Raw genomic sequence first — 72,089 nt, 5'->3', positions numbered from 1 at the left:
CATTAGTTTTATTCATTATATGTAACCTTAAAATATTTACAATTATAATACACTAAAAGTTTTATTTAGTGCCTCTCTGTGACGCTCCTCACTCGTCTATAGTATAGCCGAGCGAGGAGTGCCACATTTGGTGCCGGAGCACCCAATCTTGTTTTATCATATTTATTGTAAACTTTTGATGTCATTTAAAATATATATTCTATGTGTAATTTTTTTTCTTTATATCTTATTTCTGTGGAGACCCGGACATAGCCTTCCCTGTTTTATTAGCATCTGGCTGGTTCCTCTAATCACCTGTTAACATATCGATATTCATTTCACATATTTTCATATCATATTCTCTTGTATCATATCATTTACAATTATTTATGAGATCTCAAAATGAAGTATCATCTATTGCATTCATATAGAAATTCATAGATAATAAATTACAAGTTTTCATTTCAATCTCAAGTTTAATTACAAGTCCAAAATGAAATACATTATAACTAGTAATTACATTATGATTAAACATAATGAACCAAAATACTAGTCTATACATGGGCCCTACCAAGATACAAAAGACTGGTGAGGTGACTCTGGTCGATGGCAGATCTGGTCGAAACTCTGTCCGAATACTATTGTGGCGGTTGCTGCTGATCTCCAGTACCTACGCGATGAAAAACCAACGCGCTAAGCATAACGCTTAGTGGTGCATAATTTATAATAATAACAATTAAACAATTAAATTAATATCTGTAAATCATAATTTCTGGGTCTTTTACATTTTTATTGCTCTTTGGAAGAATTAGCATTATCGGAATCTTTTATGATTACTTATTGTATTTTAAGTCTTAATTAATTTTTATCAATACCCAAGAAACCTATAACAAATTATAAAAGTTGGATGTACTGGTGTATACTAGTTAGACAGCCATATGTCTGTTCAGTATACATCTGTCAGGCACGAGCCCAGCTGTCGGGCACGAGACCCGCTGTCAGGCTTGTAAAGCCAGAAATAAAGTAGACACAATGGCCTGTAAGTAGGCATATAGCCTGTAGAACAATCATACCAGACATATATTGTCAGTTCATGATTTTCTCGGTAGGTAGTACTGCTATCTGTAGTCCCTAATTGGTATACCAATTTATCCAAACTAAATAAATAAGTCTAGGTATACTATAAGCAATTAAACATTTTTAATTATGTTAATACTATTCACTGTTACTATTTTCTGGTACTGTTCAGTGGTACCATTAATTTCATGTTAATAGGACATTAGTCCAAATTTACATATTCATATCATTTTTAATATTTAATTAGCCTTATGAGTATTTTAATCACCATGTTATAGCATTCTTCCCATGAACCTTTCTTTAGGTTCATTTTGATGTGTTATATTTATCTAGGAATTTGACTAGGTTAGAATGTCTATTTGATCACACTTCCTTCATAATAATTGCTCCTCTATGTTTAAACTTGAATTTCAGTTTTTGAATCACTGAATTTGGGGTTATAAAACTCAAGTTATGGTCAAAATACCATAACTGGTCCCTTTGCCTCTAAGCTGTCCAGAATTTACAATTCCTGGTCAATAAACTTTGACCAGTCATTTGATCATTTTATGGTTTTTTTAGACTTAGGTTCCTTCACAAGACATGTTCCTCTATGTCTTAGGGACTCTCAAGTACAATTTCATAATTTTTCAAGTTTGGTATAGTGAGTTATAGTCAATGTATTAATTTGGACTCTTAATCCTATAAAGGCAATAGTCAATCTTCAGGGCAGTATATTTGTCCCTTTTTTTTAGGGTCATTACACTTAGAATTTGGTAAAGGTGTCTAAATCAATGTTGTAGCCCTAAGTATCATGTTTCCAGATCATATTAGCACATCTCAAATGGAATTTCCTAGTGGGAGTTATGGCCAAATGAACACACGGGTATCAAATGGCATTATGGGTTCAACTTAACATTTTTCAGATTTCAATTCCTAAATTTGGCTAATATTTTCCCTAGAATGAAATGGTTTCTAGAGCTTGGTCAAAACATAAAAATTGTTGTGATATGTCTTATAAAACTTTTAGCACTAGTTTCACTCAATTTGCAGCTTTGGAGACCAAGTTATGATATTTTTGCCAAAACTGGTCAAGCATACCAAAGAACAGTATTTTGAACAATTTTTGGATTGGCAGTTTTAGTGACCTAACTTGTGCTAACAATTTGACTTGGTTAAAGGAAAAACTGGGTTAAGTGGTCTTCATTAAAAGTGTAGCCCTATATCTAAGCTTTCTATTGATGTAAATTTTAGGTCATTTGGACCAGTATAGAGAGAGTTATAATCAAATGAACACGTACTTTTCATTTGGTCATTTTCTGAGTTTCAGTGTTTGGTCATTCGGGTTTGGGCAAAGAATTGGTCATGATTTTGGCAAATTTTTGGCATGGTGTCTACATGAAAAATGGGCTATTGAGTCTATTTTCACCTCCAATTAGCCTCATACCAATTGGAGTCACACATTTTCAGTTATGGTTCAAAAAGTGGACTGGACTCATTGAGTCCCAACCTACAGAAAATTAAACACTCCCAATCTCAATTTCCCCCAACTCTCTTACTTCACTTTGACATTCATAGCACTTCTATATATCATCAACACATCTCAATAATCCCAATTGTAAGATATAATACAAAAGTGCCAAAGTTAGGTCAAACTCTAACTCACAAATTTCAATCTCATGAAATTTAAATGCAAATCAATTCCAACATATCATACCTTGTTAGTTCACTTCTCTAACCTAATTTAAACCAACAAAAACCATCAATTTCATGTCTCCTCTAGGGCTATCGAAAAATCAAAGATTCTTCCCTCAAGGTTTACTTTTTAATTTCATGAAATTTATCCTTAGTTAAACATGCCTTTCGTGTTTAATGAAGAAAGAAAGATGGATTAGAGCACTAACCTTACTTGAACTTCCCAAACCTCAACTTTCTTGCTTCTTATGGGTATCTATGGCTTTCTTATGGAGTGGGGAGTATTTTGTGAAGGGTGCTAAAGGTTTTGATGGATAAATGGAGGAAGATTCAAGCTTGAAGCTTGGAAAAAAAAAATGGAGGAAGAGGGAACAATGGTGGGCGGCACACAAGGGAGAGAGAAGAAGAAGAAGAAGTGAGTTGGTGGCTTTTGTCATCTTATGAGTATTTATATATTTTCTATAATTATTGTACTTTATTATTTTTAAATTTCATAAGTCTATTTCCTTTCTTTTCTTTTCTTCTTCTTTCTCTTCTCATTTTTCAAATTCAAATTCATAATTTAATTTATGTTAATTATTTTGTTTCCTAATTTTAATTTGACATTGAGGTCAAAATTTACCTCTAGGGGTGAAATGACCACAATGCCCTTCATGGTGCTCATCGAGTTGTTTTTATTATTTTATACCAATTAATAAATTCTCTAAATTTTATTTTATTTCTCAAAATTTTTCTTATATTTTTTTAATACTTATTTTATTAATTTATGCCTCCTCACTATAGTTTAAGTGTAGTTCCAGACATCCTAATTGTTCGAACAGACATTAGTCGTCGGAACAGTAAAATGTACGGACTACCTACGGTGAGGGCGCTACAATTCTTCTCCTCTAAATAAAATTTCGTCTTCGAAATTTATACAGTGTAAATAATCGAGGGACTGCTATCTCCTTGTCTTTTCGCCTTTTTGTGTTATAATACTTTACTTTTTCTTTAGTCTGTCTTATTAATCCAGTTCTACAATTTTATCCTTATCTCGATTTACTATTGGAAATACGTAGCTTTACACAATAGTCCCAAGTCAATACTGTAATCTGCAACTTACAACTCAAACATCAAGAGCATTGCATAGTTACCACAGTATAATCCCAATAGTTTTTTTTTTCCTCAACCAGTTCTGTACTCATCTTCTTTCATCTCATATACAGTCTCCTTCTCATTTTCATTTATTATCTTTGATACGATCCTTTTCGGTTGATAATCTACCATAACCTTATAGTTCAAAGGGTTGGTGACAAGCATGTCATCTTCTAACCCATCTCGGTATCCTCTTTTAACAGGAGGTATAATGTAACACCCCTCACCCGACTACAGTGTAGCCAAGCAAGGTGTACTACATTCGGTGTCGGAGCACCCTAACTTACCTTACTTTATTTCTTTAAAAATTTTGTTCTCGTTATATTTAATATCGATTATTTTTCGACGGAGAAACTAACGGAGTTTTTCCTATTTTATTATCGTTTAACATGTTTTACTATTCACCTGTTTGAAAATTTTAATAATATTTTAGAATAAAAATCTCATCAGTTATTCTCATAACCATCTCATAATTTTAATCTCATTAATATATCTCAATTTCATATTCATTCCCATGCATTTTCATTCACGCACAATTTATATATATAAGTTCTCAAGTTTCATTAATTTATATGATTTACAGACTGATTACATAAATTCATAATTTATATGATCTACAAATTAATTACAGTTCTATGATTTATATTTCAACATACAATTTATAGTTTATATTACAAATAATAACTAATTATAATGTACAAAATACATAATATAATCTATATGGGCCCTATCTATATGCATTGCTGAGGAGGTGACAACCTTGAACACTCTGCAGATCAGAACTCCAAAATCTCTGTTTGGTATTCGCGGGGCTTTAACTTCAATACCTGCGTGAGGAAACAAATCCATCGCACTAAGCATTGCTGCTTAGTGGTGCAATAACATAATAAAAAAATAATAAAACAAATAAAAATAATTGGAGTATATTTTCTATACTCAAGAATTTTACTGGGTTCATATAAAATTTTCCATACAATATATCTTTTGTCATTTATATTGCTCTCTAGAATCACTTCTTTCATAAGTTTATAATAATCCTTTATATAATGTACAAATAAATTTAAAATTTATACTTATACTTATATTCTTATGAAAGTCACATTTGTAATGTTATTTAAGTTATAATTTTTCTACTAGTCTTTTTATCACTTCCTTGATACTTTCTAAGTTGTTTACAATCATTTCGTAATATTTAAAATTTTTAGAACTAGTTTAATTTACTTTAGATCATTCTAAGGAATAAATTTTTGGAGCTAATCTAATTTATTTCAGAACTTCTTCTCATTTATTTACTTTCTAACATTTTTAATTGCTAATATACATAACTTATTTTAATAAATTAGACTGCCCAAGTAACCTACGACAGGCTGACTAAACTGGATAACGGGTCGTTGGCACTGGACACCGTGGTGCCTCTGGCCGTCATACCATGAGAAGCAAAACGTCAACCACGTATGCAGTCAGTATGGCTAAAAAGCCATGATAAAATATAATCGGGCATAAAAGCCATGAGTGCGGCATAAAGCCATAAATGTGGGCATAAAGCCATGAATACAGGCATAAAGCCTTTCGTAGTACTGCTAAAACAATACCCTATTGGCATGCCAAACTATTCAATCTGACATACATGTCTAGGCAATACAAGGGCACATAATATCATTAAATATTAATATATTGTGTTTTATGACTTCATTATTTCATAATAATTTTCAATTATAATGTATACATTCATTTGATCATATATATTATCACAATTCACATCAATTATCTGTTTATATCATTGTATTCAAAGTATTTTTTCTTTTTACAATAATGAGAACTAATGTCTCATTCATACAGTAATATGGTTCATTTATTCATTCATTATGTTATTCATATTGATCACAATTCAAAACAATGGTTCACATATACCATTGTATTCAAATCATTTATCCTTTCTCATTTATACATTCAAAAATCTATTTATGTAATTACAAATTTTATATTTCAAGTTGAATTATTAATATTTTATGAATTCTATTTGTGATGGGCATATAAGCTCTAACTATCTATTCACATCAAGTAGGTGACTTACTTTTCATGTTTCAAGCAATCCATGAACATTTCATGGATTTCAAATTTAGGGCCTTAATTTTCGTTTAACAATTTTGACTAGGATGCATAGTCCATATTTGTCATACAATTCTAAGCATTTAAGGTTAGGATTGGTTCTAGGTCTTCATCTTAATTTGCTAATCATTTTGATTACTATTCACCTTACTAGTCAATCAAAATGTTGACTTTTTCATATTTAATGGATATGTTAATTCTAATTACACCAAGATCCCACATTTTGAGTTTTATATTTGCTAGTATTAATTGCCAATTGCAATTTAAAGTTCCCTAGATGCATTTCTAAATTTTCAGTTTTGATTACCTAAGTTTACTGTTCTATTGGACAATTTTACAGTAGAAACTGGGCTAACTTTTCTTCATCAAAGTTGTTCCTTATTGTGTCTTCTTTAATTTCATTTTTGAATCACTCCATTTGGAGTTTTTTAGCTCAAGTTATGATCATTTTACCATAACTGGCCGGATTGACCTGTACCCAGAATTTCTGGGCAATTTGGTTCTACTAGATTTGGTGTCCTAACTTGGACTAGTAATTTGAATTGGTTAGATTCAGAATTTGAATTTTTGTTCTTTATGAAAGTTATAGGCCTATGTCTCAGCTTTCTACTGGTAAAATTTTAGATTAATTAAACTTTTCTACACTGAGTTATGACCATTTGAATAAACACTATTCATTTGGTCATTTTCCAAGGACAGCATGTTGGTTACCCAAATTAGGGTAATTTTTAGGTCAACTTAGTTTAGTTTTCTAGGTAGGGTTTCTGCACCAAAGTTGTTCCATTATGTGTCTAGTTTCATATCCAATTGGCCTTGCACGAATGGAACCTACACAACTCAAGTTATAACTGCCCAAACATGCTGGACTCATATCTAGACCTGCAGGGCCACTCAAGGCAGCACACCATTTCAATTCCAATACCACAATGGTCTCCAATTTAAGGTCAAAATTCATCAAATGGTCACTAATTGACCATTAGAATTTAATTTAAACATCTAAGCATTAAACCCTCAATTAAATCTCAAAACCCTAACCCTAACAATCCATCACTTTATCTAACATACACAAATCAACATCTAACTCTAATATAATTATCAAACATCATCCCCAAGCAATTTAATTCAATCAAATCAACAATTCTCAACCTTCCCCCATGGCTGCCAAAAATTAAAATGTTCCTAACATGCATATTTTCTTGAAATTTTCTTCATTTTCTAACTTAACTCAAAGTTCAAATGAAAAATATAAGGAGAGAAGTAAGAGATTTAGCACTAACCTTGAATGGAGTCATTTCTAAGCTTGGTAAACCTCACTTTTTCTTCTTCTAGTTGCTGCCTCAAGACTATTCTAGTTTCAAGGATCAAGTTTAGTGAAGGTGGGATGAGATTTTATGGTATGAAATAAGGGTTATGAAGAGAGAGGAAGTAGGCACAATGGCCAGTAAGTAGGCATATAGCCTATAGAACAATCATACCAGACATGTATTGTCAGTTCATGATTTTCTCGGTAGGCAGTATTGCTATCTGTAGTCCCTAATTGGTATACCAATTTATCCAAACTAAATAAATAAGTCTAGGTATACTATGGGCAATTAAATATTTTTAATTATTTTAGCACTATTCACTGTTACTATTTTCTGGTACTGTTCAGTGGTACCATTAATTTAATATTTATAGGACATTAGTCCCAATTTACATATTCATATCATTTTCAATATTTAATTAGCCTTATGAGTATTTTAATCACCATGTTTAGCATTCTTCCCATGAACCTTTTTTTAGGTTCATTTTGATTTATTATTTTTATCTAGGAATTTGACTAGGTTAGAATGTCTATTTAGTCACACTTCCTTCATAACAATTGCTCATCTATATTTAAACTTAAATTTTAGTTTTTGAATCACTGAATTTGGGGTTATAGAGCTCAAGTTATGGTCAAAATACCATAACTGGTCCCTTTGCCTCTAAGCTGTCTAGAATTTACAATTCCTGATCAATAAATTTTGACTAGTTATTTGATCATTTTATGGTCATTTTTAGACTTAGGTTCCTTCAAAAGATATGTTCCTCTATGTCTTAGGGACTCCCAGGTACAATTTTTAATTTTTCAAGCTTGGTATAGTGAGTTATAATCAATGTATTAACTTGGACTCTTAATCCTATAAAGGCAATAGTCATTCTTCAGAGCAGTATGTTTGTCCCTCTTTTTAGGGTCTTTACACTTAGAATTTGGCAAAGGTGTCTGAATCAACATTGTAGCCCTAAGTATCATGTTTCCAGATCATATTGGCACATCTCAAATAGAAATTCCTAGTGGGAGTTATGGCCAAATGTACACACGGGTATCAAATGGTATTCTGGGTTCAATTTAACATTTTCCAGATTTCAATTCCTAACTTTGGCTAATATTTTCCCTAGGATGCAATGGTTTCTAGAGCTTGGTCAAAACATAAAAATTATTTTGCTATTTCTTATAAAACTTTTGGCATTAGTTTCACTCAATTTTCAGCTTTGGAGACTAAGTTATGGCATTTTTGCCAAAACTGGTCAAGCATACCAAAGAACAGTATTTTGACAATTTCTTTATGCTAATAATTTGACTTGGTTGAAGGTAAAACTGGGTCAAGTGATCTTCATTAAAAGTGTAGCACTATGTGTAAGCTTTCCATTGATGTAAATTTTAGGTCATTTGGACCAGTATAGAGAGTTTTATGACCAAATGATTCATTTGGTCATTTTCTGGGTTTCAGTGTTTGGTCATTCGGGTTTGGGCAAAGAATTGGTCATAATTTTGGCAAAATTTGAGCATAGTGTCCGCAATGAAAAATGGGCTATTTTGAGTCTATTTTCACCTTCAATTGGCCTCATAATAATTGGATTCACACATTTTCAGTTATGATTTAAAAAGTGGACTGGACTCATTGAGTCCCAACCTGCAGAAAATTAAATACTCCCCATCTCAATTTCCTCCAACTCCCTTACTTCACTGTGACATTCATAGCACTTCTATATATCATCAACACATCTCAACAATCCCAATTGTAAGGTATAATACAAAAGTGCCAAAGTTAGGTCAAACCGTAACTCACAAATTTAAATGCAAATCACAATCTCATGAAATTTAAATGCAAATCAATTCCAACATATAATATCTTGTTAGTTCACTTCCCTAACCTAATTTAAACCAACAAAAACCATCAATTTCATGTCTCCCCTAGGGCTACCGAAAAATCAAAGATTCTTCCCTCAAGGTTTATGTGACACCCCTTACCCGTCTACAGTATAGCCGAACAAGATATGCCACACAGTGTACCGGAACACTCTATTTTAATTCAATCATTTTTTTATTCTTCCTAATTTAATTTTTTTTCATAGTTATGAAATACAATTTTTGAAATATAATTCATTTAAGTCATTTATTGAATTTATAATTTATTTGAGGTTCCGCAAATTTTATAGAAAATCCAGTAGAGTACCGGCTAAAAATGGAAAAAATAGTTTTTCGGAACCTGAGAAAAATACTTCCAAAATTCTCAATCAATCCCAAACTCCATTTCATCAAAAAAATCTCAATATTTCTCAAATATACTCCCAATTCTCATTCATTCATTTCATAGGATATTCATGTACAAATCATAAATAAATATTCACTTTTTCATTCATAAACATAATTTTCACTATTTTCATTGATAACAAAATACATTACATGAGTCTCGATTTCATATGAGAAAATAAAAGTTAATTACAAAATACCCAAAATGAAACCTAATGTCCTACCAATGCACTGATGTCGGTGAGGTGACACGGACACTATACAGAGCTGCAGAAGGTCTCACTCAGTCTGTGGTCTACTGAGCTCTCGGTCGGTCTCTCTAGAACCTATGGGTGGCAAAAGCAATGCGCTAAGCAATAATGCTTAGTGGTGCCAATAATAAAATAAAAAGAAATAACGGAAAATAAATATGCAGTGCATGTTCTGATGTCTTATGCAGACAATTTTTCAATCATTATTTGTAATCTTATTTATTTGTAATTGTTATATTCATAATTTCATTAAATTTATCTACTTCCATTTTTAGTTGCCCAACTAATTTATACTGGATGACTGGACTGGATAAACCGGTAAACTGGCACTGGGTATCAAGTACCTTGGGCTGTCACACCATCGGTCACATATGTATCTCCCGGTGTGCAACAGAACAGCTAATGAGCTGTAATAATTATTAGGCACAAGGCCAAGTATCATCACAATGTCAGAATGGCTAAAAGCCATAAAATCACAGAATGGCATAATGCCATGTGCAGTACTGAGCATGCCAACTTATCCAAACCAATCTTGCTAGGTGTACTAGGGCATGTTACACTTTTAAATTGTACAATTCTTAAAATTTAAGTTTAGGTGTTACTATTCATTTCATTAGTCAACTAAAATATTGACTTTTGCATAGACAATAGGTACATTGGTTCTAATACTCCCAACATACCATATTTTGTATTCTAAAATTGTTGGTATTGGTTGCTAATACTATTTCAAAGCTTAGTGTTAGTTATTCAAAATTTTCAGATTTCAAACCTCATATTTACTGTTCCATTGGTCATTTGTACAGTAGGAATTTGGCAAAATTGTCTTCATGAAAGTTGTTTCTTATTTTGTCTAGTTACATTTTCTTTTTTGAATCACTCCATTTGGAGTTTTGTAACTCAAGCTATGGCCTAAACACCATAACTGGCCGGATTAGACTGAATCCAAAATTCTGGGCAAAACTGGTTCTGCTAGATTTGGTAACCTAAGTTTAGTTGGCAATTTGACTAGGTTATGATCAGAATTTGGATTTGTGTTCTCTATGAAAGTTGTAGGTCTACGTCTCAACTTTCTGCTGGTAAAATTTTAGGTCACTTGGACCTTTCTACACTGAGTTATGACCAAATAAATAAACATTATTCATTCGGTCATTTTGCCCAAGCAGAATGCAGGTCACCCGAATTAGGGTAATTTTTAGGCCAACTTAGTTTGATTTTCTGGGCAGGTTTTCTTCACCAAAGTGATGCCATTATGTATCTAGTTTCATGTCCAATTGGCCTTGCACCAATTGAACCTCTACAACTCCATTTATAACTGCCTAAACCTGCTAGACTCATGCTCAGTCCTGCAGGTTAGCCAAGGCAGCTCACCCATACACAAATGCCAAGCCTCAACTCACTTTAATTCCTCATCATACACAGTCAAATGGTCACTAATTGACCATTTAAACTTTCATTCACCAACACATGAACAAAATCCAAGTTTTGTGCCTCAAACCCTAACTCCAACAACTAAAATTTTTATACACATACAATCCATGAATTTCAACACCAAAATCATGTTCAATGGTAGCCATACACAAAATTTTTTGAAGAAATTGGCACTAACCTTGACTTAGGCACTTTCCAAGGCTTTAAAACTTCAATTTCCTCCCTTCTTTTTGCTATCCAAAGCTTGCTCTTAGTGTGAGAATGAGTTTTTGTGAAGGGAGGCTAGGGTTTTGAGGTAGTTTGATGGGTGAACCAAAGCTTGGAAAAGCTTTAATGGAGGAAGAGGATGGAGGTGCTGGTTCAGCCAAAGGAAGAAGATAAGAAAATTCTGATTTTTTTTCTTTCATTTGTTGCCCATTTATTTATTTTAAGTGAGTGCTAGCCATGTGTCATCATGTGATTGGTTAAAATTATTTTAATGACATCATAATGATGTCAAAATTCCCATTTTCTTTCATTTTCTTTCCTTTTATTTTCTACTCATTTTCAATTTAATTTTTAGCAATATTTATTCACATTTTATATCATAATAATTATTTACTTAACTGGACAAGTCGGCCAAAAATCATCTCTGAAGACGAAATGACCAAAATGCCCTCCATTTGGCTTATTGAGCCAAAATCGTCTATACCAATTGAAAAATTTTTCTAAGCATTTTCTTGGCATTCTAATGTCATAAAAACCTCAATTACCCTTCTCTGGAGTCCCAAAAATTATTTTATGAATTTTTCCTTGGGTTTAGGGCTCCTAGTTACGAGAACCACAACTTCCCACTGGGTTACCCATCGCTAGGGCACCGACTCATTTAACTTGATTGTATTTTATTTCTAAAATTTTTTCTAAATTTTTCTTATTAATATTTGAGTTAATTATGATTCCTTACTTTAGTTTAAATATTTTTCCGGACGTTCTAACTGTTCGGACCGACATTGGTCACCAGAACAGTAGAATGTATAAAGTTACTACAGGGAGGGTGTTACAGTTTACTTTTTAATTTCATGAAATTTATCCTTAGCTAAACATGCCTTTCATGTTTAATGAAGAAGGAAAGATGGATTAGAGCACAAACCTTACTTGAGTTTCCCAAACCTTAACTTTCTTACTTCTTATGGGTATCTATGGCTTTCTTATGGAGTGGAGAGTATTTTTTTGTAAAGGGTGCTAAAGGTTTTGATGGGTAAATGGAGGAAGATTCAAGCTTGAAGCTTGGAAAAAAAAAATGGAGGAAGAGGGAACAATAGTGGGCGGCACACAAGGGAGAGAGAATAAGAAGAAGAAGTGAGTTGGTGGCTTTTGTCATCTTATGAGTATTTTTATATTTTCTATAATTATTGTACTTTATTATTTTTAAATTTCATAAGTCTATTTCCTTTCATTTCTTTTCTTCTTTTTTCTCTTTTCATTTTCCAAATTCAAATTCATTTAATTTATGTTAATTATTTTGTTTCCTAATTTTAATTTGACATTTAGGTCAAAATTTACCTCTAGGGGTGAAATGACTAAAATGCCATTCATGATGCTCATCGGGTTGTTTTTATTATTTTATACCAATTAATAAATTCTCTAAATTTCATTTTATTTCTCAAAATTTTTTCTATATTTTTTAATATTTATTTCATTAATTTATGCCTCCTCACTATAGTTTAAGTGTAGTTCCAGACATTCTAACTATTCGAACAGATATTAGTCATCGGAACAGTAAAATGTATGGACTACCTACGGTGAGGGCGTTACACTCTCCACTTGGAATACCCCTTAACCATAGCATTCACTTTTTTCTTCAATACTTGTTCTCCAGTAAAGGCGCCATTAACCAACAACTATATTTCATTTATTTTTCAAAATTTCAAGAAAAAAAATTGATGGATGGTGTATTGGAATTATTTTGCATTTTCTTAATGACATATTTTTATTGACAATATAAAATTTTCACAGGATGCAAAATCAAATTTCTTGAAAGTAATAAAGTGCTTCTATCAAAATGATTTTTATGAAAATTTATTTTATAGAGATCATTACTTCATTACCATTCATATATATGATTATTATGACATTTATGTGTCATAACATATTTTGCTGTGAATAATTTTTAATTCAAATGATAAAATATTAAAATAATTGCTTAATGTACTATCATATTGAAAAGAACAACGCAATGATAGGAAATTGCATAAAAATGTTTTGATGTATTATTCATGAAGATAGTAAACTTTATAAACAATTGACAACTCCTATAATTAAGTATACAAATTCCTATAATCAAGCATTGACTACAACAAGAAAGGCAATAAACTTAAAATATAAATTAAAATAAAATATACACCCAAATCTGAGGAGGAAACATAGCATATTAAAATCAAATATACACCCAAATCTCAAGAGGAAACATAGCAAAAATTATAATCTCCAATACTCCCCCTCAAGTTGATGTAACACCCCCAATTTTTAAATTTATTATTTTGTGAGAAATATTAATATTTTATTTTATTTGAATTTTAGGAAATTATTTGAAATTTTTCAGATTTTAGAAATCGGGTTCGATTTTTCGAAAATATAAAACTTTGATGATTTTTAAAAATTAATTTAAAGACCACGTGGCAAAACTAAAATTATTTTTGGACTCTACAAATTTTTCTGAGTTTTCTAAAATTTTTTTCAGAATTTTTGGGCCTCGTTTTCGGTCCCAAGGCAGAGTAAAAATTCAAAATTTTGTATCTTGAATTGGACCGGCTGAATCTAACCGAACCGGATTGGATCGGTCGAATCGAACCGGCCTTTTCTTTTCTTCTTCTTCTTCCTCCGCGCACATTCTAGACCCCTTTTCCTCTCTCTCCTGTTTTCTCTCTCCTCCCTCCTCCCCATCTCGCCGGCGCGCTGCCCTAGCCTTCCCCCACCGCCGGCCGACCTCCCAAGCGGCTGAAAATGACGCGCGAAGAGACGCGACACGCAGCGCGCCGTTTCAGCTTCCCAGCCAAAATCCGGCCACCGATTGGGACGAGTCTTGTGTCAAACACCATCTACACCTCGAGAGCTTTCCATAGACACTAAGAACACTAAAATCCATAGAGCGGTTTGCTCAATTTTTGTCCGAAAAATTTTAGCCCATTTCGATTTTTGGGCTAGATTTCTCATAAACCGTGAACCCCACGAGAAAATCGAGAGTATCAGAGCACTCCACTCGTCGAGAGCTTCGCGGCAATATAAATTTCAAAATTTTTCGACACTGTCTCACGAAACTTCAGTGTTTTTCTGAGCATTAAATGAGCTTAGAAAAATTCGTAAAAATTATAGACTAACCCTCGTGTTGTGGGCTTTGTGTATGTACCTTCAATTCACTGAAATTTGACAGTTACCCGGGTCTGTAAATTTCTGGCCAGACAGACAGGCTACCGAAAAAGTTTTGGAATTGGATCGAGATTTTAGCTACCCCACTATTGTCAAACGTCCCGAGCGCATACCCGGAGTCAGAATCAGCATAGGTAAACCCGAACCTTACTTTTTCGTAATTTTCTAGTGTTTAAATGAGATTAAAAATTCATAAAATATTCATGGTAGTTTGGAAAATTATGATTCCTTTTGCATTAGCTTAGTAATGTTGCTAAGGACCACGGGGCAAAGTTTTAGAATTTTTAGAGCTCATTTGAATAGTTTTTGCAAAAGGGTTAATTATAAGGACTAAACTGTAATTTTATATATTATGATTGATGACTGTTTGGATGGGCCCAGGAGGGGCTGTGTGATGTGATTGAGTTGTGGATGTATGGTTTGTGGATATAGAAGTGCGTTTTAAACTCATTTACAGGTTGGGTAGGTCCTAGGTATAGGGGAGACTCTGTCAGATTTTCGGCACGACTTAGGACATCTTTGATCTTTTTCTTAGTTTGTATTGAGTCAAATTTATTAAATGATTGTAATAAAAATGTCATGTGAGCCGGGACAGCCTTCCTCCTCCGCCCAGCCGCCACAGTGACTTCGATTGAGTCTGTGAGTAAAATATTAATTTTAATTGTAATTTCGATATTATTATATGTTCAAGCATGTCCATGCATCACTTATATGTATGTATCCATGTAGTTAAGCAATAGGCACGTTTTACATTGCATTCATAAATGTTGAAGTGCCATGGATGTGTTGTGGTAATTTGGAGCAGTGTGCGTGCGTTGGCGTGCGTGCGGTATAGTATTGGATATGGACAAGACGGGTAGACACGGCTTGAGATCTTCACTGGGACCTGGTCCTTCGGGGTAGACATGGCTTGAGTTCTTCGCTGGGACCCCGTATTGGTTTATTAAGCGAAAGTCCGGCTTGAGTTCTTCGCTGGCAGAGGTTGGATTAAGAGAGCTGTATAGGGGATCAGCTCCCATATATTTATAGTTTGACATTACCGGGTGTGTGAGTGCTCCAAATTACATTTTTTCTATTATGATGTGAAAATATTGATGATGTTGTATTTCACTCTACAGGGTGCATTAGCTTTAGATGACTATAGAGATTATGGTTAAAATTGATATTTTACTCTCTGAGTCGAACGCTCACTCCTATTCATTATTTTTCCAGGCTACAGGAGGATTATTGTTGTGGTTAACCTACTTTTCTTCTTCGTAGGTCATTTATTAATGTTTGTATAATTATTTTAACTCCTAGAATTTTCGCATGTATTAGAAATATTTATTTGATTTGGGTCTGTTATATAATTTACCATGTTAGACTTATAAACTTATTATATGCATGTATGTTGGACTGGATGAGGGAACTGAGCTCCCATTTGACTTTATGTTATTATGAATATGTGGAGGGTGAGCTGAGCTCCCCAATTAATTATATATTGTGTTTACAGCTCGGGCGAGTCAAAAACTCCCCGTTAAAAGGTCCATTTTATGGCCAGACTTTGTCCGGTTGAATTCTTAAAATTGGGCCCAAATGGGCTTTAGAGTTGGGTTGAGGAATAGTTAGGCTTACTACGGGTCTTAGGGGCTTTAGGCTGGCCTAGGTCCTAGTATCGGTCCGGCCCATAGGTTGGGTCGTGACAAATGTGGTATCAGAGCTTAGGCTCCAGATTCATAGGGAAAAAAATTCATCTAAAGTGTTGGGAAGAGTCTAATAGGAGTCACATGCGGAATATAGGGTCCACATTCGTCTTGTATTGTCATCTTTGCTTCTAGTTTCTGCTTCATATATTATGTGTAACTATGAGTCTATAAAGCTGTGTAATATGCAGTTTTGAAATTTTATGGGCTAATGCTGCTGAATTTCAGGAAAATACGTAAGCGGAGAGGCTGCCATCGCACTGTAACCAGGATGTGCCTGACGAGGTGTCGGCACAGGATGAGGCACCTGCCCCGAAGAGGCGGGGTAGGAGGCCTAGAGCTACTCAAGTAGAAGAGCAGCTGCCACCAGTTCAGGATCAATCTTTTATGGCACAGGGTCCCATGGACCCAATGGCAGCTACTCTAGCTAGTTTGCAGAGAACCATCGATATGATGGCACAGTATATGGTCCACCCTCCCCAACAGCAGCAGTCCACCGCATCAAGAGGAGAACCTTACAAACAGATAATTAATTTCAAGAAGTTGGTGCCTGGTACTTATGATGTGTCAAATGATGCCTATCAGTTTTTGGATTCCTATAAATAGACAGGGATGGAGTTGTAGTTGACTGATAGGAGGCTCATAGAGTGTGTGCAGCATGTCATGGGGCCTATGCCTAGACAATGGATGAATGATTACATATTACCTCAGATGGAAGGTTTGTCATGGACCCAGTTTATGGAGTTGTTTATCAACCGGTTTGTACCAGAAAGTTTCAGAGATCAAAAGCAGTGGGCCTTTGAGGCCTTAAGGCAGAATGACAGGTCTGTAGATGAATATGCTACAGAATTTCTGGAACTGAGCAGATATGCCCCTACAGCAGTGGCTACAAAAAGTATAAAGGTGAAAAGGTTCCTAAAAGGGCTGGACAAGAGATATGCAAACCTGGCCATGATGTCTAATCAGTCTTTTGATGTGGTAGTTGATCGAGTCTGACAGATTGAGATTAGCTACACAGGAGATGATAGTGGAAGAGCAAAAAATAAATAGAGCAAAGGGTTCTTCAGGTGTTCTCCATATGGGTACTACGGATAGCGGAGGCCAAGGTTATTACAAAGGAAGAAGTAGGAATAAGAGGAGTGGTTTTAGACACAAATCTTGAGGATTCAGACCAGGGTACGGATCCATCCGTGGTTACAATTCGGGGTACAGCAGTTCTGAGTCTAGTTCAGGATCCTCCCTTACACCTTGTGCACAGTGTGGAAGAGGACATTAAGGACCTTGTATGATGGGTTCAAGAGTATGCTTCAGGTGTGGCCAACTAGGTCACTTTGCTAGGGAATGCCCCGTGTTCAGTGAGCCACAGAAGGGGTCACAGGGTTCTGTTGCTAATGTTCCTCGTCAGTTGTATCCTGGTGCTTCCAGCATGGCAAGCAGTCAGTTCAGTGGTCAATAGGGCCGAGGACAAGGAGGACGTGGATTTGGAGGCAGATCAGGAGGTAGAAGTCAGTATTAGGGTTCTGCAATGCAGGGTAGGGGTCAAGCTCGGGCTTTCACCCTGACCCACTAGGATGCTCAGGTTCCAATGCAGTTGTGGCAGGTATTCTTCTAGTCTGTTCCTATGAGGCTCGTATTTTGATAGATCCGGGTGCTACTCCCTCATTTGTCTCCCCAGTGTTTGTTATGAGATTGGGTAGGAACCCTACAACTTTAGAATGCCCTTTGTCTGTAGTTACCCCGCTTAGTGACAACATAGATGTAGATATGGTTTTTCCGAGTAGCCTAGTAGTAGTGGATGGAAAGATCCTCCCAGCAGACTTGGTTCCTCTACTAGTAATGGATTTCGATGTAATTTTGGGAATGGATTGGTTGGCAACTCATTATGCCACTTTAGACTGTAGAAACAAAAAGGTGTATTTCCACATACCTGGTATGGAAGAGTTTAGCTTTGATGGTGACCGGAGCATGACTCCATATAATTTGGTGTCAGTAATTAGTGCTAGAAAAATGTTGAGGCATGGATGTCAAGGGTATTTGGCATTGGTGAGAGATACATCTGTAGAAGGTGTCAACATGGAAAATGTTCCTATTGTCAGAGAATTCATGGATGTCTTCCCTGAGGAGCTTCCAGGGTTTCCACCAGGAAGGGAAATAGAGTTCTGCATTGATGTTGTTCCGGGTACAAACCCCATATCAATGCCGCCTTATAGGATGGCACCAGCAGAATTGAAAGAGTTAAAGGAACAACTACAGGAGCTTTTGGACAAGAGTTTCATACGTCCGAGCACTTCATCCTAGGCCTCTCCTGTTCTATTCGTGAGAAAAAAAGATGGGTCCTTGAGGTTGTGTATTGATTATAGACAGCTGAATAAGGTGACTGTGAAGAACAAGTATCCACTTTCTCGGATCGATGATCTGTTTGATCAGCTCCAAGGAGCTAGATTCTTTTCCAAGATAGACCTGTGATCAGGCTACCATCAATTGAGAATCAGGAATGAGGATGTGTCCAAAACAGCATTCAGGACAAGATATGGTCATTATGAGTTCTTGGTGATGTCTTTTGGACTCACTAATGCACCAGCAGCCTTCATGGACTTGATGAACAGGGTGTTCAAGCCATTCTTAGACCGTTTTGTCATCGTATTCATAGATGACATTTTGGTATACTCTTGGACCGAGGAAGAACACGTGTGGTATTTGAGGATGGTGTTGCAGATTTTGAGGGAGCACCAGCTATATGTCAAATTTTCGAAATGCGAATTTTGACTAGAAAGCATCTCATTCTTGGGACATGTGGTTTCTAGTGAAGGCATTCAAGTGGATCCTAAGAAAATTGAGGCTGTAACTGATTGGCTTAGGCCTACAACAGTCACTGAGGTGCGAAGTTTTCTGGGCTTAGCTGGCTACTATAGGCATTTTGTGCAGGATTTTTTCAGGATAGCAGCTCCCCTGACTAAGTTAACTCGAAAGAATGTTCCATTCATTTGGACAGATGATTGTGAGAAAAGTTTCCAGAAGCTTAAGGAGTGTCTAACCACCGCTCATGTGTTGACATTACCGATGAGTGGTGAAGGATATACCGTGTACTGTGACGCCTCCAGAGTTGGCTTAGGGTGTGTTTTGATGTAGAATGAAAAAGTAGTGGCTTATGCTTCAAGGCAGCTGAAGAGGCATGAGCAGAACTATCCCACCTATGATTTGGAAATGGAGGCTATAGTCTTTACACTAAAGATTTGGAGACATTACCTGTATGGTGAAGTGTACGAGATATACACTGACCACAAGAGTTTGCAGTATATCTTCCAACAGAGGGATTTAAATTTGAGATAGAGGAGATGGATGGAGCTTCTAAAGGACTATGACTGTACCATCCAGTACCACTCTGGAAAGGCCAATGTAGTAGCAGACACTTTGAGCAAAAAATCTTTTGGCAGCTTGGTGCACTTATCAGCTGAGAAGAGACCGTTCATTCAAGAAGTATATGAGTTGATGGATCAAGGTCTAATCTTAGATCTTTCAGATAAGGGGGTATTATTGGCTCATTTTTCAGTGAGACTAGACCTGCGAGACAAAGTTAGAGTTTCCCAGCATAGAGACCAGCAATTGATGAAGATCATAGAAAGAGTACAACAGGGTGAAGGTGGTGAGTTTGGATTTGCCAATGATGGCGCCCTTATGCAAGGTTCTAGGATATGTGTGCTTGACGTGGACAATCTCAGAAATGAAATCATGTGAGAGGCACACTATACACTGTACAATATCCACTCAGGCTCCATCAAGATGTACCATGATGTGAAAGATAGTTATTGGTGGAATGGCATGAAGAGAAACATAGTAGACTTTGTGTCCAAGTGCTTGACTTGTCAGAAGGTGAAATTTGAACATCAGAGGACATCAGGGAAGCTGCAAGAGCTCCCTATCCCAGAATGGAAGTGGAAAATGATTACTATGGATTTTGTGACTAGGTTGCCTTGTACCACGCGGGGATATAATTTGATATGGGTAATTGTAGACCGTCTAACTAAATCAGCTCATTTCTTGCCTATGAAGACCACATATTCTGTTGCATAGTACGCCCGACTCTATATTCGAGAAATAGTCAGATTACATGGAGTTTCTGCTTCCATAATATCTGACAGAGGGCCCAAGTTCACTCCTCAATTTTGGAGGAAGTTGCAGGAGGCACTTGGCACACAGTTGAACTTTAGTACTGCTTAAAATATTAATTTTAATTGTAATTTCGATATTGTTATATGTTCAAGCATGTCCATACATCACTTATATGTATGTATCTATATAGTTAAGCAATAGGCATGTTTTATATTGCATTCATAAATGTTGAAGTGCCATAGATGTGTTGTGGTAATTTGGAGCAATGTGCGTGCGTTGGCGTGCGTGCGGTATAGTGTTGGATATGGACAAGACGGGTAGACACGGCTTGAGATCTTCGCTGGGACTCAGTCCTTCGGGGTAGACATGGCTTGAGTTCTTCACTGGGACCCTGTATTAGTTTATTAAACGAAAGTCCGACTTGAGTTCTTTGCTGATAGAGGTTGGATTAAAAGAGCTGTATAGGGGATCAGCTCCCATATATTTATAGTTTGACATTACCAGGTGTATGAGTGCTCCAAATTACATTTTTGCTGTTATGATGTGAAAATATTGACGATGTTGTATTTCACTCCACATGGTGCATTAGCTTTAGATGGCTATAGAGATTATGGTTAAAATTGATATTTTACTCTCTGAGTCGAACGCTCACTCCTGTTCATTATTTTTCCAGGCTACAGGAGGATTATTGTTGTGGTTAACCTGCTTTTCTTCTTCGCAGGTCATTTATTAATGTTTGTATAATTCTATTAACTCCTAGAATTTTCACATATGTTAGAAATATGTATTTGATTTGGATCTGTAATATAATTTACCATGTTAGACCTGTAAACTTATTATATGCATGTATGTTAGACTGGATGAGGGAATTGAGCTCCCATTTGACTTTATGTTATTATGAGTATGTGGAGGGTGAGCTGAGCTCCCCAATTGATTATATATTATGTTTACAGGTCGGGCGAGTTAAAAACTCCCCGTTAAAAGGTCCATTTTATGGCCGGACTTTATCCGGTTGAATTCTTAAAATTGAGCCCAAATGGGCCTTAGAGTTGGGCTGAGGAATAGTTAGGCTTACTATGGGCCTTGGGGGCTTTAGGCTGGCCCAGGTCCTAGTGCCAGTCCAGCCCATAGGTTGGGTCGTGATAGTTAGAGCGTGAATGTCAAGAATGCCCAACTTGGATAAAATTTTATGAAATGAATCACGACCAAGAGGTTTGGTGAAGATGTCAGCAAGTTGATGGGTGGTGGGAATATAAGATGGCTGAATAAGGTTGGCTTGTATTTTTTCATGAATGAGGTGACAATCTATTTCAAAATGCTTGGTTCACTCATGAAAAACAGGGTTAGCAGCAATATGAAGTGCCTATTGATTATCACAGTAAAGTAAAGTTGGATGCACCATTAGAATATTTAAGTAAGCTAATAGATAATTTAGCCATTGGATTTCACAGGTTGTAATTGCCATGGAGCGATATTCTGCTTTTGCGAAAGAGTGAGAAACAGTGGTTTGTTTCTTCGACTTCCATGAAATTGGGTTATTTCCTAGGAAAATGTAATATCCAGTCAAAGAATGATGAGAAATAGGACAACTAGCCCAGTCAAAATCATAAAAAGCTCAAAGTTAAAGAGAGCTTGTGGATGAAAAAAGAATTCCCTAACTAGGAGCAGATTTCAAATATCTAAGAACCCTTAAAGCAGCTTGCAAATGAGGCTATTGTGGATTATTCATAAATTGACTTAAAATTTGCACAGAAAACACAATATCAAGGTGAGTGATAGTCAAATATATTAGTCGGCTAACTAAACAGCAAAATTGGGATGGATCACTCAAGGGTTTGCCTTCATTCGGTAAAAGTTTCAAATTCTGCTCCATTAGAAAAAAAGAAGTATGAGCACTAAGCATCCCCATGTCTTTAAGAATCTCAAGAGTATACTTATGTTGACATAAGTGAATTCCTTTAGAAGAGTGGGCCACTTCAATGCCTAAAAAGTACTTCAAATCTCTCAAGTCTTTGATGTGAAAATGTGAATGAAGATATTACTTCAGTATAGAGATAACAGAGGGGGAAGTGCCTGCAATCACAATATCGTCGACATAAACTAGAACAACAATGAACGTATCACCTTATTTCATGGTGAACAAGGAATAATCAGCTTTAGATTGATGAAAACTAGTATCACATAAGGCAGCAGAAAATTTAGAGAACCAATTTTTGGATGCTTGTTTAAGGCCATAAAGTGACTTGTTTAAGCGGCAAACGTTATTCTCTCCATGAATAGAAAATCTAGGTGGCAATTTCATGTATACTTCTTCATGTAAATCACCATGTAAGAAGGCATTACTCACGTCCAATTGATACAATGGCCAATTTTGGATAGCAACAATTGCTAGTAAGATTCGAACTGTGACTAACTTAGCCACCGGTGCAAAACTCTCATAGTAATCAAGGCCCTCCATTTGAGTATACCATTTTGCAACAAGCCACGCTTTATAACGGTCCACTAAACCATCAGATTTATATTTGATTTTGTATACCCATTTGCAACCAATTGGTTTCCTTCCTGGGGGCAACTTGGTGATGCTCAAGGGCTGCAATTTCAGCATTCATAGCTTCATGCCAATGAAAATCTTTAACAGCCTCAATAAAATTAGTGGTTTCTATAGTAGAGGAAATAATTGCAACAAAGTGTTTGCGAGAAGGAGACAAATTCTTATAAGAAATAAAATGAGAGAGAGGAAAGCATGTACTTTTCACATTACCTGTCAAGGAATCTAATGTTGGACTTGGTTCAGAAATCATGCTATTGACAATATAATATTTTAGATATTTTGGTTGTGTATGATCTCGAGTGGAACGATGCAGTGGTATAGCGTCCAAAGGAGTTGGTGTAGGAATGGAATTTGGGGGATCACTTAAATGCATGGTAGGCACATCTTTAGCCAGTGTGGAAGGTAAAGAAGGTGTTTTAGCATTTGGAGACTCAGAAAATTTAGTATTACATGTTTGGTGATTAAGAAAAATGGACTATGGTATGTCTTGAGCTGGTTGAGGAAAACCTGTAGATTGAGAAGATGGAGTGAAGGATGTTTTAAAATTCTTAAAAGGGAAAATATTTTCATGGAATATCACATCCCTACTTGTAAAATATTTTTTCTCAACAAGATCAAAAAGTCTATAGCCATACTGTCCATAAGGATATCCAACAAAAATACAAGCTCGTGCTCTAGGACCAATCTTATTATGATGCAAATGCCCAATAGATGCATAACAGAGACAAAAAAAAACTCACAAATGATCATATTTAGGAGTCTGATTAAGAAGATGCTCATGTGGTATAAGATTGTCTAGAATTGGTAAGGGAAAACGATTTATGAGATAAGTGACAGTGAGAATGCAATCACCCCAAAAAGATAAAGGCAACCCAGATTGAAAGCATAATGCATGAGCTACTTCTAATAAGTGGCATTGCTTACGTTCTACAACACCATTTTGTTGTGTTGTGGAAACACAACTATGTTGATGAATGACTCCATTTTCTTTAAAGAATTTTATCATTGAATTTGAAAAAAATTCAGTTCCATTGCCAAATTGAACCCATGAAACTTGGCTGTGAAACTGAGTTTTTACATAGAAGAAAAAATGTTTGATTAACTATTCTATTTCGGACTTGAATTTCATGAGGAAAACCCAAGTGCAATGGGAAAAATCAAACAATGGATAAAAAATAGCGAGCACCAAAAATAGAAACAGTCGAATAACTACCCCAAATATCAAAATGAACCAATTGGAAAGGATCATAAGTATTAATAGAACTAATAGTAAATGGAAGTCTAGTTTGCTTTGCAAGAGGACTATTGTCCCTTGTAGCAACCCAAGGAAGAGAGAAAAGAAGAATGAACACAGGAAATTTATAGAGGTTCGGCTATTCCAAGCCTATATCCTCTCCTCAATGCCCTCCTTGAGAGTTAATTCCACTAAAATTCTTCTTTGGGCGAAGAATAAATCCCATACAATCACCACAAGAGCAAACATTTACTCTTTTATAAATCTCTTTATACTTAAGAGTAATTTAATGCTCTATTACACTCAAGTAGCAATAAAGGTTCACAATAACCTTGAACAAACTCTCAGAACAAAGAAATTATAGATCAAACTATCAAGCTCTCAATAATCAATTATGAACCTCAAGTTCTAGAGAGAGAGAAGAAGAAAAATCTTTTGAACACAATAAATTCTCAAAGAAACTATTATTGTCTATATCCTCCAGTTATAAATGGCCTTTATTTACAGTTTTGGCAAGAAAATGATTGTTGGAGGTGCATTAAATACAAATATAGCTTTTCAATCATCCAAAACTCTGTTTTATCAAGTTTCAGAAACTCAGATTCGGCTGCCGAAGTTCTTTACTTCTGCTACCGAAGGTTAGAGCACCAAAAAACACCATTCAAAAAGTGAACTTCAGTTGCCGAAGTTCTCACTTTTAGCTGCCGAAGTGCTCTTTAGACAAAAAGGGCTTAAACACTCAAAAATCATCATTTAAGGAGTGAACTTTGGCTGCCAAAGTTTACACTTTTGGCTATCGAAGCACTCTCTGGATAAAAAGGCACTTAGGCTTCAAAAACTCATAACTTTTTTACCCAAACTCATATTTTCAATCAGTTTAAACCGTTGGAAAGCTAATTTGATAAATTTTTCAGTGAAAATACTTTCAAAAATAAATTTACATTTTTCAAAAGTGAAAATTTCACTTTACTCCTCCTTAGTAAAGAAAACTTAAAAATAAAGACACTAAAAAGTTTAGAGATTCACAAACTCATAACTTTTTTACTTGAATTTAGATTTTTGATTCATTTGAACCATTGGAAAGCTAATTTGATAAACTTTTCAATGAAAACACTTTAAAAGAATTAATTTTACATTTTTGAAAAAAAATTATTTAATTTTCCTTTGGTAAAGAGTTAAGTGAAAACTAAGTTAAATAAAATTTTCTTAGTACCACTTAGACTTGAGCCAACACAATTAATTAAATAAGATTCACAAGATATAAACATAAATAAAAATTATATTATAGGATCCCATAAATATTTGCTTTCTTATCTTGCTCTTCTTTAATATTAATTTAAAACAATTTGGCAATTTTGAATCTTGGGCCTATAAACTCAACACAAATACTTCCAAGGTAGATTAGTAGGATACTAATTATTTATTATCATCAAAACATGGATTAAGACCCTTAGATCCAATAAGGACAAACATCATAATGACTAACTGAATCATTTGAAACACAAGGAGAAAGCTTAGCTGTTTTATTTATTCTAACAGGTGAAGGATGACCAAGTCTCCAATGCCAAAGAGTTTGTTTGGGGCCCAAAAAACTTGAACCATATGAAGGTTGAGGTGTAAAGAAATAAAGTTCACCATGTTCCTTACCCAGTCCAATCATCGTCTTCATTAACAGGTCCTAAAAAATGCAATAATCAGGGTCAAAATTAACACAACATTTAAGGTTCGAGTGATCTTACTAATGGAAAGAAAATTATATTTGAAAGAGGAAACGTAAAGAACATCATTTAGTGTAATATGGGAGTTTAATTGACAAGATCCTTTATGTGAAACAAGCTTATTTGAACCATTAGGAAGACATATGGAAGATGAATGAGTGGAAATTGTGCTTTTCAAGTGTTCCAAAGAAGATGTGATGTGATCACTAGTACCACTATCAATAATCCATGATTCAAAAAATGAAGATAGGCATATAAGATTACCTGCTAAATTTAGTGTAGGTTGTAGTGGATTATTTGATTGAATGAGGCTTAGAATTTGCTAATATTGCTCAGGAGTAAATTGTAAAGAACTGCTACTGTCCTCAAGATTAGTCATATTTGCAATGTGGGTAGTGCTTTGGCTAAACCCTTTAGTGTTTTGCTTACCATGATGATGACTTGATTTGTTGTGCCCTTTGTAATTTGTTGGGTCGCCATTAAGCTTAAAACAAGTAGCCTTTGTGTGCCTCTCTCTATTACAGAGACTGCAAAATAATGAGCAGCGAGGAAGAGAGATATTATTGAAATTTTGTGCTATAACTAAAGCTGCACCTTCTGTTGGAGTGGGTAGTAAGGCCTAAAGGCCTCTCTGAGTTTTTTCTTGTAACACAAGAGAATAAGCTTTTGTCACACTAGGCAATGGATCCATGAGGAGAATATGACTTCTCACAGCACTATATGAGTCATGGAGTCTGGTTAAGAATTGTGTAAGTTGTTGTTAGTGATAAAAAGAAAGAATATGTTGTTTTGTAGCACATGAGCAAGCAGGTAAAGGAAAATATGTTAAGAGCTCATCCCAATGGCCCTTCAAACGATTGAAGTACAAGGTGACAAAATCTGCTCCTTGCTCCATGGTGTTAATTGTTCTTTGCAGGTGAAAAATTCTTGGACCATTGCTTGGTGAGAAACGATCTCGAATGTCATTCCAAATGGAAAATGCTATATCAGAATATATAATACTTGGTGTTATATCTTTGTGAATCGAATTAAATAGCCAAGAAAGCACCATATCATTAGGGCTCTTCCCAGGAGAAAAAAAAGGATATGTTGTCTCAAGCTTTGGAATGATGCCATCAATAAAACCCATGTAACACCCTAATATGTGGAAAAATATAATTATGGGTGTCTTAGAAATTTGAGAATTAATTTATAAAGATTTGGGGAGGAATTTAATTTGACATTTGGACTTAAAGTGGAAATATTAAGAGTTTTGGGTGGAAAATAAAGTTTGGGACAAGTTGAGGGACCAAAGGGTAATTTAAAAAAAATCTAAAAGTGGGCAGCCTACCCACATGAAGTCTCTAGCAGCAAGCAAATAAAAAAAAAAAAAGAAAAAGAAGAAAAAGAAAGAAGATTCAGAAGAGAGGAAGGAAAGAGGAAGAAGAAGAAGAAAAAGAAGAGGGGAGGAGAGGAGATGGCTAGAAATCAAAGGCTGGCTGGTTAGGGAGTATTCTAGCAGTGAGGGAAGATGGATTTTGGTCTGAAATTGAAGAAATTTGAGAGAAAAATAGAGAAAAGAAGAGAGAGAAAGGAAGAAAGTTAGAGAGAGAAAATGGGTTTTGGAAGCTTAGTTTGAGCAAACGATGAAGAGTTATGATGCAAGGTTGGTATCTATGGAATTAGGAGAAAGAGAGGAACATTCTGGTGTGACCAGTTCCTGCGGATGTCGCTGGCGATTGGCCACCGTGCGCGGTGGAGTTAACAGTGGTTTCGGCGAGCTTTCGCCATGATTCAACTTCCAGGAGTTTTTTCATGAATTTTTAGAATTTTTGAGACCCAGATAAGTTTTGTGTAAGATTATTTTTCTTGTTTCTCAGTCTGTGGTGCTTAAATACAGTATTTCTTGGATAAAAAAATTGAAGAAAAGTTCTAAGAAATATATATGATGCAAGTAAAATTATTTTGAGATGGAATATAGTGTTTGTTGAATTTTTAAATGGTTATGGAATATTTTTGAGAAATACATATATGGATTTTAGTTGGATTTTTGGTATATGGGTATATGTGATTATGTGAGTTCATGGTATTTAAATTTTATATAATTGGTTGAAGCTTGAGAATGAAGAATTATGTTGTGAAGGGTTGAATTGGGTTGAAGCAAGAATATGCTAATTGTTGGAAAAATTATGGAATTGAGTATTATTTTTGATATTATATTTTTATGGAGCCATAAGTTGGATAATTAAAAATTGATGTGATTATTGGCTTGTGGATTAGGATTTTAGAAATGAATTTTTGTATTGATGATATGTTACAAATATTTTAGGCTAAATCATGCTTGTGGATGTCTAAAGGGGCTAGAGGCGCTTTTGTATATTGATAAGTATGTTTGATATTCAATACAAGTAACTTGGAAATATTTTAGTTGATTTATTTGTAATTTGTAGCTCTAATTAATTTGAATATTATCTTTGTCTGGAGGATATTATGGACATTGAAAATGTGTGATATTGCCCATATGGGAATTTGTAGCTAGAGTATGGAATAAAACAAGAATTCATTAGTATAATGTTCAATAAGAGAAGTATAGGATAACATCTTGACAATGAGTTATGGTTTTTTTTGCAATAATGTTATTTATGGGATACATGTATATAGTATAAATAATTGTTGTGCAAGTAAATGATTAATGTGTGATTCCTTACTACTCTCATGTCAAAAAAAAAAAAATGAATGACTTCATGTGATATGTTTCTTTCCTTTAAAAGTTTCAAGAAGTTTTCTCGGTACAATGTGGGATCACTAAGTGCTGAACGTAATAGTTTTTACAAGCATAAATATATATATATTTTTTTGTGTGTGTAGTCATGCCCTTTTAGTGAAAAATGATTTTTAGTAAATTTTTGTGCACATGTATTCACATATAAATGTATATGCATAAAATTCAATAAGAGGCAAATTCAGTTTAGCTAGAAGCAATTTGATATCGTTGAAATGCATAATCAATACTACTGTATTATTGAAAGGCTTGACTTTGGTCAATGCAAGTCATGAACTACTAGATGATAATGTTGGGACAATTAGGAAATCATGTATAACTAAAATAATTTCTAAGATCATGATAGAAAAAATGTTATTTTATTTAAAATTTATTGTTGAATTTTCTTAGTGGTGATGTTTGAGGAAAATATATTTTGATTGGATTAAAAGTTGTAAAATATTTATTTACTGAACGTGTGACACTAAGGTGATAAAGAAATATCAATATGGCAATGTTCACTTGTGATCACAATGAGGCATATTAATTAGCGAAATTGGCGTGGTGTGAACCTATTTTGGGCTCTGATATTATTGTTTGATTTTGTTTGGTCTTTTAACAAGGAGAAACGTCAAATTTTAAGAGAAATTCTGTCAAAATTTTACTAGAATTTTAAGAGCTATGTAGACCAGATCCTCCATAGGAGCAACGTAGGCAGCCTTTGAGTGCGATTCAAAGTAGATAAAATTTTGCTTTCTTTGATTTTAATGTTCCCTTTTCAGTTCCTAAATCTTGTCATATTATTATTATTATTATTATTATTATTATTATTATTATTATTATTATTATTATTATTATTATCATTATGAATGAAGGCACTCTAGAAACGTTGTATATCACTAGCACAATTCTAATCATTAAATAGGTACCTTCTGTATTTTGATGTCATTTAATGGCTGTTAGTCTATTTTTGTCAATGATTGATTGAGAAATTCATATGTATAATAGGTTACCTATATTTAATTAGTCCATTGTTTTGAGGAAATTCTGTCAATTTAGTTCCATATTACAGTTATTTTAGTTAGGTAGGATGGGTATTACAACCCAACTTGTTCTTTACAGATAGAGCCATGGTCATAGCTCTGCTCCATGTGATAAAATTGTCTCTAGCTAGTGGAAAGGAGACAAGCATGGCTCCAGGATTTTCAGAATGAGGAAGATGGAAAGGGTTGTCAGGATTTAGGAGGTTAGCAGAATCATGTTCTTTGGAAGAGAAATCAGCATTTAAGTTGGTGGAGGTAGAAGGAGGTGTGCTGTCAGACATGGCTTAAAGAGCAGAAAAAAAAGGAAGAAGGTTTATTGCTCTGATATCATAAAAAGAACAATGCGGAATTGCATAAAAATGTTCTGATTTATTCTTCATGAAGATATTAAACTTTATGTACAATTGACAGCTCCTATGATTAAGTATACAAATTCTTATAATCAAGTATTGACTACAACAAGAAAACATAGCATATTAAATTCAAATACACACCCAAATCTCATGAGGAAACATAGCAGATTAAATTCAAATATACACCCAAATCTCAGGAGGAAACATGGAAAAAATCACTGCGGAAAATATAATCTCTAAGACATATGGTGATCACAATAACTTTTTATTATATTAAAATGCCTCTAATTAAATAGGTAGTTAATGAAAAATACATGAACATTAGGTTTTTGGAGGACTAATGGTCCCCTAACTTAAAATCCTGGTTCTGCCACAGATTGGTTCACGTGTCACTTCCAGATTCCAACAAGTTAAGAGGACTTGAAGTTGAAGGTAGCTAATCTTGCTCCAGACAAAAAACTTTCAGTGATGAAACATGTCTGAATCCATGAAATCAAAAGGGCCGGGGTACGTGTAGCAGTAGAGCTAGGACAATATATAAGCACCCTTTAGCATTAAGGTCCTGAAGCTAAAGCAACATTTTTTCAGATAAAATATAGACACGTGATGCAGATAAATAGAGAAGAATAGAAGAAGAACTACAAAGATCGTTTTGGGAAAAAATCTCTATCCTCTCTTCTGCGTAGAAAATAGGGGGATAGGTCAGCGTTAGGAGGGGGTGTTTTCCATGACACGTCTCCAAACCATTTTCCCATCACTTGGACGGTTGCTTGAACTTGTTCTCCTTTACAGTCGGGGATTCAAACCGCAAGGGATTATTGAGTGCTTCTATAGCATGTACTCTCTCATGAAAAAAATATCTCACTTCCTATAAACAATGAAAAGTTAATATATAAGGTCGTTACTTTCATATATTCTCATATGAGAATTATCTTATCGGCCCTTAGATTTCATCATGTTTTAAGATATATACAGAAAATTTATCACGAAATGGAAAGCCTCAGTCCTCGCCATAGAATTTTTGGAATACGATTTATTAATTTTTTTTAAATAATTAAATTCCATTTAAGTAGTTACAAAAGTACACTTTTTTTTGGTAGAAAAGGTATACTTCTTTTAATCATTGGAAATATGATTAATAAATTTACATTAGGGTTGTGTAATTAGTATTTCTCCATGTAAGTAATGAGGAGATAAGTTTGAATTCATCAAATTGCTAATTGTGAGATTATAAAAAAATGACTTATTGTTACTCAGTCTAATTTATTTTTTAAATAATATTATTATATTAGATATTTATATATAAACTGATGATGTGAAAAAAAAATTAATTTTCTTTTAATTTAATTTTTTAAAAGTTCATTAAAAAATATTTTATATAAAATAAGTTTATATTTCATTTTAATTATACATATATTTCCAAAATTTTTATTACATTAATATATAAATTAGTTCTAATTGAATTTGAATTTATAAGTTTATGTAGACTATTGATAATCTTTATATATATATATACGAATCAAAATTGTTAAATAATATATAATTACGTATAAAGCATATAAAATGAATCTTATACATGAAATTTCTAAAAAAATTTATATATATGAGAAAAAACATTTAAATAGGTAAATATATATTATTTAAAAATTAATAATTAACATAATGTATTAAGTTTTAGTTTAATTATAAAATTAATATAATTAATATGATTATTATAATTTAAAATATTGCTTTTTTTAATTTTAATAAATGGTACATTATTCAAAGTTTAAAAATTTAATATATATATGTAATGATTTTTTAATTTTTTAATACTATAATCTATTCTAATTTATTAAATAGTAAATACTTAACAAAAAATTAAGAATTATACTTTAGATATAGAATTATTAATTAAATTTAATATATTAATATTTTCATATAAACACAAATTGATATTTTGGTTTTTAAAAAATAAAATTTTAAATTTTCAGTATTACGTAATTTAATAAAAAATTTATTTATTTGGATCCAATAATTACCTTTATTAAAGTGACTACTTTTAACAAAATAATTATAAAAAATTTAATTTAAAAATATATAAAAAAAATTTTAAAATTAATTTTTCATTGAATTAAAAAGTGAGTTAAATAAGAACTATAAATTTAATATATAAATAATGAATTAAAATTAGTAAAGATAAAAAATAAAATAAAATTGCCTGACATGTAAAGAAAAAGTAGTCTAATTTTCGATTCTTATATCATTAATATAAATTTATAATTTTTAGTATTTTTTTAAATTAAATAAAATTTATATTTTTTAACTCTTAATATATTTTTAAAATAGTGTTTAGTTTAACTTATAAGTCGATCAAACCAATTTATAAATTTTATTTTTAAGCTAATCTATCTATTTAAGATATTTTTAAATATTATGAGCTATGCTTATAAGTAAATAAAAAAATAAAAAAATTTGTTGGAAAGTAATTTCATTTTGGTCCTTGTAAATTAATTTAATCAAGTGTTTTACTATAAACTAAATTATTGTTTATGAGTTTTTTACTATAATCATTTCAATTAAAAAATAATAATATACTAACACTAGTGTTTTTTATTCTATTAGCATCAATTTTTTTTATATAAAAAGAAAATTATAGTTATTAATTTACTATTTATAAATAATTTATTAGTATTAATATATTTACTAATCTTATTTTTAAAATTTTTTTCATATCATAAGTAAATATAAAATTATGCAAATATTATATAAAAATTATTAATATTGATATTTATTGATATGGATGTGCACAATTAATATTATTAAATAAAATTAAAAAATAAACAAAAAATAATTAAAATTAAAAAAATAACATTACATGGAATTATACTAATTAAATTTATTTTACTATTAAAATAGTATTGAAAAAAAATTAAATTTTTCATGTTAATTATATATATTTTACAAAATTATAAAATGTTAAAAACTAATTAATTATCATAAATTCAACATTATTAAAAAAATATAATACGAAAATAAATGAACCAAATCGTTAAATTTATATATTTATAAAACATCTATAATTATAAATATTACCTCATATCATATCACTCACAAATTTATTATTTCTATTAATATACTTTGATTTTTATTAACATAAATCTAAAAATGATAATGAAAAATAAAAAATTATTATATTATCATAATTAATAATAATTAATATATTATAATAATATTATACTCAAGGGCGGAGTCAAAATATTGAGTCAGGGAAGTCAAAAAAATTTTATTTAACTCAATTCAAATGAAAAGAAAATATAATATATAATAATAAATTATTTACTAATAAAAACAAATAATATAAAAATAAATATAAATTTTCATTATATAACAATAATTGAATAGAAAAAATAAATAAATTTATAAAATGGTAAATTATCTCTATAATATTAAATTTATACTTTTCCTCAATGAGTTTTTATTTTCTAGAATCATTACAAAAGATACACTTTTAATACTTGCAATTGTGATAAGTAATATCAACACCAATTTCACCAACAAGTAAATTAATAGATATACTAAATTTTTCACATACATGTCAATAATTAAAATAATAAGTTATGTAATTATTAATCTATTAAATATAAAATAAGATATTTAAATAATAAAAGTTTAGGTCTTACTATTTATTTTTAAATATTAAAATAATAAGTGTTTAAAGTGAAGTATTCAATAAATTTAAATTTATTAAATACAATAATATTTTAAAGATTTTAATAAAATAAAAAAATTAATTTCAAATTAGTGGGTTGTCACATGAATAATTTAATTAATTATATATATAAATTTTTTTAATTGAGTCGAGTAGTCCTATAATCCAACATCTCAACTTTGTTTGTTAGGGTTACAACCAAGTCAAAATTTAAAAATTAAAAAAATAAAGATATCTTAAGTTCCATTTTAACATAATTGTGGAGGAATTACGTTAGTAGGAAAGAGTAAATCATTTAAATAAGGAAAAGAAAATAAAAAAAATAAATATAATTATATAATATACATATAAAATAATTTTAAACAAGGCTCACGGATATTGTAGAAAAAAAATTATTTAAGAATATTTTAATCTTTTAATTTTTATAAATTGATTTAGCTATGGCTCTAGAAAATTAAGCTGTGGAGATAAGGTTAGCCTGACTAGTTCTCTCTAAAATTTATTAAATATATTTAGAGTTTGACATTATAATTAAAACTATTATAAAAAATAATTATTTAAATATATTAATTAAATAAAGTTAAAAATTAATTCAAAATTAAATTTATGACATTTTGATCATAAAATTCCCATACAGTTAAATAATGTTTTTAAACTATTTTTTAATATTTAAGATAATATTATTTTAAAAAATATTGACAAAAAGCTTATTTTGGCTTTTAAAATATAAGTCAATAGTAACATAAGTCTTTAAATATTTATGAGGTCTAAATAAATCCTTCAAATTTTATGAAATATCAAATAAATTCTTTAAATTTTAAAATAAATGAAATAAAAACCATTTTAAATTTTAAAAAAAATCAAATAAACCTTTCAACTAACTATAATTTGCCTTTAACATAAATTTTGTATATCCAATCTATAATATGTCGTTAGATATTTACTGTATCCTAAAATAGATCGATAAGCTATTCTTATTAAATGGTTTAAAAAGATTTTTTTTTATGAACTCATCATTTTTATTATAATCATCATCACTAACTTGATTATAATACGATGAGATTCTAATTATTCTGTTGAGAATAATTTCTTCTTTACAGAATAATCTTCTTCTTTGTTATTATCACTGTCATTTTCTTCTTTAAAAATAGTAGTTGTGTTTAAAGAGTGATCATAATTACAACTTAAGTAGGTTTATTATAGGGTTTAAATATTTTTAAAATAAAATAAAATAATTGTATGCTATTAATTTTTTATATTAAAATAAATTAAAACAATTAAGGTAAATTAGACATAAATATTTACCTAAAATCGAATTAAAAAATTATACATAAAAATTTTTATATGATAAATTAAATAATTAATTAATTATAAATATTTATAAAAATATTAAACTATTTCTAAAAATAAGATTTCATTTTAAATAAATTGAAAATAAATAAAAATTTAAAATTTTAATTGATTGTAAAATTGAGGAATGATTATGATAAAACTGTTCAATTTAACTAATTTTTAATTTTTTATTTAAATTAACCTAAAAATTTTAATTTAAATTTAATTTAACTCAAAAATCAATTAAAAAATTAAACTTCTTAAATTTGGATTTAAATCAATAAATTTAACCCAAAATTTTATGAGTTAAATTAAGTTAAATTAATTTAATAAAGAAATGATTAAAATAAAATAAATTAAGCTTTTTCAATTAATAACATTTTGCTATTTATATTTTTTTTTATAAGTTTTGAATATATATATATATATATATATAAAAAATCATTTCACAACTGGCCTTTATCCCTTAAATTGTTCTTTTAAAAGAGCATTAAGATTAGATTTCATAGAGCATTAAATCGTTCCATGCAAGAAACGCGACTGCAATATTGTTACCCAAAGCTTTGATACAAAACTTAAAAAGGAAAATGATATAATTGGGCATGATTCAACCAAAAGTACAAGCCTATCTATTCGGTTTTCGAATTCATCAAGTCATCTAACAACAAATCTGCAAAACTACTAAATGAAAAGAGAAAAAACCTATTTGAAACAACAAAATTTAGGAAGAGACCCCTAAACCTTGGTCCTTGACCCAGACAGCCGACAGGATCTTATCACTTGAAGCACTTGGCATCTAATAGATCCTCACCCTCAAAAGGCTCATGGTCTTCAATCATCTGGTTGACCTTTTCCTTTTGCGATTCATCTATAATGTCAACCTTCTTCCACTCATATAGCTCCATGTCATAACATTCATCAATCACAAACTGGGGAATCTCTTGTCCGCGGAAGACCCACAGTCCCTTCACCTTGAAGGGTGGTTGTGAGCCGATCACCAGCATCTTCCCAAAAGCATACTTACGAGCCAAGTCCATCCGCTGCAGGAAACCACTCACTTTGTTCAATGTAACAAACGAGACGGTATTTTCATCATTGTACTCGTAATCACAAAACCAAAGGGAGTAACCCTCAGGATCATACATGTCCCAAAATCGTGCAACAGGTAAGCGAAAACAGATGTTAATCTCTGGCAAGTCTGAAATGGGAAACTAAAATTTCCATTATTAGAAAAATAGATAAAATTATCCTTTATTTCATATTTCAACAGAAACAGTGGTTGTAAAACTCCAGTTACTCCATTTTAATTACGAAGTAATTTTATTAGAAATTCACTTTCTAACCACACTAATATCTAGCAATCTTTTGAAAGAGAGTCCACGTAGGTTTCAACTAAAGTGGCTTACAAAGAAATACATGCCCTCACTAAGTAAACCCTGGCACAGTGAAAGCCAAACTCTCTCTCTCTCTCTCTCTCTCACACACACACACGCGCGTGCTAGCGCGCATGCGCGCGAATTCCACAATGCAGCAAAAAATGGGCCAACAGTGAAAAACAACTTCATGTATTAGCAAATAAATAGATCAGCAGAACTGGTGACTGTAAGCCATGATTTTAGTTCTAAAATTCTCCCGAGGAAAACACCTAACAAGGTGTGATATCAACTAGACTTATGTTAGACCATTCATATTTATAACATCAAGAACATTAGCATCAATGTTTTTAAAATCCAAAATAAAAAAGAAATGATGTTAAAAAAAAAACTTAAAAAACATGATCCTATATTCCTACCAAATAGCAATAATACCTAAAGCAACCGAAGACATCCATCATGGCTTTTGAAAAGGGTTATGAAAGGTGAAAGGCATTCACAAAAGGAGAAAACTAGATGACAAAAAAATGAACCAAGAGATAGGCAGCAGAAACAAAACTCGCAGAATGAAGGAAAGAGGTTGGGTTGGGGTGGGGGGGGGTGGTGGTGGTGTTTAGCTGGACAACTATTCTTAAGATTGAGTGAAGGAAAAAGACGACAAAGGGGAGAAAAGGACTGCTGGAATTGATAAGATTCTATTTTTAAAGGAGAGTGTTATTGAAAGTCAATATGGATTATATATATTCCTAACTAGTGCAAGTAGAGTAATCATAGAAGATTTGCATAGAAATATGCAACCTTCTATTTACAGAAACAGTAAAAAAGTAAAGATGTAGCCCTTTGATTTCTTTCTTTTCTCTTCCCTTTATTTTTCTTCTTTTTATTCTTAAATCTTAACATTGTGAACTTCTTTTCCCAGAGAATAATCAATGACGGTATAGGGATATTAGAGCCCTAATTCTGCATTAGGGTAACAATTTTGTCTCACCTCCCACTCCGAAGATTGCCTTGGCTGCCGATCAGCCTTCATCTGAAATCCGATGACCGGACGAAGAACGTGTAGCTCCCATGCGCAACCCGTTTCTTCTTATTCTGACCACATGTAGTTTCTAGAAGAAGAAATAAAAAACGTAGTTAGTGCTTATACCCCACAAATAGGACTAGATAGTGAGAGTAAACAAAGGTTTTGAGAAGATATGGATGATCTAATGCAAAGCATACCGAATGAAGAGAATGTTTTCATCGGTGGAGATTTGAATGGACATGTAGGAAGTGATAGGCAAGGTTATGAGAATGTTCATGGAGGTTTTCGTTTTGGCAGCTGAAATGAGGAGGGAAAAAGAATCCTAAATTTTGCTATGGCATACCTAATACTAACAAATACCTACTTTATAAAAAAAGTCACATTTAGTGACTTTTAAAAGTGGGCAATATAGAAGCCAAATTGACTTCCTCTTAACCAGGAAGACAAATAGAGCTCTATGCAAGGATTGCAAGGTCATTCCAGGAGAGGCTTTAACAAGTCAACATCGGTTAGTGGTTTTGGATGTCAAGTTTAGGAATAATTCAAGCAAGGTTAGAAGAAATAGTGTAGCTCGAACAAAGTGATGAGAGTTGAAAGGAGTAAAGCAAGTGAAGTTCAAAAATGAGCTTCTCATGGAAGCTAGATGTAGAGGCCAATGACATGTGGATACAGATAGCATCAAAATTAGAGAAGTAGCTAGAAAAATACTTGGAGAGTATAGAGAACATGGACCACCCTCAAAAGAGAGATGGTGGTGGAATGAGAAAGTACAAAAGGCAATGAAGAGAAAGAGAGAATGGTATAAGAAATTACCTAAATGTGATAATAATGAGGCATATGAACAATACAAGATAGCAAAGAAAGAGGCAAAAAAGGCAGTTAGTCAGGCAAGAGCATAGGCCTTTAAAAAGTTATATAAGAAACTTGGAACTAAAGAAGGAGAGAAATATATTTATAGATTAGCAAGGAGGAGAGAAAAGAAATGTCAAAATCTCAATCAAATTAGGTGCATTAAGGATAAAGAAGGAAAAATGTTAGTGAAAGATGAGGACATTAAAGAAAGATGGAGAAATTATTTTGATGATCTCTTTAACAATAGTCAAAATAGTAATAGCATGAATATAGACTGTAGAGCAATAGAAAAGAATCTGAATTATACTAGAAGGATTAGATCTTTAGAAGTAAAAGAGGCACTTAAGAGAATGAAAGTGGGTAAAGCCTGTGGACCTGATGGAATATCAATTGAAGTGTGGAAGTGTTTAGGAGATATGGGAGTGGCATGATTAACTAAATTGTTTAATAAGATTCTAAACTCAAAGAAAATATCTGAGGAATGGAGGAGTATTTTAGTACCTATTTTTAAAAATAAGGGAGACATACAGAGTTGCTCAAACTATAGGAGAATTAAACGCATGAGCCATACTATAAAGTTGTGGGAGAGAGTTGTAGAATATCGACTACGTCATGATACTTCTATCTCTCCCAATCAATTTGACTTTATGCCTGGACGTTTAACTATGGAAGTGATCTTTCTCATTAGAAGCTTGATGGAGAAATATAGAGATGTGAAGAAAGATCTATACATGATTTTTATCGATTTGGAAAAGGCTTATGATAGTGTTCCAAGAGATGTCTTATGGAAAGTGTTAGAACAAAAGAAGGCATCTATTAAGTACATACAAGTGTTGAAAGATATGTATGAAGGAGCAACTACTATTGTGCGTTGTGCGCACAGTGGGATGAGACACGAGATTTTCCTATTTCAATTGGATTATACCAAGGTTCAGCTATAAGCCCTTACTTTTTTACATTAGTTTTAGATGAATTGACGAAACATATACAAGAGAGTATCCCTTGGTGCATGATATTTGCAGATGATATAGTTCTGATAGATGAGATGCGAGAATGAGTCAATAAAAAGCTAGACCTTTGGAGAAGTACTCTAGAGTCAAAGGGTTTTAAGTTAAGTAGAACGAAGACAAAATACATGCATTGCAAGTTCAGTAAATGCCGAACTGGTGATAGGGAAGGAGTTAGTTTGGATGGAGTGGTAATGCCCCAAAGTAATCACTTTAAATATCTTGGCTCAATCCTTCAAGTAGAAGGGGGATGTAAGGAGGATGTTAGTCATAGGATTAAAGCCGAATGGTTGAAGTGAAGAAGTACCACGGGAATTTTATGTGATCGCAAAATTCCCAATAAGTTGAAAACAAAATTTTATCGTACAGCCATACGACTGGTCATGTTATATGGTAGTGAGTGTTAGGCACTGAAGGAGTCGTATGTGTTTAAGATAAAAGTTGCGGAAATGAGAATATTAAGGTGGATGAGTAGTCATACTAGACTAGATAAAGTCCGTAATGAGAGTATTAGAGAAAAGGTAGAAGTGGTGCCAATTGAGGATAAGTTGAGGAAAATGAGATTGAGGTGGTTTGGTCATGTGAAGCGTAGACATACGGAGGCTCCAGTTAGACAAGTAGAGCACATTAGGTTAGAGGATAGAAAGAAAAGAAGGAGTAGACCTAAACTGACTTAAAGAAGAGTAGTACAATATGACCTAGGAGTATTACACATTTTCGAGGCTTTAACCCAAAATCGTTTAGAATGGAGAAAGAGAATCTATATAGCTGACCCCAAATTCTTAGGATAAAGGCTTAGTTGAGTTGAGTTGTGGCACTTAAGGGATTTGGGTTTAGCTTTTGTTCCTTCAGTGTTTGGTAAAATCTTGAGGATGTTTTGAACATTTTGGGTTATTTTGTGCTTATTTCAATTCTATTTCAAGCAATTTTCAGTTTCTGTATTGATTACTATGTTCATTTTGAGCCATTCCTAGCTACTAGGGGTATGCATTATTCAGTAACTGAATAGCCGAACCGATAAAATTCGATTATTTCGATAAGAGTAAGTTCGATTTGGTTTACGATTAATAATAATAAAAAATTTCGGTTTTCAGTTCGGTTGCCTTTAATTTGGTAATGAACTAACCGAAATAATCAAATTTTTATTAATTAATATATTATTTATAATTTTATTAATAATATATTATTTATAATTATTATTTTTATGATTTTATAATAATATTTAACTTAAAATTATTCTCTTAATAATATTAACCATATTTATTATTTTTATAAATAAAAAAGGATTATAAATATATTTTTATTAATATTTATTAATTAATTAATAATATAAAACACATTTTTTCGGTTAATTCAGTTAAAATCAATAACCGAACAAATATTTTCAGTTTTGGTTAATTTCAATCTTATCTCAATTTCAGTTCGGTTCAGTTAATAAATTTAGAGTCGATTAACAATTCACTTCGGTTAACCAAATGCTCACCCTACTAGTTGATTCCCCATTTTGAAACTCCCTTATTGAAGTTTGGCCAGCCATTGTATTGTAGTCATATGAGTTGTTAGATAAAGATTTACCTATTGTTATTTTGTCTTTTTTCCTTACCAGCATTGCCTTTAGAGATGTAACAGTCGGGCTCCAACCACTAGAGGAATTGTCCACTTTGCCCATAAGCCTCACGGTTTTGTCCCACAGGTGGAATGGAGAACTTCCCAGGAGATCACCCATCATAGGATTTCTCTCAAGCGAGCATGTTTAACCCTGGAGTTCTTCCAACTCTTCAGGCCATTCCACAAAAAGGTGCTAGTGATTAGTTCCCCCATTTTATATATCATTACTTTTTGACCCCAAAACCATCTCCGTGCTTTGCCGATGTGGGATTTGCCTAAGGGACCTTTCTCCCCTCCCTTTCGGGACTCAGCATCCTCGCTGAGGTTTGCCCCACCAATGCCCAAGAGGATACACGAGCGGCTCTGATACCAATTGTAACGATCAGGCTCTAACCACTAGAGGAATTATCCGCTTTGGCCATAAGCCTCACGGTTTTGTCCCACAGGTGGAATGGAGAACTTCCCAGGAGGTCACCCATCCTAGGATTTCTCTCAAGCGAGCACGCTTAACCCTTTAGTTCTTCCAACTCTCCAGGCCATTCCACCAAAAGGCGCTTCTAGTGATTAGTTCTCCCATTTTATATATCATTACTTTTTCACCCCAAGACCATCTCCGTGCTTTGCCGATGTAAGATTTGCCTAAAGGACCCCCATTTTATTGTGGGATTTGCCTAAAAGGGTCTTTTAGGCAAAAGCACCTGAGATGGTCTTGGGGTGAAAAAGTAATGATATATAAAATGGGAGAACTAATCACTAGAAGCGCCTTTTGGTGGAATGGCCTGGAGAGTTGGAAGAACTCCAGGGTTAAGCGTGCTCGCTTGAGAGAAATCCTAGGATGGGTGACCTCCTGGGAAGTTCTCCATTCCACCTGTGGTACAAAACCGTGAGGCTTATGGCCAAAGCAGACAATTCCTCTAGTGGTTGGAGCCCGACCGTTGCAATCGTTACAAGAGAGGAAAGTGCAACCCAATGAGTTGGGTTGTGCTGGTGTTTCCTCGTTGGCGTTGCCTTGGAGAGGAAGTGCAACCCTGTGAGTCAATTTGTATTTTGGTGCTTTGTGTAGGTATTTCTGAATCTGTCTTGTGAGTTGTTACGGGGGAGTTATTGGCTTCAATGAAAATCTCATCAAGGGAGAGTATTGAAATTATGAGATTCAATTTTAAAGGGGAGTTTTATGGAAAGTCAATATGAATTTTATATATTTCTAATTAGTAGATTTTATATATTCCTAATTAGTGTAGGATTTATTCCTAAATAGGCAGGATTTATATTCCTAATTAAGTAAAATAATTATAGGAGATTTGTACATAAATATGTAACCTTCTATTTTATAGAAATAATAAAAGTAAAGATGTAGCCCTTCTATCTTAACAAGGACCAAAGGGAGTTGGAACAAAAGTAAGGAAATTGAGAGGAGGAAGAGAATAGACCCTAACCAACAGCAACTTGTTTTTCTTACCCTTATATATATATATATATATATTTGGTGTGTATGAGAACTTGGTAAACTCATACATCAACAAATCAAAGATGCAGAAAAAATATTAGCAAGGTGTAGCAGTAATGAGCCTTGCCTGCATTTTGCAGGTTGAGACGCTAGGGCTAACACCTTCCTCCTCAAACGTGCTTTTAACAACTGTGTAATATTGCATCCCAGGAAAGTGAAAGTTGCAAATTTCCTCAGGTATTTCCATAAAAGATAAAACAAAATTAAAAATGTTACCTTTAATAGCAACCTCTCGGAAGTTGGACTTCGTGTTTGAGTAAAGCCTCTTCCATTTTGGCCTCTTCCTCCTCGCTAGCCACTTCTTTAGGCTTTGTTGGTTCTTTCTTCGTTTCCTTTTTGGCCTCTTTCTTTGGCTCATCCTTTGTCTTTGATTTTGCACGTTCATTTGGCTATGAAAACTTTTTTGCTGACTGCACAGGTGGTACAGATTCTGCTTGCTTCACTTCACCCAATATCTTTCGGAAATTTGGCTGGTTAACCATAGTCCAGAAATATCTCTCAACATGAGGGAATTCAGATGTAAAGCTCTTAGTCAAGATCCAGCTAAATCCCAATGTCAAATTGCACGTCATAATGATATCAGCAAATGTCACAGAATGTCCAACCATGCAAGTGTTGGAAGCAAGATGCATGTTTAAAGCAGTCAGTGCTCTCTTCAATGCAGCAATAGCAGCTCCTCAGCCTTTTTGTAGATTACAAGCAAGTCATAAGTAATGAATCAAATGTACCAGTATTTCAGATATATTCTGACAAAGACATTCATTTTACTCTCGCACAAAAGAAAATAAATAAAAACAAGAAATAACTAACCAGAGGAAGGTATACAGCATATCCAATTCTTGGTACAAACCAGTGCAAAATATTTGCATCGATCTCCAATGTTGCAAAATCAATCCATCTCAATATGAGCCTGCCAAACCAGGTTTATATATGGTTCAAAAGAAGGGGAAAAACATCTACCTTGATAGAACAAGCACACCAAATATTTCTCAAACATAATAACAACAAATTAGAACATCCACAAAAGATATAAAACTACCAACGGCCATAGTCGATTGCACATAAAAACAACCCAAGCATAGATCCAAACTCATTTATTTATGTCAACATATTTGGAACTGACATAGATTACGAAATAATCAATTGCACATATAAAACCAGACAGTATATGCCCCACCGACCTACCCCAAAAAAAAAATAATAATGAAAAAGAAAAGAAGAAAGCACCTCAACCGTACAACCGACTTCAATTCCATGTTCAATAAAGAAAGAAACACTTACATATTCAATTAACGAAGTGCCAAAGAGGGGACTATCAGCTTTCAAGCGAGTAACTGCACCAAGAGAAAGCATTCGATTAAATCCAACTTAAACCTCAATAATAAGGATATAAAAAGGAAATCTTGGTAACCCTCACCATAGCGTGCAATCACATTACTCTCAAATAAAGGACCATCTCGAGTTTCCAGCACAGGAACCTGCAGAGGAGAGAGTTAGGGGAAAGAATCCTTATGGGGCATACCGTACACAACACCATGCAGCACTAAAGAATTTGTAATAGCACGTAGCAAACCTTTCCAATAGGGTTCATCTTAAGAAATTCAGGCGTCTTATTTGATATACCCATCTCAAAATTCTTGACTAATTCCACTTGGACACCGCTATACTCTGCCGCAATGAGCGCTTTGAAAGCATTTTTGTTTGTGTTACCTGCATGCAAGACCTAAAAAGTATGTCGAACAAATGCATTATTCAGGGCTATATGTTTCATATATTCATGTAATCATCTACTCAGTTACACAACAAGTAGAGAATGATTATAATGACCACTGTACTTAAGGGGAAAAAAAAAAAAGAAAGCTTAAATGTGAACCAATATGATAAAGAAAATCTTTTGCTGTATACTGCAAAAGCTCCTCACAAGCTAGGGCATATCAAATTGTTGTTTCCAAAAGACACTCAAACTCAACTAAGTCTTTATCCCAAAAATTTAGGATCGGCTATATGGATTCTCTTTCTCCACTCTAAACGATTTTGGGTTAAATCCTCGGCTATATGTTTGCAAAAGACACTAATGTCTTCAAATGAAGAAACTATTTTTAGGTTAAGAAAAGGTGCAACAAGCTCACAACAGCTATTCTGAGAATTTATTTTAAAAGAAGTTCATATTTGCATGTCAAAGGAAGCATAGCTTTCTAGCAACCATAGATGAAGGCCAAAAAGTGAGGTGGTATGAAAACATTCAGTTTTAAGAAACTTATAATTCAAAGCAGTGGTGGATCTAGAAAAAAAATTTTCTGATGTCAACATATGAAAAAAAATAAATAATAAAATATTGTTAAAAAAATTAACTAAACATAAACCAAGGTCACATGACCTGAAATAGAAAGCTGAACTTGCAATAATAACAACAACAACTAAACCGTAATCCCAAGCTAGTTGTGGTAGGCTATATGGATATTTTTCGCCATTCAACTCTGTTATACCAGTTTATACATTTTCATTTTAGATCTGTGACTGCGGAAAGTAAAAGTAAACAACAATCCATCCAGGTTCCAGCCTAGCCCTAAGGGAATTGGTTCTTTAGTTTCACCAATCTTCATACCTTCAATTTGAAGGGCATTTGGCAGCATAAATTAGAAAGTGTAATTTAATTCTTTTTTTTCTTCCCCTTGATTTTCAATTTTCATGGCAACTATATCGATGATACAAAAGTAAATAGTAAATCGCCTATCAAAAGCAAGATGATGCAAATTTGTACATTCTCATAGTATAATGTATATAAACAGTAAATTAAACAAAATATGAATTCTAGAAGAATAATCTGACTGACTTACCAAAGCCATAGCTTAATGGACGATTGTTTGCTTGAAGAAACAAGATCTGATCAATATATCAGGGCAAGAAAATTAGATGTATGGTATCACCTACCTAAAAGATAAGTTGCATTAATTAATCTTGATCTGCATTTGCAGTAGAAACAAAAATTACCTCAAATAGCCCAGCGCTTGAAGAAGAAAATGACAAGACAAGTGAGCGTGCGTTAAAGATGCCTGCTTTTCTAGAGGTTTAGGGTTTGGGAAGCGAAATACATAGCCGTTAGAAGGGTCAAGATATGCGGGTCTGTACATTTTGTGTTGGATATTCGGAGCACCCAATATCCAGCACCGGCCCATATGTTTTCAACCGGATTTAGGCCCGCTCCATTCCCACCCGTATTGAGACAGGGAAATGAAAATCCGTCCGGGCTGTCCATAGTCAGTATTTATTGGGCGAAACCCGCACCATATAATATTAGGTGGACCGCGTGCTCACGATGTCGATTTCATTGAGCCTTAGGTTTCTTTAGGAATTAGGAGGAAGAAGATGAAGAAGACGGAGAGGGGATTAAAAAAAAGAGGAAAATTTTCAACTGCCGATCGATAGTTATAGTTGCATCTCTAGTACGTAATAAAAAACCCTAACCCTAAACTAGAAACTTTAAACTTTTGGCTTCAAATATCCCAATCTTTTCCCCTTCTTTTTTTGAATCGATCTCCAAGGGTACTAAACCTAGAAATTGAATAATGGCTACCACAACACAAACACGAGACAACGATGGCCTTAAGAAACTGGAATACTTATCACTCGTATCTAAGGTTTGCACGGAGCTCGAAACTCACTTAGGGTTTGGGGACAAAGTATTGGCGGAGTTCATCACCGAATTAGGCCGAAATTGTGAGACAGTAGATGAATTTGATTCCAAGTTGAAGGAAAACGGTGCCGAGATGCCCGATTACTTTGTCCGCACATTACTAACTATCATTCATGCCATCCTTCCGCCCAAGCCCAAGTCTGGTAAGGAATCCAAGAATAAAGACCCCACTTCTCTCTCTGACGCTAAAAATTCCAAATTCAGAGCTCTGGCTATTGCAGACAGTAAGGAGAGAGCCAAGAACCTTGAACGCGAACTCGAAATGGAGGCTAGGGAGAGAAGGAAAGAAGAGGAAAAGGAAGAGGACGATAGGAACAGAGACAGAGACCGGAGGGGTAAGGATAGAGACAGGCATAGGGATAGATCTGATAGAGATGAGAGGCGTAGAGATAGAGATTATGATGTTGGTCATGACAGTAGAGATGGTGATTATAGGAGTAGAGGAAAGCAGAGGGGTAGGCATGACAGGCATAGGAGAAATGGGAGTGAAGAAAATGATTATCATGACAGGGACGGTGGTGAAAGCGAAAGGGATCGGAGGAACGGACCCAATAGTTCCAGTGAGCCTGAATTGTACAAGGTTTATAAGGGCAGGGTGTCGAGAGTGATGGACTCAGGTTGTTTTGTGCAATTGAATGACTTTAGGAGCAAGGAGGGTTTGGTTCATGTTTCACAGATTGCAAATAGGAGGGTTGGTAATGCCAAGGATGTTGTGAAGCGGGACCTGGAGGTTTATGTTAAGGTGATTTCAATTTCCGGACAGAAGTTGAGTCTTTCCATGAGGGATGTTGATCAGAATACAGGTAAGGATCTACTTCGTTTGAAGAGGAGCTCAGATGATGATGATGGTACTTTTAGGACTAATCCTTCGGCATCTAAGGAGGGGCCAGTGACCAGGACAGGGCTTTCTGGGATTAGGATCATGGAGGAGGATGATGCGGTTCCATCGCGTCGGCCATTGAAGAGAATGAGCTCACCGGAGAGATGGGAGGCAAAACAGTTGATTGCTTCTGGAGTTTTAAGTGTCAAAGAGTATCCCATGTATGATGAAGAGCGAGATGGGATGCTTTATCAAGAAGAGGGCGCTGAGGAGGATCTTGAAATTGAGTTGAATGAAGATGAGCCTGCATTTTTGCAAGGCCAGACTAGGTACTCTGTTGATATGTCTCCCGTGAAGATTTTTAAGAATCCAGAAGGATCATTGAGTCGTGCAGCTGCGCTTCAGTCTGCACTTATAAAGGAGAGGAGGGAAGTAAGGGAACAACAGCAGAGGACGATGCTTGATTCAATACCGAAGGATCTTAATCGTCCTTGGGAAGACCCAATGCCTGAGACTGGTGAGAGGCATCTCGCTCAGGAGCTTAGAGGAGTTGGTTTATCTGCTTATGACATGCCTGAGTGGAAGAAGGATGCATTTGGAAAAGCTTTAACATTTGGCCAAAGATCAAAGTTATCCATTCAGGAGCAGAGGCAGAGCTTGCCAATCTATAAATTGAAAAAAGAGCTAATTCAAGCTGTCCATGATAATCAGGTTCTGGTAGTTATTGGTGAGACAGGCTCAGGTAAGACTACCCAGGTGACACAGTATCTTGCCGAGGCAGGTTATACCACGAAGGGTAAGATTGGATGTACTCAGCCTCGTAGGGTGGCTGCAATGTCTGTGGCCAAGAGGGTGGCTGAAGAGTTTGGGTGTCGTTTAGGGGAGGAGGTTGGTTATGCCATTCGTTTTGAGGATTGTACTGGACCAGATACAGTGATCAAGTACATGACAGATGGCATGCTACTTAGGGAGATTCTGATTGATGATAATCTTTCTCAATATTCAGTGGTAATGCTTGATGAAGCTCATGAGAGGACAATCCACACTGATGTCCTTTTTGGGTTACTTAAACAGCTTGTAAAGAGGAGACCTGATCTTCGCTTGATTGTCACATCTGCCACACTAGATGCTGAGAAATTTTCAGGATATTTCTTCAACTGTAACATATTCACAATTCCTGGGAGAACTTTTCCTGTGGAGATATTGTACACCAAACAGCCAGAAAGTGACTATTTAGATGCAGCTTTGATCACTGTGCTACAAATCCACTTGACAGAACCTGAAGGTGACATACTTCTTTTCTTGACTGGTCAGGAGGAGATTGATTTTGCATGCCAATCTCTCTATGAGAGGATGAAAGGTTTGGGAAAAAATGTTCCGGAATTGATTATATTACCTGTTTATAGTGCCCTTCCCAGTGAAATGCAGTCCAGGATTTTTGAACCTGCCCCACCAGGGAAGAGGAAGGTTGTTGTGGCAACCAATATTGCTGAGGCTTCACTGACAATTGATGGGATTTTTTATGTTATTGATCCTGGGTTTGCAAAGCAGAATGTATATAATCCAAAGCAGGGGCTTGATTCTCTGGTTATAACGCCAATTTCACAAGCATCTGCCAAGCAGCGGGCTGGAAGAGCTGGGCGTACTGGGCCTGGAAAGTGTTATCGTCTGTACACTGAAAGTGCATACCGTAATGAGATGTCCCCAACCACAATTCCAGAAATTCAAAGAATAAATCTTGGATTTACTACACTCACAATGAAGGCAATGGGAATTAATGATCTCTTGTCTTTTGATTTTATGGATCCACCTTCACCACAGGCCCTCATATCTGCCATGGAACAGTTATACAGTCTAGGAGCTCTGGATGAAGAGGGCCTTCTGACCAAATTGGGAAGGAAAATGGCTGAATTTCCTCTGGATCCACCATTGTCCAAGATGTTGTTGGCAAGTGTAGATCTTGGGTGCAGTGATGAGATTTTGACTATTATTGCCATGATCCAAACTGGTAACATATTCTACAGGCCTAGGGAAAAACAAGCTCAAGCAGATCAGAAGAGGGCCAAGTTTTTCCAGCCTGAGGGAGACCATTTGACCTTACTCGCTGTATATGAGGCTTGGAAAGCTAAGAACTTTTCAGGGCCTTGGTGTTTTGAGAATTTTGTTCAGTCCAGATCCTTGAGGAGGGCACAGGATGTTAGGAAACAGCTTCTCTCAATCATGGATAAGTATGATTTTCATCTTCTGTTATTTTAACTAATGCCCTTGCCATGATACTCCATTCTCCTTTTATGTGTTCTCTTTATTAACTGTCATATTTATTTTCTTGGACTGTATTCACTGATTAGGAAAAAAGCTAACTGTTGATATGTTCATTTTCTTTTCAACTTTGATCAAATTGATGGCAAGTCCAAAAAAGTCACATAGGTACTATCTCCAGAAAAAATGTGAATGTACATATTTGATATTGTATTTATGCTAGTAGGTGTTTGACCAATATATATATATCATAGCCTTGTCTTTTTCCCCCCCAGTTGTGTGACAACGGTTGTATACTAATTTTTTTAATTTTATTTTCTTATAATTTTCATTTGTGCCTTAGTACAATATTGTGATAATAGATTAATGTGAGTTAACAAATAGGAACTTATTGATTACAGGTTGAGGTGAGGCTTGTTTTGCTGCAAATATTTGTATATGTTGAGCACTCTGAATTACTCTTTGTACCTTAGAGATATATATTGAATGTTTTCAAACTGTGTTGAAGATACTTCCATTCTGATCATTGATCCCAGACCTGTGTTTGTCTTGTCATTTGTTCAAAGGGCAAGTCATATGATGCTTAATGGGGACTCAACTTTCAAGATCAACCTTTTCATTCAACCCATCTACTTTTAGTTGCCAACAATTTCTAGTCTGTGGATGCTATAGAGGATTTGCTGTTTTGTCTTGCAATTGACTCAGTAGCATGGTCGTTTGTATTGTCTGGTTGAAATGATGTTACAGAGGATCTGCTGTTACATCTATCACAATCAAATCAGTAGCATGGGTGTTTATTTTATTTATGTTTTATGGTTGAAGTTTCAAATCTGGCTTTATTTATTTGTTCTATCGATCAGTTACCTTTCCTGCAGATCTTTAGAATAAGGCAATGTTAATTTCTTGCATTAGTGTCTTTTTTTTTTCTTTTTTTTGGTCATTTATAGGTTGATGGGAAGAACACACCACTTTATTATTAATGTGTTTATCAAATTGATTCTAACTCAATTGCTATTGCTGGATTTTAGATACAAATTGGATGTTGTGAGTGCTGGAAAGAATTTCACGAAGATAAGAAAAGCAATTACAGCTGGATTCTTCTTTCATGCTGCTAGAAAGGATCCACAGGAGGGTTATCGGACCCTAGTTGAGAACCAACCTGTTTATATTCACCCGAGCAGTGCTCTTTTTCAGAGACAACCAGACTGGGTCATCTACCATGAACTGGTAATGACTACAAAGGAGTACATGCGCGAGGTGACTGTTATAGATCCCAAATGGCTTGTGGAACTGGCACCGAGGTTCTTTAAGGTGGCAGATCCTACAAAAATGAGCAAGAGGAAACGTCAAGAACGGATCGAGCCACTATATGACAGATACCATGAACCTAATTCATGGCGATTGAGTAAACGGCGAGCGTGATGTGTTTCGAGAGCCATTGTTTTCAACTGGTCCTAATCACAATTTCGTTCTGTCATGCTGTAAATTTTTAACTGTACTTTGTACATATTCTCCTGGATAATTTTATGAAAAGGTGTAGACGCTTTGGAGGTCTGAAAATTTTCCCTGGAGTGATGTGGATGCTTCAGTGATCCTTTGATCTGAATGATGTTTGAATTACGAGCGTTTCTGCCATGCGCCATTTTCAGGTAAAATTATTAGGGGTGAGCCTAGGTCAATTGTAATAAAAAAAAATAATTAAAAAATTAAATCGAATCGGTAATATTTTCTTTTATTCAGTTATTTGATAAATTGAATTAATTTTGATTAAAATTTACTTTTGATTAATAATTTTAAAATAAAGTAAATTAGTTTGGTTTTGGTTAACAATTTTAAGAAGTTTCATTTTTTTCAAATTTAGTTTGGTTTTAGTTAATAATTTTATGAAGTTTTAATTTTTTAATTTGGTTTGGTTTTTCAAGTTCATGCTCTAATCTCTCTCTATCCATTCCTCTCCCTGCCAAATCTTCCACAAAACCAACAACCACCAAAGACATAGTCACTCTTCTTTTACGGTTAAAATAAATTATCTGAATAAATATCATTTATTTTAAATCACATAATTGAGTTAAAATAAAATTATTTATTTCAAATCATATAATTGAAAATATTGCTTAAAAATACATTGAAATCGCAAAAATTTGCAATATCTCTATATACTTGCAACACACTTTCTTTATATGGTATTGACATCTTAAGCGCATATAATAAACTTTGACAGTTTGAGAGCAATGTTGACACTTTAAGCTCTATGATGACTCTATTAGCCCAAGATGGTTATATGCATGTGCAAAGTTTTCTCCAAAAGCAAGCACTTGATATACACCCCAAAGATTATGTATATATAAAGTGCTATGCTAAAAACATTTTAAATATGTTATATTGAAATGTAAATCACTTATCGTCAATGTGCTATATATTCGGTGCAAAGAAGAGTTATTCTTCGATAACACTCTGATGATTAAATTAGTGAGAGTTGAAAAAGGTAATAAATAGCAAAAAGAATAAGAGGGTTGAGAATGTGTGTTCAAATGTTTTATCTTGGGCTAATAAAGCTTTATATACTAACTGGTACATCAATAATGGAGAGCTTGATGCTATCAAATGATATATGCTAAATAGTAGTATTCAATTTGAATGCGTGAGATACAAAATTTGCTTATTGTGTTAGTTATTTGTTATCATTGTAGCAATAATTAAACTATTAATATGGTGACATTGACCGTACTTCACAGTACTCTATTGTGTAGCTCATTAATGCGCTTATATAATTATGTCACTTTTTGATTTTCCATTCAATCTTTCTTCGAGAGCCACCTTAGGGATCGAACTCAATAGCATTCGGATGATTTTTCTGAATGGTCTAATGTCCGATCGGTAGAATGGGTCAGATAACCTCCCTATTAGTTCATTAAGGATCATTATTCTCGTATACTAGCATGATTTTCCGTAAACATAAAAATAATAATTACTATAAGTCAATGTGTCGTCAATATATTGGGTGAATATTTTTATGCATATTATATTTATTTAAATTATTTGAAAAAAATGGTAGGTAATTATTTTTTTAGACTTACTAATAAATAATTATTATTTTATGAAATCCACACATATATATTATACTACATTAAATCACGATTTTAACATACAAATTCTCCATTTCCTGTGTGGTTTCTTGTTTGGGCTAACCATATCGGGTTGCTTTCTGGTTTATTGGATCAGATTGGGCTGAGTTATGAAAACAAAATTTTCAAACCTTTTACTTACAATAATTTTATGAATAAATTTAAATATGTTGGATTTAAAATTGTTATTGAGAAAGAAAGTATTAAAAAATAATTTAAAATTAAATTTAATAAATTTTAATCATAAAAATATTAAAATAATAAAATAATTTTTTTAAATTACTTTTTTTAATAGCATATAAAATGATATTTTTATTCAAAAAAATAATTTTGACTCCCTAAATGCAGTGTCAAATAAGCACGTTATCTATTAAATTCAGCACGTACCAACTATGAGAAAAACATGAAAATAAATAAATGAATAATTCTCTATACTTTTGGTTGAGAGTTAAATAAATTTAAACATAAGTTTTAGATTAAATAAGTCTCGATAGATTTTAATTAAGGTCAAATAAATTTTTACTTAATAAAATATTTTTTTTTATTAATAACATTTAATCTTAAAATTATTATTAAAAATGGAGAAAATAATATTTTTATTATTAAAAATAATATTTTATTAGGTGACTACTTATTTGAGTTTCATTAGAAAATAGAAGAATTTATTAAGTTTAAAATTTGATTTTAAATTTATTTAGCCTAAAAATACAATTACTTATTTGTTTTTCTTTCTAAAAACATGTCCAGCAACGACAGAGATATATATATATATATATATATATATATATATATATATATATATATATATATATGCGTGGACTATTTTAACTTTTTATATATGCATATCCAATCAGAGAAGTCCTAGATTTGATCATTTTCCTTAGCAATTATAAATATATTGGCAGGGTATAAGCATACACTTTTTGGTGGTTGCCATATTGGCATAGATCATCAGGGAAATTCTTCAGCAACCAGAATGCAATTAACCTTGCTCATGAACATGCTTCCGACATTAGCTCAATCAAGCCCAAGTCTCAAAATCAATTTAAAGGGAGCCTTTTTAATGGCAGCATTCAACACGAGACAAATTCATCACCTAAAAAGTGGAAAGCCCTCTCTAAAGCAAACCCAATGATTTTTCGCAATTTAATAAAGGTGGATGTCATTAGATATTTGTTTTCTTTTTTAAATTAAAGAATGACTAAAGTGTAATCAGAGTAATGATATTTTTTGATCTTTTAAGATGAAGAAAATAAAAGGTATTAATTTGAGTATTTACATTTATTCATTTTAAGTTATTATATTTATGAGTTGTTTAAAAAAGTGTTATATCTCGTTGTATCCCATCATATTATTATTTAACTGATTAAATTTTAATTAAATAAAAATAAAAGTGTTTATAACGCATGAAGAGGGTTATTTATATTTTTTCAAAAGAAAATATACTTGATAAAATTCTCTGATAAACAAATAATTAATATTATTTTTAGTTTTGTAATAGAGGTAATTAAACTTGTTACATACAATTTATTAATTATTTCCCTAGAGATTTCCATGCATGTGTGAGCTTTGTGCTACAGAGTTTAGGATTGGATAACTTCTCTCATCTCAGGAGTAGCCATTATTATTATTATTATTATTATTATTATTATTATTATTAATGGTTTGAAATCCGAGCACGCAAGAGTATAGAAGATGAACATCTAACATTCTTCGGCATAACTCGAACTTCCCCTCTAATAGTTAAAAATTAAAATTTTATTTTTAATTAATGTTTAATATCATTTTGGTTAAGTTAATGAAAGCCTTAATTAAATTTACAGTTGATTTACAGAAATTCGTGTGCAGAAACTCATTTGCTCGTTCTAAGATTTACCCCAAATATAACATATGGTTTGGGTATCTGAGGGGAAGGATTTGACATTTTTCAAGCTATTAGAAATTAGAATTGCCAATTTTAGGACATTCCCATATGGTCTTTGACTTGGAGGCAAACTCCAGGGTGCTGGTGGACTCCATCTCCTGTCCCATTAAGCCTAGCCTGTTTATGTTTTAATCATAGCTTTGCAGAAACAAGATATGGTTTCAGGATTTGAAGATGCTCTGCACTTGGTCAACCCAAATACATAAAAGCTTACAACTCGAGTTGAATAGTTGTGGTGCAGATTGTCCTCCATTTGAAAAGCAATATATAGTTGTTTTATACATGCCAAGAAATTAAGAGAAGATTATCATGACAAAATTTGTGAACAATAATTTTGCTTGTCTAGGATGGACAAAGCATTGGCGGAAAAGTAAGCATTGCAGTCTCAAATTAAAAGCATAGAAGTGAGTAGCATATATCCATTCTCAACCACCGTGGTTAGAGAATGAATCTTGTCCTAATTAATTAAGTAGCATCCTAATTACAATACAAACCATATATAGGGCTTATACATATAAAGAGTATCTTGATCCATCTCCAGGTAAAAGTTCCACAGAGAGGGGGAGAGACAGAGACAGAGGGAGAGAGGATAACCTAAGTCCTAACCATGGTTGGTGAGTTAGAGGAGAAGAACTCAAGGGAATCAAAATATCTCCCTAGAGTTGCATGCATGTGCTGTGAGCTCCACATCCATTTATGGAGTTCTCGGCGTGATGTTGAAACAGGGTAAAATCTAGATGCAAAAAAAAAAAAACAAACACTAACCCTCCTATTCTTTACTAAAAGAGGCTAAAACTCCCAAAGTTTAGCCACAATGAATTTACAGGAAATGTAAAAAAGTACAAATAATAATTAAAAGAACAGTTAATGAGATTTTCTTCCCTTACCCAAGGGAAGGTTGTTGGTTAAAACACATTAAGATTTTAAAAGTAAAGTTGGTAACAAAAAAAATATGAAATAACATGATTGCGTGGTCCTAGCTAGCTCTAAAATCCTAAGACTAGCTAAGATGTCAATGCACAAAAACTGAGGGCATCCATGCCCTGGCCATGATTTTGCTAAAATAAAACTGCCTCTTCATCTAGAGGTGATCATCTATTAATTGTTGGAGGGATTAGGCACTAAAAAGCTGGTATTGAAAACAAAGGGCTTGCTATATTTGTGTTGCTGAATATACATTTTTGCAAACCATTTTCCAGTGGATTAGCCTTCCCTAGGCTAGCATTTACAAAATGGTTATTTTCTTGGTTAGCCATTTCCAGGGCTAACAATAGAAAAAAAAAATGTTTCCACTCAAAGCTAATCCTATAGCTTGAGTTGGAGAATACATACACATGATAGATTTGGTTCTCTTCAGGGAACCTTTCTTTCAAACGTATATGCAAGGGAAAAATTGAGATGCATGACTCCAGTTTTTGGAGTGACTAGTGCTGTAACCCCTATGGGGGGTTTGAGTTAATAGAAAGGCAAAGAGAGAACCATGGTTAGGCCAAAGGTGAGACCTCAAAAAAGCAGATGAGGAAGCATAGAAGTGGGGCCAGGTGGCTAGAATGCGATAGTCTCTAGCGATGAGGAATTGGCGGGGCACGAAGAGCCATGGTCACGCCTGTGGCACAGCAAAGCACACTGTCAAAGATATTAGTACTCCTTCCAATAGATAACTTGTCTTTATGCTGCTTAAGGTATGCATGCAGATGAAGTGATCAGTAATAAAGCCCAATAAATATAGAAGATAAATAACTTGTTAATTCTAAAAATTTTTGTATTTAGTTCTCATTATATATCATCACGCATTATTTCGATGGACACCAAATCAAAGCACAAATATAGGAGAATATGTCATGTTAAAGAGTAAATACCTGATTGCAAAGCTGCAGTTGGTGCAAGAGACATGGGTGCACCATAGTGCTGGGGGTACGCTCCAGTTGAATTAATGGCTGAATACTGAAACAGATGGTGAGGATACTGAACACCATAGCTTTGCCCTGAAGTGTAGCCAGCAGCTCCTCCTCCACTTCCCTCTCCAAATTGGAGATAAGGATAAAACGCAGTTGCCGCACCTGTCATCATCCCTCCAGGCCCAGTTCCGTACATAGAATACTGGGCAGTTGCCCCTCCATATATACTGTAGTAGCTCTGAACACATTTCAAAAAAGTTAATTATTTCAGAAAACATAATTATGCCTTTCGTACATATATTTCAGTACTGAATGCATTGGCTGATTTGCTTCACATGTAACATGCAACTGGGTAACTGAATTTAGGTGTATCATTTTATTTTTGAATTTTTACATATGGACAACAGCTTATAGTCAATCCCAGCCTTCACTGATTTGTCCGTTTTCTTAGCTCTCACAGTTCCTTGAGAATTTTAGAAGGCTGTGAGATTTATTGAGTGAGATAACATATCACAGAGATGGTGCCCGTTGTTCCATATTCTCAAATCGACAAACAAGTAAAAGAATACCGCCAGCTGTGAATTCACTTTTTACCACTTGGCATTCTTTAGTTTATCGTGAGAAAAAAAAAATTAACAATATTTTTTAAAATTAAAAAGCTTACTTAAATTTAATTATTATGAATTTAAAATAAATAATATGAGTTTCAATTATTATATACACTTCTCATCATATATATTATATTTTGAATTAATAAGTAGCAAATATTGAAATCAAAGGCACACGTATTATATTGTACATTATTGACCGTGCAAATATTTCAAAGATGCTGCTCATGGATCCCTGCTGGCAATAGCTAAACAAACACTTAAAGTACCATTCACTGTGTATATAATAATATTTGCATTGGATGCGAAAATTAAGATGAACCATTCAATGAATACTTGCTTGTTAAAAGGAGAATAGTGTAAAAATAATGAATGTCTCGCCAGGCTTGGCCTACCAATTACCAATCATGACAACGTATAAAAACACCATACTTAATAATATTTCCCGCTAATTAATAATGATGATGATGTAAGGAAAAATGTATATCTGTGGAGGAAAAGAAAAGAAAAGAAATGAAATGAAATAGTGGTTCTAAAATATTAATAAAATCATTTTTGCTCATAAAAAATGAAATAGTGGAAATAATAGTAATGAAAAGTGAAAAAGACTTTGTCTGCTAAAAAGTATGCTCGAAAACGCATCCTAGGAAATAATGTGAAAAAAGAGAAAAGTAAAAGCGAAATTTGTACAAACCGCCGGGTAAGTGTAGTCTGGCGAGTATGGAGAGTACCTGAAATGTTGTTTAAAGAAAAGAAAATATAAAAGAGAAAAGTCAGCATTTACAGTCAGAAGACTCTCCCAAAAGAAGGAGAAGAAGAAGCATTTAACGAGAGAGAATATATATATATACAAATGGGCTTGTGGCATTCACTCGATCAATCTTCATTTATATTAAAGATGGATGGCATATATATATGAAATGCATATATAAAGCGAAATGCATTACATGATATAACAATATTGCATATGGATCAATGGATGAGGAAATGCTAATTGAGGGCTTGTGAGAAGAGAGAGAGTGCATTACTGTATAAGGTGATGGCCACGGGCTTATGTCTAGCACATTCTTTGTAGGTCCAAATGTGCAATGTGCATGTTATCATGTTTAATGTGATGCATGTCTTTGCCGGGAAGAGAGAGAACGAGAGTATTCACAAGGAAAAAGCAAGAAAAGGAATGAGCATGTGCACAGTGAGTCTATGATGATGGAAAGGAATAAATAAGCGAATCGTTCTCATTTCTCTTAACCACTGAGAGAGAGAGAGAGAGAGAGAGAGAGAGAGATGCATAATTACTGGATGAGAGTGCTTGACAACCCTAGTTTTATGGGTTGGATGTGCATGAGTTGGCAATGCACGTGCATGCAGCATCCCGTGATATAAACGAGAGAGAGAGAGAGAGAGAGAGAACAAAAAAGCATACCCATAAACATTATAAGGTATCCCTTGCTGGATGGCATAATGAGGGAAGGATGCTGCTGAAGGAAAAGTTGTTCCCACCCCACCTCCAAACCCAGTCTGAAAAGAGCTCATTACCCTAAAGTTCCTACCTGCTCCTCCTGCAACGTTTTGTTATCACAAAATTTCATTTATTTTTGTAGCCAAAAATCACCTAACATAATAAAACTTACCCCTAAGGTCTGAACATGCAAGGTTCAGAATTAATGAAGACAGTTTTAAGTATGCATCATTTCTATATTATAGATGAAACCGTTCTTAAACAATAATAATGAACTAAAGTAATAATAATTAAAAAAAAACTAAAATAATAATAAAAAATAAGGTATTTCCTTAACAGGCAATGCGTGGAGAAGACCTTCCATTCTCTCTCCCACTTATATACTTTAATTTATATCGTGGATCTAGTCCAAACAAGAAAGAATAGAACTTTCCCTGCTGGGAAGAATATTCATTCTGCATTTTGATTCGACTCTGTGAAATGCATTGGTTAATTCAAAAAGGAATATTTTTGGACCCAATGAATTTTTACAGTTAAAAAAACACAAAATAAATATAAAAACCACTAAGGTAATTCAACTTCTAATATATATATATATATATATATATATGAAAAAAAAAACTTGGCATTTAGACATAAATCGATCCATAAACGGTAAGGCTTGCCTAATGAATCAAAGAACAAGAAATGCATGAGATATAGCATCTCCTACACGATGAAGGATAAAATGAAAGGCATTGTAAATTAACATTTTCGGATCTGAAATAAATGATAATCCTCCACATGTATATCCAGTTTAAATCCGATCCAAATGTATGACATTATATATATATATTAACAGGAAAAATAATAAAACAAGGAAAAAAAATACCATGCTTTGGAGTAGAAGGTTTGGATCTCTGAACTCCCAAAGATGCAAGGTTGCAATTAGCCCTTCTCCCATCTATCACAGGAGCAGCATCAACACAGGCCCTCATAGCTGCTTCCGGATCCCGAAAAGTTACCTAAAATATTCACGAAAACAGCACATTTTCCAAATTAACTAAAAAAAATTCTTAATTTTCATGCTGCATATATTTCAAAACTTTAGCTTCAAGATCTAGGGATAAAATCATAAGAAAAAAAGAAAGAAAACAAAACATACAAATCCGTATCCCTTGGATCTGCCGGTGGCCTTATCGGTGATGACAACAGCCTCCAAGATCTCACCAAACTGCTCAAAGTACTTCTTCATGGTCTCTTTTTGTGTCTCCCAAGCCAAGCCCCCAACAAACACCTTGGTGTATGTAGTGTCACCAAACTGCCCGGCCAAATTCGCTGGAGTCATCTTAATTTTCTTCTTCTCGGGATCTCTTATTAATTATCAACCTCAAACCAAAGACCAAATCCAAAGTCAGCAGCTACAAAAAAAACTTATATGTCAGATGATGAGACCTATATATATGTGGCACAATATAGACAAGTTATAGATAGATAGATCTAAGACAGAAATGAGAAAGAGAAAGAGAAAGACCCGCTAAATTTAGACTTTAGAGGGATCTTCTCTTAGATTTAGAGATGGTGTTGTTGCTGAGCTGAGACAATTAGGTCAGAGAGAGTGAAATTTGGGAGGGAAGGGAAAGCAAAAGCTAGAAAAAGAAGAAAGCCCCTCTCATAATACGGACATGAATTATATACACAGCAGCCCCCACCTCTTTCCCTTATGCTCACTCTCTTTATTTGGCGTCTTTGCCAATCTTATGTCATTACTTTCGAGGTGTTTCCGCACGCTCTGTCGCGAGTGTGGGTATGGCACTTGTGCTATTATTATGCCCGTCATAGCTGTACCTTGCATTATTTTATGAGAGATATTGTAATGACTAATTACACTCCCTGTTTTCCCATTATTACAAATTTGCCGCTTGCAAAGAGCTAAAGCCCCAAATGGCAGAAACGGGACGGAGAAATTTTTTTGAAACGGAGGGATAAGAGAATAAAATCACGCGGGAGGTCAAAGGTCAACCCTCTCCTAGAATTGTTTGTCTGATTTATTTTGCTGCGCGCACACACATTCTATCATGGTTGTTATTAATTCTCGGAAAATTATACTGGTATCGAGACTCGAGAATATAAGAAAATTACTCTTTTAGAGATAAAATTTTAATTTTTTCTTATTGTTAGATAGTGAAAAATTTTTAGACATCATAGTTTGAACGTTTTAAAAAAGTAGTTGATATTTAATATTGAAAATTTTGAGCTATAAATAAATTTATTAATATGAAAATTTTAGGAAAATATGTCAATTTTTATATTATGATCTCTATTTTCAGTTAAAGTATGCCATTAGCTTTACAATTATGTTTATATTGACGAGACATATTTATAAATACTGACAATGATGTTATTATGCGATGCATATAGTAAAATTTTAAAAGAAAAAAAATTATTGTAATATAGTTGTGATAATTTATTGCTAATAACTTAAGAATTAATGGTCATACGAGATATTGACATGTGGCTAAGAGATGGCAATGTGAATAGACGAGTATTCTTTGGCTAAGTAAGACTACTTTGTTATAGCACGATTATGCAGTGACCTTTACTAGGGAGAATTATTGGTACATAACGAAGGCTAAGAAAAATCTATCCTCCCTATTGTGGACGGCTCATATTTATAGAATTAGGCAACTAATGCTTATGTGAAACGTATAAGGCTATTACAAGTGAGCTATCTAAATCAATGACATTTATTTTAAGGTCTAATCAAGTTATCTTTAAAGTAATAATAGCTCTGATATACATAAGCTGATAGTAGCAGTGGATGACATGTTTGACATAATAGATAGTCCACTCGACCTGTTCATTGAGGTAAATGAGTATGTCAACCTGTTGACGAGAGATATTTTAACCTAAACTGGTTGAAAGGAAATAAAACTTAGATTTAAACTCCACATTTGTCTTGGATTGTATTCCCTCAAGTCATGTGTTGGCCTTTTAATGAATCCCCTGGCTTTACTGGGGCATCATATCTTAGGTTAGTTAAGTCTTTTGTTGTTTCAAGATCTTTGCATTAGGGCTATCTCACAGGGCTTGCCTATTTTGGGTGAAGGAGCGTTTCTAATACTATTTCTCAGGAACAGGGCTTGTGACTCCTTCCATTCTTTGGTTTACTCAACCATCATTAACATTAAGGTGAGTTAGGTGCCTTCCTCTGATTTGAGGTTAAAGGTGAAATCCTAGTGGTTGCTGAACCCATAAAAGTCATCCGCTTAACTTACGGCCCTGAAGAATGTTTTGAAACGAGGAACAGTAGGGTAAAAATCTCATAAATTATAGACATTCTTGAAGCAGCTCAATAACTGAATCAAGTTCAGCACTAAAATCCCAGAAGAAAACCAAATTTGAAAATATCCACAAAAAATTTTGTTGGAGGGAGAGATGAGCCATATTCCAATTGCTTTAAGTATACCACTATCACTCCTTCCTCTGACTGAGCGTCTTTTAGCAATAGGGAATCATTAAACAAAGCTATTCTCTCATTCTCATGAGGAATCTAGATGTGAGACAAATCATGTTCCACAGTGAACTATCAATCTAGCTCCTCCAAGGCTGCCTGAGTGAAGGAAGGCTTCATGTTCTCTAAATTTGGGAACAAAAAGGGAGCCATGATAGCGAGTAAAGAGCGGGAGCACCAAAAGTATAGAATGTTTGGACTCAAATGCTTAATTGAAAGTGTGATTTAAGACTAAAGTCTGTAAAGAGACTTAATCTTATAGATTCAAAATTTTGAAACCGCGAATTAATGGTTCCCGACAATTGAAGCGGCAAATGTTAATATGGCAATAAGTATCTTATCACCCTAAGACAACTGTCATAAATAATCATTGTTTGGGATAAGGGCAATCTGATACACTATAAAATAAATAGGCAAGTGGATGAAAGACACGTGTATTATGTACTTAGGAAATTGGAAATACTTATTACATGAGGGGTTCATGGATGAGAAGTATGCGTACCTTTATGAAGAGGTCCTCTGCACTCTAAATACCAAAGGATGACATCGTATCATGATCATAAGTTATAAAAGGGGTTGAATATCCTCTATCCAACCTAAACCTTAGACCCAATCTATAATACAACCACCCTAGGCCAGATTTTACCTTCAACCTCGAATCAAAGGAAGATGCCTATTCATCTTTATGTTAATGATGGCCAAGTAAACCGAAGAATGGAGAGAGTCACAAACCCTATTCTTGAGAAAATAGTATTAGCAATGCTTTTTCATCCAAAATAGGCAAGCCCTATGAGATAGCCCTAATGCAAAGATCTTGGAACAATGGAAGACTTAATTGACCTAAGAGACGATGCCCTGGTAAAGCCAAGGGATTCATTAAAAGACCAACACATGACTTAAGGGAATACAATCCAAGACATCCAAGTCCTATTTCCTTTCAACCGATTTAGGTCAAAATATCTCCTGTCAACAGGGCAGCATACTCACTTACCTCAAACGAACAGGTCGGATGGACTATTTATGATGTCAAACTGGTCATCCACTGCCACTATTGGCTTATGTATGTCAGAACTATTATTACTTTAAAGACAACTTGATTAGATCTTGAAATAGATGTTATTGATTTAGACAGCCCACTTGTAATAGCCTTACACATGTCACATAAGCATTGGTTGCCCAGTTCTATGAATAAGTGCTCTCCATAACAAGGAGGGTAGATTTTTCTTAGCCTTCATTATGTCTCAATAGAATTCTCCCTAGGAAAGGCTACTGCAAAATCATGCCATAGCAAAGTAGTCGTACTAAGCCAAAGAATACCCGTCCATTCATATTACCTCAAATCTCTTAGCCACGTGTCAATACCTCTTATGATCATCAATCCTTAAGTTATTAATTGCATTTTTTAAGAATAATTTTTATTTGTTTATAAATGTTTTTATTATATATATATTAAAAGTGATATATTTTTAATTGAGAAATTTTTATGAGAATATAGGTTGCATTTGCCACAAGGTAAACCACTACCTCTTGGGTCGCTCGACTAATTCTACTATAGAGGCCAACGATAAACAATAACTTCCCCCAAAACATAGCTTACAACTTTCATCATGCTACTCATCGAGAGTTGCATTAAATAGTTAATAATTTATAATAGACAAGTACTATGATCGCAAAATAACAATAAAATGACAAATTATGTTTACTTTGTTCAAATAAATTTCTACAATAATTCAAAAGTGTACTTTTTTTAAAAAATATAAAATTATGAAATTATCCTCTTCAATGTACATTTAATGTAAATCAACTTGATCCAATATGGATCACTCTTGTTCAAAATCTTAATATTTTTATGGAAGATATTTTTATATAGTTATTGACATTGTTGTATTGTTGTAATTAAAGTTGAATTGTGTGTAGAGGCATCAAACATGCTGGATATCCTCATATTTTGAATTATTGGTTATTTAAAGTTTCGTAATTTCTAAATAGATATGCCTTTATACAAAATATTGACTTTTGGAAAAAGTAATTATAGTTATTTCATTCTGTCAAAATTTTAATTAATTAACTCAACTTAAAAAATGTAAGTTAAATTATATAAAGTATTAAGTTAATTCTTAATATATAAATTATTTTAAATTAAGTTCAAATAAATGACGAATTTTCTTAAATCAAATAAATTCAAATGATATTGACACATAAAAAAAAATTGTCACGCTAATTAGGGAGCTTTTATTATTTTTCAGTTAGTAGTTGCCTTAAAATCTTTTGAATCTCAACATTGAAACAAATCTCATCAACATTTGATGAAACCCATTGCATACGGAAAACAACAGGTAGTAATGAACCTTTAATTAGGTCTCTACTATCTCCAAAATGTTTTTGTCATAGACATTAATATTTAGAATTTACAATTTGATTGACATAAAATATATTTACACAAGGATGATAAAAAGATATCAAAATTAATGCTTTGGATATATAGGAGTAAATTTTCTTCTCATAAAATATTAAAATTTGATGATTTTCAGGTTGGATTTATAAAAAAATTATAGAATCAAATAATAGATTACCATCAAGTGAAATATGTCTCTGTTGAATGACTAATTCAAGTGTTATATAAACATGATAAAGTCCTTAAAATTAAAATAATTGCTATTATAGTTTATATAAGTAATTTATCTTCAATTTTCTTATATAAAATTATAATAATATAAAATTTTATACTTTATATTTATATTCTTTCTTTTTTTAATGAAAGCTTTAAAAAATAAGTCAGAACAAAATGAAATTAAAGAGTATAAGCATTATGCGCAAATTAATTAATTTTATTTTATTATATAATTCTTTTTTTAATATTTAAACATTTATCATGTAATTTATATATTTCATTATTTTATTAATTTCCAATTCTTATTTATTTTGAAGTAAATAACTTAAAATGTAAGTTAAATTTTATAAAATTATTAATGTTATGAAGATATAAATTTTGAAATATAAAAAGATGCGAAAAATAAGTTAATGGATGTGAAAAAAAAAATTAAAATTTAATTTTGAAATTTAAAAGATCAAAGCCTTGCTCTTATATTGTAAAACTATGATTTTATATCGGATTTTCTATATGGGATGAGAATCCAATTAGAGACACATATACAAATTTTATTATGCTAGTTTTTAACCACGTGCAACTTAAATAAATGGAATACAATTGTAAAGTGTATATAACTTATTATTATAAATATATAACATATATTACATGTTAATTATATAATATTTAATTATATTATAATTATATAATTATATAAAATTGATTTTTCTTCTTCGTTTTATTTAGTATAATTTGATACAATTTTTTGTCCTATTATTAATAAAAAAAATCAGAATCATCTTAAAATATTAAGATGAGCTGAATTGATATAATTCGGTTCTTATAATATTTATTTTTTTTAAGTTTAATTTTATTAATTCAATTTTTTTTAATTTAAAAGAATATCAAAACCATGCACACCCTTATTTTTAGATAAGAAAAAAAAATATTAACTACAATAATGTATAGATCTATTTAATTATTAATTAATAAATTAATATTTCTATTTTATTAATATAAGAGATAATAATCGATAAGTGCTATAATGCTAGTTTAAAATAATAATTTTAATAAATTATAATTATGAAGTAATTATAATAATATAGATATGCAGGAGAAGTCAAATAAAATTACTTTAAAAATTGTACTTTGGCTAGCTTTTAAATTAATATTTACCTATGGTTGATTTAGATTATTTATTTTTATTTTAGTGTTTTTATAATGTATAATTTTTTTAATGTTTTTAAGTACTACTTATAATTTTATCAGTATTGTTGTTATTTTAGTTTATTATAAAAAGGTTGAGTTATTTTTATTTCAATAAAATATATTTCACGCATACAATATTATAAGCAAATTTAAAAAATTATTTTAAATTACTTTAAATAAATTAAACATGATAAAATTTATTTAGTTTTTTTTTAAATATTAACCTAAAAAGTAATATATCAATAAATTTTTTATAAAAGAAAATACATTCAATTAATAAAATTGTCTTACAACATCCCTTATAATCAATAATATTAATATTAAAAAAATTACGATCTAAGTTTATAAAATAAAGTAAATCTTTCAAAATACCATAGTAAATTTCTTTCGCACGGCACCTAAATTATTTTAATGTTTCAACATTATATCACACTCATTTTTTTTTTTAGTTTAAAAATTTTAACAGTTAAAAATGTGTTAGGACTACCATATACTATTAGTTATTATTTGTATTTATCTGACTAAGCATTAATATATTAAAATTAGAATTTTAATTTCTATAATCTCTTAATAACAAAATAGCCAGAATTGCTAAAGTTTTCGATTTAACACGTTTTATCTCTAGCGATTCGTATGGATAATATGAATCCGCGCATAGAAAAAAAAAAAACTAGTTATTATTAAATTATCGAAAATTATCTATTTTTAGAGTAAATAAACATTTATATTAAAATTAATTACTTAAATTTAAAATATCAAAATAAAAAATTTTCTTATATTACTAATAATTGTAATTTAATTTAATTTAATTCTAAATTAGGATATTATTTTTTTAGTATAATTGACACCAATTTTAATTTGAATTTAAGACTTTATAGTTTTGGAGGTTCAATGCAATTGAGTTAAAGCTTATTAATATTTTTATTATGAAAAATACTTTGATAATATTACAATTTTTGTAATTGTAGATCTATTATTATCAATGTTATAACGTTTTAAAAGTTTAAATTTAAGTGATATAGTAAATCTATATTAATAAGTTGTATCGAACAGTAATATCTGAATAAATATCATCACATCAATTTGTATCTCAAATATTAAAAAAAACCTCAAAATGAAGAAAAATAATTATATTAAAAAAGTTTTTGTTGATAAAGAATAAAACTCTCATCTACTATTTAAAGAGATAACAAAATGAAAAATAATAATTAAAAAATATAAAATCTAGAATTTTATAAAAATTTAATTCAATTCAATTAATTTTTTTGTCATTCTCATCTTTAAAATAAAAAAAAATTCAATTTTTTCTTATTAAAAGATCCTTTTAAAATTATTGAGAAATAAATCAATAGTAACTTATGCTCTAGTCATATCAAGTAAGCAATTATGCTCTTGAATATTTTATTTTATATATATATATATAATTTAAAATTTAAATATATTATTATGGTTTTTGGTATTTATCTTACCTATAGAATAATATGTATATTTTTTAATTGAAAAAAATTTGGAAGAAAATCTAATTTTTATTAGAAGTAAAATATTTTTTTATTCATTTTTCAATAAATTTAAATTTAAATATTTATGCAGTTTTTAATAACATTTAATTTATTTTATAAATTTTATAAAATTGATTAACACAAAAATTAAAGTTTAAGCGAATAAATGAATATTTTAAAAAGTTTAAGAATTTAAGTGGCTACCTTGATTTGAGTGTATTGGTCTACTTCTTAAAGACTTAAAAAAATATTTTATTTTTTAACTAAAAAAATTTATTTTTAAATAAAAATAAATTAAATATTATTATATAAAAATTTAATTAATTTTTTTTATAAATGATTTATTACAAAAGTGAAGAAAAACAAAAGAAATTGAGTATTTTGGATAACATTGCAGACTTCAAAAACATTTATATGGTGTTTTGGCATTATTTCCGGCACTAAACTTCTCCCTGCACAATTCCTTTTTTGGTTGCTACAAATTGATCTTACAATAGCAAATCACGTGCGAGCTCAGTGCCCACCGACTAAAATTGTGGAGCAGAGATTGGAGAATGGCAATAAAGAAATAAAGGGAGTGATTGAGCGCAATTACAATGGTACAAACTTTATTCATTTATATATGTAGGGCCCCTTCGATACATGCAATTATTTTTATTATTATTATTTTTTTATCAAAGATGCTAATTAGTTTTTTCTAAAATAAAAGTTTATTATTATTTTTTTAAGGTTATTAGTTAATAAATTAAATTATGTGTAGACGTCGGATGATATGTAGCAAGAAATGACCAATGGCTGAGATACGTGAAGAGACGCACATGGATGAGAACTACAGGCTAAAGCAAATAGCAGGAGATAAGTGGGGTCTTACCTGGCATGCAGGGGCAGCTGTCTCCAACTTCTTATTTCTTCGACCAAGAATTTCAATCGCACACATGCATGTCTCCACAGCTTTATATTTGCCAGTTCATCCCTTTTCGGTGGGCCCCACTGCCAACTCGCTTTCTCTCCGTTCCAAACTCCAACCCGTTTGAACCTCTTTTATTCTGCGTTATGCTTCAATTTCCATGGCTAGTTAATTAACTAATTGAAGATTTGAATCCATGTATACTCTTGTATCATCCATTAATTTATTTTTTTTAATTCTAAAGAAGAAATTACCTAGCACGTCAATCATTAACCATTAGTTCAAACCGACCCGCGATTATTCTATCTATATATTCTAATTTAAATTCAAAACTGAATCGAAATGGATTAAACTTAATTAATTTTACCAACTAATCCGATTCAGTTCCAAATTAGATGATTTTTTTTTTCTTTCAAATAAATAAAATAGAAAAAAATTCTTTACGATAGAATTTAATTAAAATCATATTAAATCAAAATTAAATCAAAACTGAATCAAAATCAAGACCCAAGATAGATTCACAGATAAGACTACGGCCGAGCCCGGATCCCTAGATCTAGGGCTGAAACCGATCTGAACCAGTGGACACCCAAATGACTATGTATTTGCTTGGTTTTTCTCTTTTGATCAAGGAATCAAGGATCTAACAAATTTATGGTGCAGAAATATTCCAGTCATGCTCTTCCAATACCAATCCAGATACAGATAGAGGCATAAAGCTACTTGCACAGTAATGGTAAGATTTGCCACAAGCTGAGTAATACTACAATTTTTGGCCTCAAAAGGCAAAAGAAACTTCAACCACAAAATCCCCACCATTGGCCATTGTTTCGCTAAGACATATCTTCATGATAAAGATGAAGACCAAGCCCAAAGCGTGCACAGGCTCGACGGAATGCCATTGCTTCTGCCTTTTGTACAGGATCTCCAAAACCTACATCGTCCATGGAAGCAGTCCCAATCGATTCCCTATATATCTGGTGGAATAAATTACGAAAAAAAAGTGACCTTATTTTCGGTTTTATTATCCTTAAAAATAATTATTCACCAAAGGCTTCTGCATAAATTGAATTTTCCACACAAGTAACATGATAAACACAAGAAACAAATCACAATGATAAAGAATAATTGTATGATCTGATCCCATCTAAGTGTCATACTCAAAACAGAAAACTCATCAGCTTTTGAATATGCCCATAAAGCAACAGACAATTTCAGCAACTGAAACATTTAAAAATGAGAATAATCCTACTTTGAATTGAAACACAAGTGAGAATGATTTGGGGCTTTCAGTCCTATTTTAAATTGCATATTTTGTCCAGTGAAAGATTCAAATTCATGAAATTAGTGTAAAGACCATCCAGTGGTCTCATTTTCACGTTGCAATTCACAATCCATTGGTAATTGGTATTCTGAACTAAAGCATTCCCCAAAAGCAACCACACGCAGAGCAGAAATATTAAACATTCTTTCAAAAACAAAGTCAGTTAGGCATGCACGCGCGCACACACACATAGCAGAAACATTAAACATTCTTTCAAGAATGAAGTCAGTTAGACGAGCACACACACACACAGAGCAGAAACATTAAACATTCTTTCAAGAATAAAGGTGAAGCAAGTTAATACATTTCTGTATTAAAAGAACTTGACATAAATTCAGTTAGGCAAAGGTTAGGTTCTGGTGGTGAGTAACTGAGTATATCATTTACGCAAAGTTGAAGACTTGAAAGGTTTGAGAAATTGGGAGAAACCACTGAATAAAAAATAGCACTAATTCTACATCTAAAATTTGAACCAAAGTTACAAATAGCTATTGGATGCAAAATAACAACTATTCAATGTCCCTGTCATTCCATCAATCAAGTAAAGCTTAAAAGTATTCCTAGTAAGACAATTTGGCTTCATCATTGTTGGAATTGATGAGATTTTTCTACAATGAATGGGATGTGTCTCATTGAATAATCTCATGATTATGAAAAAATCATTAGATTGATTAGCAAAATCTTAGGAGTAATTTGTGATTTATTGATAGCATTCCACATATATGGTGTATCTTCCATTATCGATATGGAGTTTTATGTATTATGTAAAGCATACAATACAAGAGAATGAAATGTAACTCTTTGAAGTTTTGTATCCGTGCATGTGGCTCTTTGTAGCCGAACCACGTAAATCCTTATCATTTTTCTCATATCTTTTCTATCATTTTAAATTTCAACAATCATTATGCAAGGCGTAATTGGATTTATGAATTGGAGATAAGGAGCATGCAAATGATTGGGTTGGTTTGGTTTTGAACTGAGCTAAAAAAACCAAATTTTATTTTATGAGAAATCAAACCGAACTAAAGAGACCAAACCAAATCGAACTAAATCGATTCAGTTCAGTTTGGTTCAGTTTGATTGATCGATTCTTCCAATCTCACCTTTTCTTTATCAGCCTTCAAATTCTATGAGAATATATTAAAGGGTTCAAGAAATATATGAAAATCTCATAAAATCAACAAAAAAGAGTGTCAAATTTGAACTTGGGAAAAGAAATTGAAACTATCAAAACAACAAATAGGTAGCTGATGGAAGGGAGGATAAGAGTTGAACTAAACATGAAAAACATGGCTGCCATGTTGCAAAAAATGAGTGTGAGTGGAGGTTGTGACCTGTGGGATGTGGCTGTGAGCACGGGAAGTGAGATTGGAAGGGTTGTTACAACTCGATGGAAGTATAGGCCATGAGCAATGGCTGCAATGTGATGAAGGGAGGCAAAAGTGAGTGACATATGATGAATCTATGATCTCAGTCATGTGATGGAAGGGAGGATGAGAGTTGTAAAAGGAAGCCATGACGGTGGGAGGGAGAATCGGCATAGATAGCATGTGAAATATGAACAGAGAGAGGAGGGCGAAGAGGAGGAGGCTGAGGCAATAAGGATATGAGAGAGAGTTTAGTCTTAATCCTAAACAATGTAGCAAAGGTTATATATAGGTTCAGTTCAATTTAGTTATTTTGAATTTTTTTCCCTGTAAAATAGAACAGTACCAAAATAATCAAAATTTCTATATTCACTAATTGAAACCAAACCGAAAATTTTAAAAAACCAAACTAAAAAACTAAATTCAATCAGTTTAGTTCAGTTTTTTGGTTATAAAATTTTATTGCTCAACCCTAAGATATGCATTTCCAAATGTCATGATAAAATCTCATGTCGCAAGGTATTTTGCGGTCACCTGGACGAAGCCCTTCACCGAAGTGGGAAAAGTAAGGAGTCGCCACTTTAATTTTGAGGAAAATTAAAGAAAACCATTTGTGAAGGTAAATTAAAAAGCAACCACTTCGAAAATAGAGATTCTAGATTCGGGGTCCGTAAACGGGTGGGGAAGGTGTTAGGCACCCCACCTCGTCCCTCAATGAGGGTAAGCAGATTTAACATTATGTTCTTTATAAATTGAAATAGGTAATTTAGGGGTTTGGAGTGACGATATTATTCCTTCATAAGGGAAAAAGGAACATTTGATATTTCACTATTCAGGGCTACTCAAGAACATGAGTACCTGAGATAACCCTTAGAAAGTATCGGATAGCAGATTTTGTCTAAGGGTTATTTTATATATTGAAGTCATGGTGTTTTATTTCAGGTTTTAGTTAAGAGAACTCAGGTAAGGACTCTCTCTCGATCCCTTGATGTATTAATTTACGTGGAAGATTTCGGATAAGAACTCTCCTCCGATCTCCGTATATTTTGTTAAAAATTTTGGCTGAGAATCAGGTAAGAACTCTCCCCTGATCTCTTAAAGTATGTTCGTTAAAAATTTGAGCGAAGGATCTCGGATAAGAACTCTCATCCGATCTCCACATATTTCGTTAAAAGTTTTGGTTGAGAATCAGGTAAGAACTCTCTCCTGACCTCTTAGAGTATTCGGTTTGAAGTTTTTTTTAGTGAAAGATCTCGGATAAGAACTCTCCTTCAATCTCCATGTTTTATTTTAAATGAGAATCAGATAAGAACTCTCCCCCGATCTCTTATAGTGTTCGGTTCAAAATTTTAAGCGAAAGATCTCGGATAAGAACTCTCCTCCGATCTCCATGTTTTATTTAAATGAGAATTAGGTAAGAACTCTCCCCCGATCTCTTAGAGTATTCGGTTTGAAGTTTTTTTCTTTTTTTTAGTGAAAGA

At 32.9% G+C, this 72,089-nt stretch overlaps 3 protein-coding genes and 1 pseudogene across 4 annotated transcripts in view; 1 reads left to right on the top strand and 3 right to left on the bottom strand.

The window, feature by feature from the left end:
- Positions 1–35,639: 35,639 nt before the first annotated feature.
- LOC110669289 (elongation factor 1-gamma-like) lies at positions 35,640–45,668 on the bottom strand (annotated as a pseudogene).
- A 76-nt stretch (positions 45,669–45,744) lies between these two features.
- Positions 45,745–50,768, top strand: LOC110669288 (probable pre-mRNA-splicing factor ATP-dependent RNA helicase DEAH5). The gene is made up of 2 exons (XM_021830871.2): positions 45,745–49,177; positions 50,237–50,768. Exons 1-2 carry the CDS (start codon positions 46,002–46,004, stop codon positions 50,628–50,630), a joined length of 3,570 nt encoding a protein of 1,189 aa, XP_021686563.1. The 5' UTR covers positions 45,745–46,001; the 3' UTR covers positions 50,631–50,768.
- Positions 50,769–54,616: 3,848 nt separating this feature from the next.
- On the bottom strand, positions 54,617–59,906 carry LOC110669220 (uncharacterized). Of its 2 annotated transcripts, none has more exons than XM_021830750.2 (7): positions 59,736–59,906; positions 59,367–59,622; positions 59,094–59,226; positions 58,187–58,322; positions 57,458–57,494; positions 56,117–56,393; positions 54,617–55,863 (listed from the first exon to the last, which is right to left on the bottom strand). In XM_021830750.2, exons 2-7 carry the CDS (start codon positions 59,547–59,549, stop codon positions 55,820–55,822), a joined length of 810 nt encoding a protein of 269 aa, XP_021686442.1. In that variant the 5' UTR covers positions 59,550–59,622; positions 59,736–59,906; the 3' UTR covers positions 54,617–55,819. The 2 variants fall into 2 exon arrangements, with proteins under 2 accessions (XP_021686442.1, XP_021686443.1); XM_021830751.2 differs by having other exon boundaries at positions 54,617–55,883; positions 59,736–59,895.
- Positions 59,907–68,501: 8,595 nt separating this feature from the next.
- Positions 68,502–72,089, bottom strand: part of LOC110652327 (DNA repair RAD52-like protein 1, mitochondrial) — an 11,490-nt gene continuing 7,902 nt past the window's right edge. Inside the window, exon 4 of the mRNA XM_021807889.2 lies at positions 68,502–68,894. Within this exon, the coding sequence (XP_021663581.1) occupies positions 68,751–68,894 (144 nt within the window). The 3' untranslated portion in view covers positions 68,502–68,750. The remainder of the gene's footprint in view (positions 68,895–72,089) is intronic.

Source organism: Hevea brasiliensis, chromosome 2, assembly GCF_030052815.1.
Source record: "Hevea brasiliensis isolate MT/VB/25A 57/8 chromosome 2, ASM3005281v1, whole genome shotgun sequence".
In the NCBI taxonomy this organism is placed as follows: domain Eukaryota; kingdom Viridiplantae; phylum Streptophyta; class Magnoliopsida; order Malpighiales; family Euphorbiaceae; genus Hevea; species Hevea brasiliensis.
The sequence above is the reverse complement of the archived record's forward strand: the minus strand, read 5'-3'. Positions and strand labels throughout refer to the sequence as shown.

Bases quoted from the DNA above. Each gene is read 5' to 3' on its own strand.
- LOC110669288 (XM_021830871.2), top strand. From the start codon at position 46,002: ATGGCTACCACAACACAAACACGAGACAACGATGGCCTTAAGAAACTG. The intron at 49,178-50,236 runs GTATGATTTTCA...GCTGGATTTTAG, and splicing joins CTTCTCTCAATCATGGATAA to ATACAAATTGGATGTTGTGA.
- LOC110669220 (XM_021830750.2), bottom strand. From the start codon at position 59,549: ATGACTCCAGCGAATTTGGCCGGGCAGTTTGGTGACACTACATACACC. The intron at 58,323-59,093 runs GTATTTTTTTTC...AAAACGTTGCAG, and splicing joins ACCTTCTACTCCAAAGCATG to GAGGAGCAGGTAGGAACTTT. The intron at 56,394-57,457 runs GTTTGTACAAAT...AAATGTGTTCAG, and splicing joins CAGACTACACTTACCCGGCG to AGCTACTACAGTATATATGG.